The sequence below is a fragment of the Macrosteles quadrilineatus genome, unplaced genomic scaffold (genome assembly GCF_028750875.1).
Source record: "Macrosteles quadrilineatus isolate MER2022 unplaced genomic scaffold, UCM_ALF_1.0 Scaffold_6__1_contigs__length_79288215, whole genome shotgun sequence".
NCBI lineage: Eukaryota > Metazoa > Arthropoda > Insecta > Hemiptera > Cicadellidae > Macrosteles > Macrosteles quadrilineatus.
The window spans coordinates 74,086,368-74,148,024 of NW_026542599.1; the positions used below are offsets into that span (position 1 = coordinate 74,086,368).

Consider the following 61,657-nt stretch of genomic DNA (forward strand, 5'->3'; position numbering starts at 1 on the left):
TCCATGTTATGTCTACTAGTCAGAAACAGAATATAAGATATTAGGCTAATCTTTTATGTGTGTAATTTGATGGTTTTTTTTACAAAATGGTTTAAGACTGGTTCAAACATAATTCCTTTTTGTGTTATACCACAGTCTAGGGAACAAAAGGAAACAAACTTTTGTACCAGAGTCTGTGGTTATACTTAGCAAAACATTTAGTTTAATATGTGTGTTGTGAGTCTAAAGTAGTTGTTTTATGCCTAAGCTGAAACTGAAACTAAGAGCGTCAGCTGTACATTTTTAAAATATAAAAATTCTTCTCTGGTTTTGCCAAAAAAAAGTGGCTCTGGGATTCCAATTAGTAAATACACTTTTGTTGGAGAATTTGTGTGTTTTTATCATTGTTCGTTTCAATACTCATATTAAATGGAAAACATTTACAGCAGTAATTTTAATTTACGGTGATTTTGCTGAGTATCTGTGGTATCTTAATTATATTACCATCTGTTTGTAATAGAAAATCAAGCTTGTGGAAGATAATTTATATTGGTAGAAATGTACAACATTTTTGTTTTGTAAATAAGTTAGCTTAACTAAAGGTGAAGTATCATACAAAATTTAGTTCTCACACCCAAAGTGACAAGAGTATACTTTACAATGTCATACCGTACTACAAAGTATTGTAGCCTGTGCTACTTAATTGTTTTTTTAATGTGGTCAAATAATAATAGTACCTCGATCATAGGATTATTTTGTGACATCGTCTGAACTAAGATGGAGCAAATGAATTAACGCTGATCATGTCTTGCTATTAAAAAGAATCCAGCTTGAACTTACTTGACAAGGATGTAATAGGTGACCAAAGTAAAAGTATTATTTTATCTATTACCGAAAAAATAAGGAATATCTAGTTTTTTTTTAATGCTTTACTAGTATGTGACGTATACTTTATAAGAAGTATTTCTTAATGCTTGGCTTGCTGGGGAGCGAGCTGGCGTAGTGGTTAGAGCGCGGGACTTCAGTCCCTGAGGTCCCGGGTTCGATCCCCGCCAAGTCACCAATGGATTTTATCTAAGTGATAATGCCGCAACCCCTAGGTCTAGCCTGAAGTAATGTGAAAAACAATCCCAGGCTCGTGCCTAGCGTCCTTAGGAAAAAAAAAAAAAAAAATGCTTGGCTTGCTATAAAAGTTTGCTGTTTTTTTTTTAAGAGGTTGGTAGCCTCTCAACCTAATCTCTTACTGCTGTTGATCAGTAAGAGTCAAAAGACTTGTTCATTATTTTGGTCAAAGAAGACAAAATATAATGCATTAAATTAAACCTTATCAAGAGAATTAAAAGACACCAACACACTGTCGGCTCGACTCATAAGTTCATTGTTATTTTAGACTGGCTACAAATTCAACATGAAGTGTCTAGTACTATTGTAGTCAAAATGTTACACATTATAAACCAGGCCAATATTTGGTTTGTTTTAAAACAATTTTAGAATGCTATAAACATCTTTAAATTGCATGACATGTTAATTGCATGATTGAGTTTTGTTGTTTTTGTTAATTGTGTTGTAAATAAAATTATTTGTAATTCATTATTTCAATGCCTATTTAATAACCTAATTTCACCGTTCTACTAAAACAAATCCATTTTAAAACGTTTTTTTATGCCTACATTTGGTAGGTTATTTGTTATTTAAAAAAATATAAAATCTGTGATGATTTGAGCTAATATGGTAGCTTGTATAAATAGTGTAAAAATCTCAGTCATCTTGGGTTATGTTTATAGTAATTATCATTTCACAGAAAATTAGTGTTTGCCACTGACATACAAATCGGTGAAGCAATAGCTGTAGGTCCTACTTAATAAATAATATGTGTTAATGAAAATGAACATGTTTGGAAACAAATTTATTCTGAGAATATTCACTATTTCAACATTTTATAAACATTAGGTACTGGTACAATAAGACTAAAAAAATAACTTATCTTTGTTTATTTTCTTGGACATTGCCAGAAAAGTACTTAAGTTTGAGATATGCCATCTTATCTTCTTCTTTTCTCCAGTAGAAAGATGGGATCTGTAAATACACCGATTTTTTAATAAATCGTCTCATCAGAAAATTCATATGATTAATAGTAAATTAGTAAGCATAGGGAATTCACCACCAGCAATTTATTGTGATGGTAAAAGGAACGTCATATTATTATTTTATATTTAAGAAGTAAATTCTCCATTGAATTATTAGTCTTAAACACATAAAATACTTTACACGTTAAGTGCAGTAACCGTGATTTATGTAGCTTGCCTGGTGATCAAAGTAGGAAAATGTATATTTTTAGATATTTAAACTTGCTTATACAACCAACTTTTACAAGAGACAAAACAATGTAATTCACTCACCACAATGGGAGTGTAGCCTAGAGACTTAAGTTGCCTCAACTTTGTCATCTGCTCTCCGACGAGTCTTGGAACATTGTGCATGTACATGTTACGGCCTCCGATCACTGCACAGTACCTGGCGACAAAAAGTGGAATTAGTTACAATGTCTGCAGCGTTCTTCTCAAGCTTGACTATTAAAGTATGTAGAAGACACTGGTCATCAGTAGGCGGATTGACATCTGCATGATGATGAAATCTTTACTACTCTGCTTGTGGCGTTGTTGGTTCACAGACGAATCTGTCTGTCTGCTAGCTGAGATTTAAATCGCTCAGTGAGCGATTCAGCTCAGACAATCCCCTCTCCCATTGGTACTTCCAGACATACATTTCCGATAGTTCACAACCTAATTTATCTCGTTTTCTATGTATGTCAGCAAAACTTGATTTGGATTTTTCAAGTCAGAAGTCTCAACATTTCTCACTTTCCGGTTCTAGATTGGTAATTAATGACGTTCTCCGAAAACATTTCTTCCGATTTTTTGGGTGTAACCCATTATTCCGCTCTCTGAAGAAGTACAACAAAACAGTCTCAATGTCCATCCACGGCACACGTATCCCAGACAAGACCACTTGGTCCCTTGTCACACGGAGAAAGTTGTGGAAAAGTTAAGTCATTGACTTATGCTGTTTCTGAAACAAACACTCTTTTAAGTAGTAGTTTCAAAGTGATAAGCATGCCTGACTTGTGTTGTTTCTGAACAGAACGACGCATTTAGCGAAGTAATAGACGTAACCATTGGTAACGGAATTTTGATAAGTTTTGACTGAAGTGTGGGCCTACATACTATGACTATGCAAGGTTCAACTGAGACAATAATTTCCACAAATTTATGTGCACAATTTAGATTGATAGACCCTAATTATAATATCAATTAATTACAGTTTTTTTAATGCTTGAAACACTTTTATGACAGAGCTTTCTCTGTAACACAAGGAGACCCTATTGATCGTAAGATTAGGGGACAAAGCCTGAGAATTAAAAGTTTGCAAACAAACTTAAATTCCTTCTTTATTTAGCCTTACCTAAATCCTAGTACAAAAATCTTGAACCTTTAGGTTTAAATGTACCTTTTAGGTTTATCCTTTTGATCCTTTAGGTTTATAGGTCAAATTGAATATTCAAACTTTTTAGTTAGGCCTAAAAGTTTTCCAACTCACCACTTTCCAGGGCCTTCAGGTCGGGTAACATCATCAAACGCTGATCTCTTCATTTCTTCAGGGATTGGAAGAGGCTTCCCATCATCATCGAGCCGAAACAAAATATCTGAAATCAAATACAAAGCTCACTGATTCACCAAACTTCTCATAACTTCAGGAAAGAAGTTGTAAGTGCTAGCTTAATGCCAAAATGAAAAAAATACTATTAACATTTTACACAATTTATGTGGTTAAGGAATATAATCCCATCACAAAAATATTTAAAAAGCTGGTTTTGTGTCCCAGAACTTTTCTTCCTAAAAAGTTAACGAAGAGATAATTATTAATTTTAAACCGTAGGCTGTAATTAGAACTTTGAGGGATTTGGCTGGAAATGGTTCAGAAATAAAAATAGCCTAAAAGGAATACACAAGACCACGGATACTTTTGTATCTCTATCGGCAATTGAACAAGTATTAGAAGGAAAGATGATTAAACATCTGATAAATTAACTGCTAAGGAAAAGTATTTACATGCTCGGGGGGGGTGGGGGGAGTTGCATGCTCTGGGTAAGTATTTACCTACTCTTTAGAGGCGTTTAAACCTCTTCTAGGGAAGTAATTTGCTCTGAGAAAGTATTTACTTGCTCTTGAACAGTGTTTACTTGATCTGGGGAAGTCTTTAACTGCTCTGTGGAAGTGATTATCTGATCTGGGAAAGTGTTTACCTGCTCTGGCTATATGAATTTTCCTGCTAGGGTATTTACGTGTTCTGTGAAAGTATTTACTTGCTCTGTGTCTGTATTTACCTGCTCTAGGAAAGTGGGGGAGAGTGTATGTGGCGAGGCTGTTCCCTTTTCCAAGCAGTTTATCACTCAGACCCATCATCTCAAACAGCATGGTGTCAAACTGGTTTTTTGGTGGGTGAGCTTCATCCGGGATGTACATGGAATATCTCTGAAAAAATACAAGATATAATGATGTAACACAAAGCACAACAGCCTAGGTTACGAATACCCGTAGCTGAATGAATAGATGCCTCTGTGCTACCTCTCTGCTAGTAATCAGACTGTTACCGATTTTATCCTGAAGATTCAAAATTGCACCCAGCTGTCCTTGATCATAAAAAAAAAAATGTTTTGGTTACATAATTAGCTTGGTCTATAACAAACCTATCACCTCATATCTTTGCCTTAAACACATACTGTGGTTTGCCGTGTCTAAACCCAACCTAATCCTGTTTACCTGAATAGGAATGAGTCCATCCTGATCAGGATGAACTGAAACTTTACACAACAAGAATATTTCCTTGTCACTAACTGAATTTATTCTGACAACATATTCCTATAGTAAGATACAGCTGTAGTCACTCTAACAACAAAGTATCAATCAATCAATCATTGAGATGGGGACGTCTATCAATCTTAATTCGTAGGCTTAAGCGGCCAGATTCATCACTGAATTCTCTGTATTTCAGTGAAACGACACAAACTAAGGGGACTTGACGCGGGTGTCACCAGAAGACCGAGAATCCAACAGAATATCAGTAGACAGTAGCACAGGTAAAATAAACCACTAGTAACCAAACACATAGACCAAACCCATAACATAACCAAGGGAGGTCTAGTTGTGCTCAAACACGCAAGCCTAACTCAAGTTTCTAAACTGTTTGACAAATGGATAGGTCACTGATCTAACTGGTAATGTTACCCAGGGTATAGGTTGGTAGCAGAGTGGAATGCTTCCCTCCTGATCAGAAGGTCGCCGCTTCAATCCTCAGAGTACAAGTATTTGTTAAGGTTTGAAATCGTACACAGTTATCAGTTTGCAGTTATATCATCTCAAGACTCTTAGGTACTTACTCTCGCCAGATATTCTTGTAATCTGGGAGACAACAGATGTTTGGAGCCAGCTGGTCCTTCCAGAACTCTGTTGTAGTCCAACTGCACAGTCTGCTGCGGAATGAGGAACTTGTTCCCTGTGTGAGAAATCTTGTTAGTAACCAAGCTCAAAATCAACCTACAAATGTAGATTTTTTTAGAGGGGTTCAGTGATCAAGTGGGTTTATGACTGTGTCAGTTTGATTTGAGTTAAGGAGGGTTACTTTCCTTGAGCATGTTGAAATGCCGCTCTCTGACCAAAACAACAAATCAATTGGGGTGTGGTACGTCTAAACCCATGCTGGTCTTGAATCTAAACTTTCAAAATTAAAAAAATTGTGGAGTCTCCTTTCCAATAGCAATTTTAATGCTAAAGAAATAATAGATTAATCCTATGAATTTCCTTTGAATTTAAGATATTTATTTCACCAGTTAAGTACATGTTTTTTTGTGATGTTAGCTACATGTTAAATATTATGTTTAACATTCTACCGAGAATTATGTTTATTCTATTTTCTACCGATGTGTCACAATTTCGAAACAACAGATCAGCTTCAATGTCTAGAACAGCCTATAATAAATCCTCTACTTCGAATTCACTTACCATAGAGTTCTAAAAGACGTTTGTCATCAATTACTCGGCAAATGTGTTTCTCTGGATGGACTTGGAGTAGAGAGAGAAAGTAAAGAAGTGAAAGATACATAAGCGGGAATTCATTCAGTTCTGATTCCCGTTGCGGAGAATCCAGCTGTTCCACAATCAAATCACACACGTTGGGAGCCGAAGGAGGGATGAAGTTGAACAGGGAGAGAAAGAAGGCTATTCGCTCTAGTTCCTGGAAAAAATATCAAAACTGATTACAGTACTTTGTCATTAACTGTTGAAACTCACTAGAAAATAAAAATACACCTGCCACAGAAAACCTGCAAACTGAAAGAATTTATATTAGCCTGATTGGATTTTTACTAAAATATTCCCTTAAAATGTGAGATTTACTACCCAAATCTGAATCACATTTGAATTGTTATTAGGGTTGCTGTTACAGTGAAGGCAAATTTGTAAGTGAAATGTTAATAGCTTAATCTGGAATCAATAAATTTGCCAAATTTGATCAAGTAGCCTATATGATTTAAATAATTATCAAGCATAACAGTTTACTTAATCTGGTGTGTTAACTCATAAAAGTATCCAGCCTTATACAGTCATGCTAAATTTCATTGAAATCAGACACAAAACTGTTTAAGTTGTATGTTTTTTTATCTTTATGTACAAAAAAATATATTTTCTTACAACAGAACGAGAGCTGACTTTGTCCTGATTATGCGTAAATAAAACCCTAAGTAAATAAAACTCAATTCATCACTGTTCACATACCTTCAATCTAGCCTCCGAAGGGTTCATGCAAAACTTTTCCGCTAGTTTGGTAAGTGATTGTTCATCATAAAACTGAACTTGTGTGCTGATGTGGACGAGATGAATTGCAGTAATCAATGAAAATGAGTTCCACCTTTTAGCTATCACCTTGTTCACCATGTCGTTAGCTGTGAACCCAATGTCTGGTTTGTGTGAATATCTAACTACCTGTAACAATAAATGATTAACTTAGTATCAACTTTATTTTGTAGCTCAATAAGGTATTAGAATCGGCCTATATTGAATATTATCACCCAGTCTATAATTACTGGTATTTCTTTTTTCATGGTGCTATGAGTTTCTTTGAAGGCTAAGATAAAAAGGGGTTAGTTTCAGCAAATATTTTATTTTTTTAATTAGAGACCTTTGTTTAGCTTTTTTTGTTTGAAATATATTTGGTAAAACCTGAATTATTTCATATTTATGTTGTCTTTGTTACTGACTGATAGTTATGATTTTCTTTCTTTATTGGGTGCTGCTTGTTTTTTAGTTCCTTAAAGATTAAGAATACCATAGACAAATAGAATAGATAGACTGTCAAAGGTCCGTGGTGTACTGCTAGAATGTGCTCAGTTTTCGTTGATTTGCTGCCGTCATCGACTCACTGTCTGCTACCAGCACTAAAACCTTTGCAAACGAAATGCTACCAACGTATCAGACCCACTTTTCAATAAGTTATGGGGAAAGTACAAAATTCTGAAATCCCATAAATTAAAATAGAAAAACCCATTAATTTTTAATCCCAGAACACAAAAAAATGACGGAACAAACTCCTAACCCACGGATTCCGGGATTCTCCAGAAGATGGCAACCCTTGCTCCAACTACCAACTTGTCATGGCAATGCTCGCTAGCACTTGAGGATGCAGTGGTGTGCCGAAACTACACAGCACTCCTATAGGTGGACGCTAGAATATATGCTAAACGCAGCCACTGCTGTCGGTCTATATTTTATTCTTTTGTCTATGAGAATACATAAGTTGAGTTATTACCATTACTTTGGATTCACCAAGTCCACCTAAGTGCATAGGTATTTTAGGACAAAGAGTAGAATGGAGTGATATAAACTTTGAAGCTTTGTTGTACGATCAGCTGTTAATTTAGCCATGATCAATAATCAAGGACAGCTGGGTCAGTTTCAAACCATCAAAAAGCTTTGTACTTTTTTGAGGATCGAACCAATAACCTTATGATCGTTAGGCAAGCACTATAACCACTTAGCCACCCAGCTATATAAAAAACCTAACCAAATCGGAAACCATTCACATCAATTAAGTTATTAATTTAGTAGAGACCCCATTCCAAAAAGGCTTAATTGCGTAATTTACATAAATTGACACTTTATACCTTGGCTATAGCTGCAAGACAGATTGAGTCGATAGTATCAGTTTCCTTAACGGTTCTTTGCATTATGTACATCAATACTTTCTTGTTTAAAATTGATGTTTTGTTTCTGAAAAAAGCCAAGCAAAATATCCCAATTTCTTCGATTGACAGTTTAGTTATATACTGTTGAATGAAGTGTTCATACTCTCTAAGCGCTATCTGAGCACTAATTTTCCGTTTTATGCTTATGTAGAATAGTGTTTGGATCAACTGGGCAGCTGTCAACCTGTAAAAAATGCTTTTATTATTTTACACTAGTTAATGAGTAAGTAAATTATTGGATGAATCAATTTGTAAAGTAGGCCTGTACAAGTAAAATATAACGCTGTTTAGGTACCTTGTCACAAGTATTTTTTACCTACATGGTTCTTTTAATTCCAAACAAACTGGTTCCGGTGCTGTAAAAATTACAGTTCAAAAGTTAATTGCAATTTTGCAAGCTTACCGGTTACCCGTTATAAGGGTAAATGACTAGCTAATGGGAGAAATTTAATGTGTCCTACTGTTACACCGCCATCGGGTCTAATAATAACTGGAGTGTTCAATTGAATTTGCTAAACACTTAGGTACCATCTTATGAGTCAACAGTATAAGTACAGCCTAAATAGGCCATATTATTGAAAGTGTTATAGTTCGGCCGCTTAGAAAACGACCTGCGCGCTAATGCTAAACCAATGCTGGAGGAGATCACTTTCTAAGCGGCCGAACTATAGTATATTTATATTTCTGTAATTTTAGTAGAAAATTTAAATCCTACTGTAACCTACGGTATACTTCCCTGTTAAGGGGAACATTCATTATTATTGATGATTTCTTTTTGAAAAAAGGTATTTTATTTTTCTATCCGATATATTGATCATAACAAATTGAAACATATCAGCTGACAAGTACGATAAGGATAGGCTAAATAAATATTGTTCAGTATCAACAATTTAAAAAAATATTAAATATTGAAATGAAACTGTTTTAAACTACCTAACCAACCTAACTAGGTACCTACCTAACTAACTAACCCTTAACCAACCAAACTTGCTGTAACATTTCAAAATTCCGTTTGATAGCCTAATCCCCATATAACTTTTCTGTTTTGAAACGGTAACTTAGCCTATTCAAGTTTGGTTAGTTACATATGTTACTGTAGGTTAGTTTGGAATAGTTTCATTTCCTAATCCAATATATACCGGTAGGCTATTATTTTTGCCTAAACAAGGCTAGTTCATAATTTGTAATTTAAATGCAATTGAAGATATTAAAACAAGAGGGAATACGGATCGTGAAGTAAAACAAAAATATTGATTTATTGAAAAGAAATCTTCGATAATAATGAATGTTCCATTTAACAGGAAAGTACCCAACCTACTCTTAACAGATGAAAATCAGCCTTTTGGGGCTCTAAGGGTTGTTCATTAATTAAGAAGAGCTAAATTAATCATATGGAACTAGGAGAAAGACTGTATTAAATCTAGTTGGTGCTTACTCATCAGTTTTTCGTGAGATTTTCAGTAATGTCTTGTGGGTAAAGTAGCAGTGCCGTAGGTGACCAAGACGATACCATAGATCCATCACATATAAGCACTTGTCTATCGTCCAATCATACAATCTATTACAACAAACTTCGTCTATTGCTTTGCGTACTTTATCATGTGATGAGTCTTTGGTTCTCGTTAGCACAGGCCAGAGTTTTAAAGCTATAAGGCATTCAATCAGTTCGTTGTCAGAAGAGAAATTCAAATTGTCAACCAAAGCAGATACCAACATTTCACAACTCTTATCCTCAATAGTAATGTTAAGCTTGGTAGATGCATGTATTCCTAAAGATATGAAAGCTTTTATTATGTCTGCTGGTGGCTTTGCATCCCATTGCTTTGTCTCGATAATATTTTTGTATTCAATATCGTTGAGTTTGTACTTATCTAAAAATTGAGGGTCATCCTTGTAAACAGTTCCAGCATACGAACTTGATTGTTTTAGGAAGTTGTAGTAAAACTTAGATTCCTTTTCTTCAAAAAGTCTATCCACTGGTTGAAGAGACTGATTTCTGGTTGTAGGCTTAGTATGAGTATCCTTAGCGTCAGAGTCAAGAAAATCTTTTACTTTAATCTGTGAAGCACTTCTGCTTGTATGTACAGTTCGGTACATAGATCTACCGAGATAACTGATATCATAATTGACCATTGGACTGTGTTTGTGGTAACCAAAATGTTCTTTTTTTGTTTTTCCTTGTGGAGTGGGATGCACAAAATTACAGTTTATTAAGTGAAGGGAGGACACTATTGGCCGATTGAATCTTAAAATTTGTAGAGACATAGTTTTTATTGATTTATTATCAGAACTGATCAAATAACCGGTAAAACATTGCTTATTGTTATTGTTCGATGATCATGCTTGAAGTAAAAACAAACTCGAATGTTATGTATTAACTTAAATCAAGAATTTCACTATAGGCTAAAATAACTCTGAATTAATATTAATTATAAAAATTAAAAATAATTGTTTAGCACTGGTTACCCCCATTTTAACTCAATTTACATTTCATAAAAAAGTATTCACTTTATCAAATCAAACAATCAAAGTAAACTAGTTCAGTTCACAAACATAACATAACCTTAAACATTGTTTACAGTCATTAGTCAAGTCCATTCCGATTCCATTGAGATAATAATGGTCCAGTCCAGTTCCAGTGTTCCAGTCCTCTCCATTAACAAACTATGCTAACCCATCCCATATCCGATGCATGCAACCTCTCTATCTTTTCTTTCTCATTCGTTTTAGCTCAGAGTAATAATACATAACTCATACATACATGTATTATTACTCTGAGGTTTTAGGAAAGCTGTTACGCAAACCAAATCAAATAATTTATTGAGCCAGAATAATTAACAATGTATACAGGTTGTATTGGCTAGGTCGTTAATGGAATAAAAGTTGGCTCACATATACCGTACTATATACAAATATACAATTGTTTAATTGTTTCAATGCAACCATGCGACCACGCTATTTGATTTGTTTCACAGGGTTAAATATTTTTCACCGAGCTATATTTTAGCCATTTGAAGTAGCACTACTTCTTTAATGGCGATTCTTTGCCATAACATTACGGGGAAAATGATTTTTTCACAAATGGGGACGATTTTGATTTAAGTTTAAGTAGTATGTAGTAATTAAGTCCTTAAAACATGAAATAAGATTATACAATCCCCGTTTCTGTAAAAACTACGATTCAAAATTTATCGTTTTTTATGTGGCTTTTCCAACAAAACACATAAAATAACAAAATAATTCAGATTAAAAAAAACTGCTCGACCGAAATTTAAATTTAGAACGTTAATTATGACACAGACTAACCAATACAAGGGAGTATGTTCTATCTATGGTTATGGTCTTTACAATTCTGAACAAAACTGTACACACACAGTTCCCAATTTTCCTAGTTGAAATGTACTAAGTACAAACATAGATAAAACATTGGTTAGTCTATGGTACAAAGTACCTACTTCACCCTATTAATCAGGCAGCCAACTTAATTCATAATTCTTCCATTCACTGCTACCTCAAGTAGTATCTCTAGCTCAATATTGAGTCCAATATAGAACAAAAAAGGTGTTTTGAACATTTTCAAATTAGTTAGGCCATGTTGTAATAGCTAAAGACAGTATCACTAATTAAAAAAAAAGAATTTAGTTTTGATCGTGTTCTAGTTTTTCCGTAGTAGGTAGCGTAAGCTGGCACTTTGGTAACACAGACGCAAAGACTGAAAGATAGACAGCCATAAATTTATTTAAGATTAGTTTTTGTTTTTTTCGGCAATAAAACGTAAAAATGACCAAAAACCTAATGATTCATTGCAATGCACAGAAATACAGACAACACTGTATTTATATTTTCTGTAACGAAATATTTTGACCGCACTCAGTCAGCAGGCACCACTCTAGTATATGTGGTAGACAGTTACGTAAAAATTAAGATGCAATAAATTATCTGATATTTAAAAGCTTAAAATGTTTAAAATTACTTATAGGTTAACGTGACCAGTTGTGCAATAACTAGACTGATGGTTAATCAATCTAAGTCATGTTATATTTCAAGAAATCTACATTCATTGTTTCCATACGAGACTTATGCCACGTCACCAGAAAGTCGGAGTCAAATATGGCACTATATTCTCTGAAAACCATTTAATACTCATCCCCGCAAGATGGCGCCCTGGACACATGAGTCTGTGAAGCCTCCCACCATCAAACAATTTTTTCAGTCCGATCTTGTCATTTATGAACAGCTCTGAGTCGATCAGTTTTGTTACTTCCTTATTTTGCCCCTTTGTGTAAAATTCAAACCAAGAAGATTCTCGAGGTACTACAACATTATCGTCTTCAAACATCACTAGCACTAAGTTTTTAAGATTGGATAGGTTATAGTCTTATAGTCTTCATTAAACTCCTTTTCATTGTTTATGTCCGCAATGAATGTGTTTTCTTTGATGTACTTGTCGTGGTTGAGTGGATTGTGCCAATGTTGCTTCATGACAATGCTATTTAGAAATAGTTTCCACAGAAAAACTTTTAAACCAAAGTAGCCTTCGTGTTGTGATCCCAAGGTTATCAGGTTGAACATCGGAGGGTCCGAGCATCTTTGCGCTACTGCTCTCAAGAATTGACCACCCTGCGAGAACCCAAGTCCATGGAAGCCCCGTTTAAGCTTCGGGTCGTCTTTGATCATGTCGCAAGCTTTCTTAACCTGTTTATTCACATCCATGAACATTGAGTTCTTTAAGTCCGATACAGCACTGGAACCGATCTTCAAAGACTTCACGTAGACACCTGGTATTCTTTGTTCCAAAAAACGGCTCAAATTTGGAAAAGAGTCATAAGAATCGAATATACCATGCCAGAGAACAATTGGTGTAGGACCGTTTCCACGCACTGACGACACAATCAGTATTAACAAGAGAAGAGAGAACATTGTGATAATAAATTGCAACGTTTCGCCATTGACTATTGGTTGTACCACAACTGTTTCACACAGCTGGTTGTAATCCAGCAATACATATAAATAATCTTCCATGAAATACTGTTTTGACATAATGATGATTGATGTCATGAGAGTTTATACACGCAGAAATATGACAGGCAGCGAGTTACTTAGCGATGATATTTTTTTTACAAGTAAACGAATTTCAATATAGTGTAACAACATCATAAAACATCAAACGAAAATGAAAAGAGCAGCATCAAAGTTGAACATACAGCAGCAATTAGGAAATGAAATTTCTTTTAAACTAAAATACCTATAGTATGGTTTAAGATATTAATAAAAGTCAATAATTTAAAGTTCCCCGTTTCACTTGAATCACTAGTGGTTCAGTGATCTATTTCCTGTATTTTCATCAGCTGTGTTAGAATCCCCTAAGATATTCTCTAAAATGTCAAGAAGCACATCCAGGTTTTAACTTCTTATTTTAAAATGTTTAAATTTTGATGACCGACTCTTTCAAATTACAGCGGTATTCACGTATCATCATGATGATAGAATAGGTAGGTTCCTGCAAGTAATTGGCTGCAATAGTGACACTGACTTTAAATTGCAGCTATAGTTCGGCCGCTTAGAAAACTACTTGCGCGCTAATGCTAAACCAATGCTGGAGGAGGTCGTTTTCTAAGCGGCCGACCTATAGTAATGTGACGACACTAAACTGTTGGTGTACACATCACTGATACATCGATAATTGTTCAGTGGTATAATTTTCCAGGATAATATTGGTGAGCAAATTGTCAAAAATTAATCCTTAGTGAAAGTTAATTCTATATTTAAATATTTACTATTAGACAAAGCATGATTCCACGTCAATATGCAACCTCCAATTCACTTTCATTCAAAATATTTTTTAAATAAACTATTTTTTAAATAATTCCTAATCATTCAGTTCTGCATGTCTCAGGAGCCCTTCACAGTCGAAACGCAATCACGCAGTACTCGAGTGTTAGGGGGGAGTATGAGAGAAATCGCAGGCGTCGCACACTCGCTGATTTGCTCATAGGTAGCGCTGCGGTGCACGAGGCGGCTGCGTCAGACCCTGTGTCCTGTACAGTGGCGCTTCCTAGCAAACGTTGAGTGTTGAGTTGGGTGAATCAGCTGATTTAGGTTTGTAAAATATGACCCGGACTTGATATTAAACAAATCAATTCCTTACAAACACAAAAAAGTACATTCTTTGGGGACTTTTGAGTTGGTTACGAAATACTTTACTTATTACATTACTAATGCGGCAAGTTAGTTTGACCTAGTTCTAGTTATCGCAATAATCAATAATTAAGAAAATGTTACCATTTTAAAGTCTTGATGTGTTCTTTCAAGGTTAGGTATAAGCATTTTCGTTTAGTGTAAATTTAAAATTCCTAAGTTATCCTTATGGAGAATAATATTAATATAATAAAAACCACACTTTATTACCCTCCTTGTAGCAGCAAACTTAGGTGTTCGTAAACATAATGTTTAAATAGATCAAAACAGCCAAATATAAATTCGATTAGCCTGCAGGTTTGCTGCAACGGGGAAGTTATTTTATTGAGCTGCTTGACATAATAGCTTGGGTGCCTAGTTCCCTATATAAACAATAAAGGTTTATATTTAATAATAAATAAACGTGAGACTTACACGTGAAAAAAGTCAAAACTAACTTAACGCTATAAAAAAAATATAAAAAATACTAGTTGAAAATTATAAGCGTGAATGCTATTGAATTATTCAACCTGTTGTTGACAGACACGTGAATAGACAAGCTTCTCCCCCACACGGGTCAGCGCTGCTTAAGCTCCTCCCCCATTTTTTGTTCCTGCTCATTAGGAGCACTGTTCAGTCTGTATAGAACAGATCGTTGAACTGGTCAATCTGTAGCGTGCCTACAATCTGTCCCTTTTGACATGTTTCATTGAAGGCAAAATTAAAAACTTAGAGTTCCGTGGGAAGTGATTGCGATGGAGTGCGCGCTCAAATTAGTTCTCAGCGAAAGAGGCAAAAATGTTTTGATGGTTGGCGGGTTTAAGTTTATTTTTAGATGTAAGACTACCAAGGGAGTTACGTGGGCTTGTGAGAAGAGAAGACACGGATGCAAGGCAAAGTGCTTGACCGTAACTGAAGGTAAGTTAAAGTTATTAATATTTTAGTAATAAAATAATTTTAGTTTAATTTTTTAAGTTATTGTTGACAACTAATATGCACAGCTCATTATTGGCTAGAACGTAACGTTACGCTACAGATGCACAAGACACCACGACAGACGTCTGCGAACGTAGCGTGGTCCCATTTTGACTCAGTCACTTGTTCTCGTTCTCATCATTCGCCATTCGCCAAACGGATGCCACTACTGCCAGGAGCGAGCGCCAGCGCCAGCCCAAGCCCACCAAGCACCAAGATGGCTTCTGTTCCGTGGTGTAGTGATGACTTTGCTAAAAGTATTCCTTGGTGCAGTGATGACTTTGATAAAAGTATTCCGTGGTGCAGTGGTTCTTTGTCGAGAAGTATTCCGTGGTTAGACAGTGACAGTTCTAGCAGTGATGATGAGTTAGTTCTGCTGTATTCACTGATCAGCGACAGCAAGACGAGGAAATATGGTGAGTTCCGATATAATAATAGGTTAGGTACTAAACTCAAACTGGTCAGTGGTCACATACAAAGGTCTGACTCTGACAGCTGAGCACGTGGTCCAGAGCTCCGTGCGCATGCGCGACGTCGGTCTGCCCGACATTATGTCGTCCGACTTTTGTAGTGGCTCGGTCCGGCCGGTCGGTCCCCGTCAACGTCAACACGTCGAGACACTTCGGTTCGGTAAAACGAAACGAAACGAAAAACGAACGAACAGTTGCTCGGTAGCCGTGGACGAGTTAAGACGTTGCGCAACTATCCTACCTCAACAGTGGCGATTACTTTTCTAAAATAGTAAACAAATAATGAATCCCAAAGTGAAACGTGTTATTGCATTGTGGCTGCTGTGGCGTCGAATTAAGCGGCGTAGGAAGAAGCGAAAGAACCACTCTCGTTTTGAAGAACTCCGGCGTGATGATGGTAAGTTTTCTACAGTACTTCAAAATGTTTGTTGCATTCTTGTATATAGTTCTATGTTAGATGTTAAGATGTAAACTTATTCCATTCCTCTAAGTCAGCCAACAAAATATCGGTGTGTGGACGAACCTACATTTGATAACGTGGTGGCACTTGGGTGGCACTTCTACCCGGCACCATATCTGACCACCGCTATAAGGTTAAATCAGGTGTTGCTAATTTCTCAACTTAACCCTGCTCGAGATCGTCCTTCCGAGGTGGTGCACAACTCAAGGTTGGTTGTGGGTTGTAATATTTAATTCGATGGGTTGTGTCGGTTGTGATGATGAGGGGGGGGGGGGGGGGTTGACACGATCGACTCAATCGACGGCAATACGGGACATGGGAACCGGAAATGTTTTTTTTTCGATTTTAGGGAGCGACAGAGTGAAGCGAGTCATACTGAAGTAGTAGGCCTGAACCATTGGTAGTCACCATAAATATACATGACATGTGTATGAATCATCATATACATTATACTTTTATATCTAGTCTTTCTAAGTCACATGTTAATTTGAATAATTGAAGATTAATTGTCTCAATACAGCGTTGTTAGCACTACAAAATCATTTCTTTATAGTTAATACTTTTCCATGAAATGGAGACTATACAAAGTAGGTATTTTAAGCCAAGTATGAATGGATATTGCTGTATGAATGAAAGATGAAGTTTTACAGCTATAAGGCCGGGCGCGCACTATCCCGACCACGACCACGACCACGACCAAACGCCCGACCAGTGGTTGTCATTCACCATGCGACCAGAGCACGACCCGACCACGACCCGACCAAGGCAACTAATATTTTACAAACTTCAGTGTCAAGATGATTGTTGAAGAAGTAGTTGTTATGGCGCATTTGTATTGTAAGTACGTTAAGCGGAAGAAGAAACTATACTGGGTACATCCAATGTTAATTGTCAGGTCTGAAAGGGCATTTTGTAACATTTTATGAAGAGCTACGTCAATATGAAGACAGGTTTCAAAAGTGTCAAAATCCTGCGACATTTTACCAAATGAGTCACTTTACAGACCGGCGCAAAAAACTAGTGCTCACCGTTTGATTGGTCTAGGAATACTGGGGGTTGAGTGGTGTACTGGTCGGGTCGGAGGCAAGTCGGGGGTAGTGCGCGTCGTCCCATTACATTGTGTGCTATTTTTGGCTGCAACGACCAGCGGGTCGGGCCCGACCAAACTGGAAAATTTTGGTCGTGCGACCAGGGCCCGACCAGGGTCCGACCAGTCGACCAGTGCGCGCTGTTCCATTTATTCCTATTATAAAACTGGTCGTATCCGACCAGTCGGAGTCGTGGTCGGATACGACCAGTTTTATAATAGGAATAAATGGAACAGCGCGCACTGGTCGACTGGTCGGACCCTAGTCGGGCTCTGGTCGCACGACCAAAATTTTCCAGTTTGGTCGGGCCCGACCCGCTGGTCGTTGCAGCCAAAAATAGCACACAATGTAATGGGACGACGCGCACTACCCCCGACTTGCCTCCGACCCGACCAGTACACCACTCAACCCCCAGTATTCCTAGATCAATCAAACGGTAAGCACTAGTTTTTTGCGCCAGTCTGTGAAGTGACTCATTTGGTAAAATGTCGCAGGATTTTGACACTTTTGAAACCTGTCTTCATATTGACGTAGCTCTTCATAAAATGTTGCAAAATGCCCTTTCAGACCTAACAGTTAATATTGGATATACCCAGTATAGTGTCTTCTTCCGCTTAACGTACTTACAATACAAATGAACCATAACAACTACTTCTTCAACAATCATCTTGACACTGAAGTTTGTAAAACATTCGTTGCCTTGGTCGGGTCGTGGTCGGGTCGTGCTCTGGTCGCATGGTGAATGACAACCACTGGTCGGGCGTTTGGTCGTGGTCGTGGTCGTGGTCGGGATAGTGCGCGCCCGGCCTAACAGTGAATGTTTGTGTTTTGTACTATGCATTAACTATGCTAAACAATTAAAAGAATGACAGTAATAGAAATTAAACTAGTAACAATAATATTAAATGAAATTAATAACATTAATAAAGCATTAAATGAACAACAATAAAACAATTGTTAAGTATTGAAGCCTATGCTACTTGATTGTATTTTAACGACCTTTATTTCAACAAAGTGGTCTGTGCTGAGTCGCGGTGTAGCTGGACGTGTGTACCACGCGTTATCTTTCATCTATCACAGTAGTTGAGCCATTCCGTGCCCTCCCTCTTAGATCTCACGTCTTGCTAATCTTGAATGATAACTTTCTACAAGAATCCTAAACCATCCTAAAATCCTATTTTAACTAATTTAATTCAATAATATAACTATTGTCATTAATTAATCCACTTCGTAGGCCTAATATTTTTTTGGTTGTCGTCACGTTGAACACTGTTGCAATTAACTTTAGCCCCCCCATTTGAATTTTTTGCAACCCCCCCAAGAATTTCATTGACGCAGTCTGCGTCACAGCCCCGCCCCCTGTGGGCACCCCTGATTATGTTAATTTTATTGTATAGAATTCGGGCCAGTTACGTCATTTGTTTATGTTTATGATTCATATCGATTTCTTTTCTAATATTCGTGGCAAGTAATTTAGACTTAGAATGTTTATTTACGTTGAAACATGTGACTTCAAATGATCAAATCAAACAAATATTTACTTCTTAAATCCGAGTGATTTGTCTTTGCTACATCGACGACGAACAATAAAACTCAAAAGTAAGTGACGCACGGATTCTTTTGCTTTTATATTTCTTTATTTACGACGTAGTCTTCAATTTGGGGTGTAGGCACTTGACCGAGGCTGTAACCCTCGCAGTAATTACGGTCGGTTGACCTGTCAGTTTTAGGGTGGTGTCGAACAGATCATGCTGACTTGTTCGCGGCAAATTGTTAGCTCTACGTCACTGTCAAAACTCAAAACGTATCGTTTGTAGGTTAAATTTTAATTAAATTTAATTTAATTATCATAACCTAACCGAACTGACCAAACTTGCTGATGTTAAAAAATCGAATGAAGGTTTACTAATAACCTATAAAGTAGTATGTTTTCTGTGATTCTAGGCATAGGCATCTCATCACTTGGTGCCGGGTAAACGCACAATCCCCCCCTCCACAACACCAAACATCCAACCCAACCCAACAACACCTTTCCTTTAGTTACAAGTGCGAAGTGAGTCGACACTTTGACTAAGCTTATATTTTGTGTTGCGTTGGTTCTGTTATTTAGTTTAATTTATTTGTTTCGATGGAAAAAGTGTACAGTGAGAGGGGGAAACCCCTTATTGTCTACGAAAAAAATACTTTTAGATTTTTTAAATACATAAAATCAACATCGGAGCAGTGTTGGCGGTGCTCGCGTGGTAAACATTGTAACGCAAAACTTTACACGCTTGAAGATGGTAAAGTATTTTCTCGCATCGTGTCTCACCATAATCACGACCCGGTCGAGGTAAACGTGCTCAATCGGAAAGCAGTAAGCAACGCAGTGAAGAGGAAGGTTAAGGTTGAAGATGAGGAGAAACCTGGGAAAAAGATCCGAAAAGTGGCGGAAGAACTAGATAAACCATTATCATCGCTCACACGTCAGGATGTTTCAATTATAAGAAACAATTTGTATCGTGCCAAAGTCAAGACTAAGCTTCCCAAAACTACAGAACTTCAGACTCTCGAAAACATTTCTACCACTAGCAAAGGTAAAGGCAAATAAAAAGATTTTCTCAATTGTGATCTCATATTTTCGTTTAGTAAAGCTCGGTGCCCAATTATTTTAAGGAGGTTATTGGGGACATGGACAGCGTGAATATACTGCATCTTACGGAAAGGGGGGAGGTGATTGAGAGAAAAGAAAGGTGAGATTTGGAGGGAGTAGTGTAGGTGGAATGGGTGTGAGGGGTGGTTGGGGAATCGATCTATATTGGGTGCCGGGTTGTTATACTGCGGGTGAAAGGACAAGTGCCGGGTCGACGAGTTTTTTTTTTAAGGTTGGTGCTGGGTTGAAGAACTCCTGTCACGTATGCCACTGTGTTCCGAGAATCGGGTGGCAGTCGTGGTCGTGGCTCACAGTAGCAGTGGACGACTGCACGTCGACCTACTGTCCATGTCGTTCGACTGTCAGTGTGGGCGAGCACTCACACCATCGAATTGTTCAATATTGGACAATTGGTCCAATTGTCTGGCGACCAAAATCGTTTGACGGCGCACAGCAGACGCCGATGCGTCATGGTGTCATGGTGTCATGGTGACACAAAACCAACCTTGTACCACAGACAAGGGAACAAAACCTTTTTATTTCCTTAGTCAATGCTTATACTAAAACATAATGTTCGCAATGTACACATTTATTTGCATTTCACATCAGCATTAAACCCACACACTTCCGAGCTATTTACGTACAATATTGTATGAAATAATACTACAGCATGTAATTGATCTTTTTAGCGTTATGTAAAATAAATACTCTCCCAATGTGTATCGCTTAATCGGTTTGTGTACTTATCCCAAATGACCTAACTGTGTACGAAAAACTATACAAGGTCTTTGACACATCTTACTAAAATACTGTGTTACAATGCCTGAATAAGGAGAATAAACGCAACAATTTTTGCTTGGTGGGAAATCATTATTAAAGTAGGCCTTTTCTATAAATTGATTTTGAAAATTACTTTAAATTTTGTATGCATAAATATTTCTTCTATTTTCCAGTATAGGAGCGATTAGTTATGTGTGTCCGTTAGCACGATAACTCTAGGAAAAATTATCCGATTTCTATTAAATTTGGTACAAACGTGTAGGCCCTAAAACTACGTTTATTCGTTTATTCCAAGGAGTTTGCGAACCAGTATGATTGGACCATGGGAACGGGAAAACACACACAAGAAAACACACACAAGAAAACACACGTAATTACTCTACCTATAGCAACAAGCCTAGGTACTCGCTAAGCCTAATGTTATTGAAATAGATTTGATTAACAATCAAATCAGGCAGATGGAAATTATTCTGCAGGTTTGCTGCGGCGGGGGCATTTTTACTATGTCAAAGGGTAGGGATTTTTGTGGATTTATTATTTGTGGAGTGGATTTTTGCTTATTCCCGAGCCCAGTGGAGAGTGAGCAAAAAGGAGATGGTAAGGGAAGGGTAGCGTGGGTGAGAATTAAGGGTGAATGGGGGTGGGAGATTATATTGGGGCTTAGAGAGAGAGAGAGAGTGAGAGAGAAAAGGTTAGGAAGGTCGATGAGGGGTGGAAAATAATTAAATTCCTACTAATTTATCACACTAAAATTACAAAACTATGTATCAATCGGATGTATAATTGTATTTAAAATTAAATTTTTTTAGGACTAGAAATTCGTTGAAACGAATCAGTGATCTTAAGGCAAATAAAAAATTTAAAAATACATTGCTTAGTCCCTGAACATCGCTCACTCCTAACAGGCCGTGAAAAGTTACTCTTTAAGATCAAATAATTCAATAGTCGTCACAAACAAGATAAAATTGTAATTGGAAATATAGCCACTGAATATATTGAACTACGATCAAATTTATGCTATTCGTAAGGTAAGCCTTAGATTTTAACTACAGGGTTATTCTAAATTATGTATCCATTTTTAATGCTTCATAATTTTTATACTATTAAACTTACCGCTATAAAATACACATCAAACGAAAAAGCAACTCAAAGAGTTTATGCCTTCCAAAGACACATAATTTAACAAAATCGATCCAACAGAACTGTAGATTTAATTGTACAAAGTTAAAAAGTAATCTCCAACTTTTTTTACCACAAGAAATTTGGAGGTTACTTGACGTTTATGCAAATAACTTTTAAATGGTGATGAAATCGACCAAAGTGGAAGGTATTATTCTGAAAGAGAATAAAATTTCCTACAATCTACTATTACGCATATCTTGAAAATACTCAATAAATGTAGCCTAAATTTGGCTTAAAATAAAAAAGTGTGAAATTTAATGTTTGCTATGTTGAAGACGGGGATTTTCAATTTTTTTTTTTCATTTTGAGGCAATTTTTGGTACCTTTCTTGAGTATTTTCAAAAAATGCCTATCAGTAGATTGTAGGAAATTGTATTCTCTTTCGGAATAATACCTTCCACTTTGGTCGATTTCCTCACCATTTCAAAGTTAATTGCAAAAACCTCAAGTAACCTCCAAATTTCTAGTGGTAAAAAAAGTTGGAGATTACTTTTTAACTTTGTACAATTAAATCTACAGTTCTGTTGGATCGATTTTGTTAAATGATGTGTCTTTGGAAGGCATAAACTCTTTGAGTTGCTTTTTCGTTTGATGTGTATTTTATAGCGGCAAGTTTGATAGTATAAAAATTATAAAGCATTAAAAATGGGTCAATCATTTTGAATAACCCTGTATTAATTTGTAGTTTAAGCTGTCTCAGTAGATTAGCTGAACTTCAGTCGCAATAACACAAGCACTCATTTAACAAAACAAAAACAATTTCCTAACTCACTGCAATTTAAGAATATTTCTGCAACTCACAATGAACGTTCAGGTTCAACACATTTCATATTGAACAGAGAAACTGGAGGGGGGTTCCCGCCACTGCGCGTCAGCCTCTCGTGGCGGTTTGCTCTCCAACCCCCCCCCCCTCCCCTCCCACCCGTCATAATCCGCTTTAATGCCACAGTAAAACGAGCTTAGGGCCCCATTAGGGGAGATCGTAAAGGTGGCGTTGCGAATACTGCCACAGCTCAGTTCACCTTGGAACTTCGTACGGTAAACATGTCGGTTGAGTTTGGTTTCGTGAAGAGTAACCGTGGTGTGGCGTGTTTGGTAGTAGGCAGCTACAGGTTTGTCAAACAGGCGGAATGTAAGTTCGGTAGAACAAAGTGGTTTTGCGAGCGAAGAAGACGAGGGAGATGCCAGGCCAAAGTGTTTACTGATGGTAAGTTAGTATCTTTATCTTACCTAGTATTTCTGCTGTGATGGGGGAGGTAAAAATACTAAGTTTACATTTGTAGGTTATGGTTATATAGCCACTGTCGACATGTGCTGCTGCCAAGCGAGTTAAGTTGTAAACAACGCGCGCTGGGGTGCGGAGATGTCCCTTTTTTATTGCGGGTTATCGCCTAAAGTTTATTGCTGTTGCTGACATCGTCCACATCAAGTAAAAAACGTACCGCTGGAATCTGTTCTTCGTGACGTTCCACCAGTACTCCAGTGAACTGAAACCCTACTGGACTGAGGCTGTTTTAGGACTTCTTCCTCTTCCGCCAGGGAATCTTAGGTTTTCACTATAGACAACTCTTGTGGAAACTAACCGTTTTAGCACTTAAACTTATAAAGCTTTAAACAATAAAAATATTACAACAGAAAATACAAATTATAACTTGGTCATAGAAATATTATTAGGGGCAAAATTATTTCTAGGGGGTTCAATCCCATGAGGAAGCCGTAGGTCTATTGTGTGCTCAAAACCTAGGAAACTGTGCCCAGCTGCCAACATTGTTGTGAATGATTGCAGAATTCGCGCATGCTAAATCCACAATCCCCCACCGCGGTCGCTTTCATGCACCAGCATAGCCACCTCCACACCAGCCATTACAACAGTAGCAGTAGCAGCAGCGGTCTCTTCACTCTCCTCGACGATGTAGGGTGTAGGGTGCGATGTAGTGTACTACATGTACTACTAGTAGTGTACTGTGTAGAGGGCAAACACGGTGCTCGCAGTGAGGAGGGGTTGGCGGTATATATTGGCGCGAACTTCTTGAAAAGAAAACAGCGCGCCAACATTGTTGGGAGCTGTGCTCATAATCAAATCAACTTGCTCCGAACATTGTTGGAACAAAACCTTTAATGGAAATGGGGCTCTGAAGTAGTGGCCCAATCGAATATAGCTGTCTACATACTAACGTGATCTAAAAGTGTCTCAATACTTTGGTTACATATGCCTATACACGATGAAAGGGAGGTGGTAAACTGCTCTCCCGTGCATGGCACAGCAAGCGTCTGGTCTGGTGCAAAATGTTTGTCTTGACTGTACTCTTTCCTGACCTAATCTCTTACCCTTCCGTGCGGGTGTAGGTAAACTGCTCCCCCACTCTCACGGTCACGCATAATCTCTCTCTCTCCCTCCCCCTCTCGCGCCCACTCCCAACCGCTCCCAACCGTTGGTCAAACTCCGCAGTATGAGGAACTCACGGTCGCGGATGGGGACCCTTTCTACCTGATACATGCTGATACCCGTTGACAAAACCCCTACACTCCCTTACGCTACACACTCTTTGGCCAATATTTGGCAGTTTGTTGCTATATAGTGTCAACATGGATACCTTAGTAAGTGAGATAGTGGCTACACAACGGGGAGGTAGTGCGCTGTTGGTTAACAGTTTTAAATTTATCAAGAATAAAGTAAGAAAGAGCGGCAAAGTAAAGTGGGTTTGCGAAAGGCGGCGGAGACATGGATGCAGGGCAACATGTTTTACCCAAGGTGGGTAAAGCTATTTATTTTTTCGTTTAAGCCTGTGACATTGATTCCAGACTTGTTTTTTGTTTTAGCATGTTAAAGTTGTGTTTGGGTTGATTTAAGCGTAGTTTTAAATAATCAAACAAACTATAGCTTTATACCCCACTTTTTTTTTTATTTAGTATTATTGTTTATAAAGAGGGTTTAAATATTTTCAAGGGTTTATTATAATATTTAAAAATGTTATTCTTTCTATATTGTTAACTAGTATATTTTTATAATGAGTTTTCAATTTTTTAAAGTATATTGTTAACAAAGAGGGTGTAGTCTAATTTTCAACGATTAATTTTAATATTTACAAATGTGATGTTCTTTATTGATAAGAAATCAAAGTTTTTTAAGTCACTCGTAAAATCTTGAACGTAAGTATTATAAGTGGAATGCCAATGTGTGCATTATTCAAGAGCAACACAAATTTGATAACGCAATATATGTTATTTCCGAAGTGATACAATTTTAAGCAGTGTTTAATTTTTTACGAGATTTACTTTCTAAAGTCAATCTTTGGGCCATAGTGTTTGGAAAAATGAACGGGTTGCTGTAATTCATTTGTCACCTCGTTACCTCAACTTATTATTTACATACTTATATTCCATTACACAATTGAACTCTAACTAGTCTGAATCTCAATAGTTTAGTGAAAATAAATCGAATGCATGCGGCCAAGGGGGAGCAGTTTACCTACACCCGCACGGAAGGGATTAAGAGAAAGAGAGGTCAGGTTGAAAGAGTACAGTCAAGACAAACATTTTGCAGGGAAATTATCTCATTGCCACACCTGTAAACAGTACGCAAAATAGCTCAACGTCGCTATATTCATTCTCGCTCGCGTTTGCAAGCGGAAATTACTATTCCCGCTTGCTAAATCAGCTGATTTCACTGTTGCCGTTTATATAAAGGAAGTTTTTATCTAATTTAAATTTATTTTTAAGTTAAATATCTTTTAGTAGATAGCTCAGGAGTGGTGGTAGTAAGTTAATATTATTCGACATTCACGATTTAGTACTTTGAGATGGTTTCCATGTTTAAAAGAGACGATTCAGGGTGCATTTTATTCCAACAGTAAAAGCAAACTTAACCTAAGACGTGTACAACTAAAAATATGATAATCTGTGTGTATGATAAGTTGATTATGGTGGCATGAAAAAAATCATTGACGCTCTCGAAGTTATATGGGCTTCGTGGACCATCAACAGCTCTCGAGCGGAAATTACCTTCTTTGCGCTCGCTATAATGGAGAGACCTATTGAGGAAGATTTTACAGATTGCCAATTTTTTAAATCAACAATTAAGCCTATTACTATTATGTTTTCGAATTCAATCTACTTGCATTTCTTTTCACTTCATGTTGTACTATTGAGTGTGTAGAATTGTTTACAAAGTAATTTATTTTTTCAGGCGGGACGATTGAGATTGCAACCAGTGACTTTACGCACAACCACGAGGCGGACGAAGATAAATACATAAGGCAGGCAGTGTCGAACAGTTGCAAAAGAAAGGCACTGGACGATATGCATTGCAAACCTGAGAAAATATTGAAATCAGAGGTGGAAAACCCCAAAGAAGCCCTTAGTGAAAAGGCTTTCCGGTGTGTCAGGCGTAACCTGTACAATGCAAGAAGGTGGTCGAGATATATGGAAGATGCGGAGTCCCAGTCCATGTCGAACAACTCGTCCGACGGTGAACTGTCTTTACCGGTAAGTGGTTTATTGTGTTGTTTTTATAAGTGGCTGACACCAATGTCGAGCAAATAGCTTGTCGATCAAGTGGCTTAACAAACATGTGTTGTCGAACATTGCGCGGTTAAACCACCTCGTGTTGCCGGGGCCTTATGTCGGAAATGCAATTTGTTTACAGTGGTAGGCCTACCTCGATAACAAGACTCTACAGGGAATTAAGACTTGTTATCAAGGTTTACTTATTAACTAAATCTAGAATAACATGGTTACAAATGAATTTTATGAGATTTGAAAACTACACTGGTTATCAATGGTGACTTGTTATCGAGGTTCCAATGTAGTTTACTGGTACTGGGGAACAACAGATATTGGGACAGAAAATACCCGCGTGGGGAACGAAATGAGAGGCCGAGGAACTGAAACGTTATCGGGAGGTTGGGCCATAAAAATGTTAAAATCAGGAGGGGGTAGAGATTTGGGGGGCTACGGTTGGAGGGGGGGTTTGATTATGGGATTTTAGAACCCTGGCCCCTAGAACAGAAGACTGAACTTCAGGTTTAACAGTTTCGTTTCAATCTCTGAAGCGGTTCCCCGAATGTTGTTCCGAAAATCTTAGTACAGGTAATTGGTGATTTATAAATTTCTTCTATACAATTTAATTATGATTAAGGATAATTACTGTGTTATTAGACCATCAGGAATTATTCAAATTCTACACAGGAATTAACGTAAGGATATACTGTATTTAAAGTTCACAATATTTCATACAAGACGTTAATGAACTAATTGCATTATTTTGCTACAGAATTATTATTCAATCAAATAGTATCAAAATAAATCTATTTGTGCAACGGAGTTAAGAGTTACTATAAAATATATTCATTACGCATCTAACAATTTCAAAACCATTTACTTAATTTATTTAATGAATCATGACCCAAATCATACTTGATATTTTATTGATTTGAAAAATATTTAAATGTTTCGAGATTTAACCTATAACAAAAAGATTCTATTACTGCTGTTTTATTGAAGTTTTATTGCTGAAGTCAGTATTCTTTATGGTTTAGGAAACTTAATAAACAGTTCCGGTCATCCGGTGCGGGTTGTGAGATACATGGTTCCAAAACTACAAGAACGTTTCTCGGAATCGGTTCCGCAACCGTTCCACGCTTGGAACGGTACGACGAAACAGTTCCAGCTCCTCTGGCAAGTCAAGTCTCACTCAATGTTTTCACAACGGACAGTAGTGTAGTCTGGACTTTGGAGGGGTGTGTAGCGTTTTAAACTCCACGTTTTTTATGATTACGTATCCTACCGAGCAACCGTCATATTATGGAGGCCGGAGTGTGTGAATTAATTACTGGATTACTTGGCCAATGTAACCTATATTTAGACGGATACATTTACAGCAAGTCAAAAAAAAGTGCGGGTTCTGTGCGTTGGCGTTGTGCTAAGAGAGCTCATTTCATGTGTAAAGGTGCAGTGACAACATCGAAAGGACCACCGGTAAGTGTATTTTTATCGATAGATTTAATCTAGAACGGTTGTATTTGATTGGTAAAATGAAATTCAACCTTAGTTTTTTACATTTATAACACTTAAGATGTAAGCAATAATTTCACAACCAGGGGCCCATTTCATAATAAACTACAAGTTACAAGTTACAACTTGTAACTTGTAATTTCCATAAGATTTGCATTGGGCGATCAGCTGATTTACTAATAATATTAGTTTGTACTTTATTATGAAATGGGCCCCAGCTGGAGCGGTTTCTTATCACAGTGAAATTTTGTTAAATATTAAGTTTTTAGAATATCGCTTGTACAGAACTACTAATTGATCATTTTGTATATTACGATTGTGTTTGTGTCCATTATCTTATTAGATATCGATGTGTCGAACTATTGATATGCCAATTCTTTACGTAAATTATGGGCTCAGTACAATCAACTTTTCCCTGTGTCGCCCATCTTTTATCATTCAACCATTGACTATTTGCAAACATTTGAATCCAGCCGTCAACAATGAACTAAAATCGATTGAAAACAATCGAAACAACCGCTACTTTCGATACAATCGGTTGGTTGTAATCGATGCATTTGAAAAAACCAAACCCCAAACCTAAACTGGCTAACATTTTAACATGAAAATAGAATATCTAGTTCTATTTATAGTGTAATAAAACCTTAAACTGAATTTTAAAAATACTCAAGCTGTTGACACATAGCCTAACTATTAAATATAGTTACTTCATAAAAAAAGTCGATTTAAACTAACTAAACTTTTCAGTATTTGAACCCTACCAACCTCACGGAACACAGCCACCCTCCTAACAAGGTAGCCAAGGAAGTTGCCAAGATGCGTTTACAACTACGAGAAGTGTCGATGAGTTCGAGTGATGGACCTCTGCTAGTTCTGGCCAGCACTCTGCACGGGACACCTGATGAGGTCAAAGGTCAACTGGGCAGTGTGGACACCATCAAGAGGGATCTTCGCATACATCGTCAGCGCGCGAACTCTCGCCAACCGGTTAGTCGAAGTTATCGTGTAGTAGAGAGGAAAAATATTATCACTAGGTAGGGCCTAGGATTGTAATTTATAATCTAATAAACTCTTCCGCAAGTTAGTTGCGAGGGTTGCGAGTATAATTCTACTCGGTGTGCGTACAAGTGTAGGGATGAGCATCGATAGGTCAACAATCGATGTACCTAACATCGTCGCGAAAACATCGATGAATCGGAACTCTGTACTGCAACAGCTAACCTTACAACTAACTACAGTAATACAATTCAGTCATGAAATACATCAATATGTTCTTGGCCAAAAAAAATCGATGTTCGAGTTCGACGATATTAACATCGTTTAATGTATCTGTACCAAAAACATCAACTATCGATGTTCGCTCTTGTGTAGCTTTGCAAATACCGATTGTTTTTTGTTTGATTTTTTAAATTTCCCAATAAATATGGAATAAGTATTGTTTACGTAATTATTCTCGATGAGTTTCGGGTGTGATCCGTTAGGTTCCCCCTGAACCCAAAAAAGTGGGTTTCGAAATTATGTGTGTTGGGTAGGTTAGTCGCGCCATTAATGACTCTTGGGCCACATAAGGTAAGTTAGTTAGGTTAGGTAGCCACATAAGGTTGTAGTTGTGCCTATGAATATGGTGAGCCCAAGGTAGGTTAATTGCGCCCATATGTTGACAAAGGTGGGTGACAATTACAGCTGCAACCCATTTGGCTAAAATCTGTGGGCCGCTCCGTACCCCACTTGTGGGGGGGGGGGAGCGGCGCGGTGGGGAGGGTGGACAGTTTTCCCCAGCCGTGAGCCGAGCGCGATCTAGTCAACGATCTAGTGACTAGTGAGTAACTATACCGTACAACGTACATCGATGAAGTTGTAAAGTGATTTATTTTTTTAACGTTACGTCGTATTGAATTGCGTTAAATTTAGTTTTCGTTGTTCGAAGTGTTTAGTATCTTGTATCTTTGACGATGGAAAAATGTTTAAGTGAAAAGGGGAAACCCCTTATTATCCTTAATAGTTTCAAGTTTAGATTTGTTCGTAACTGTACCACAACCAACGAAGATATTTGGAGATGCACTGTAAAAAACTGTACTGCTAGGGTATACACTGTGGACAATGGTGACACTCTTTCAAGGGAGGCCGGTGCGCACCAGCATGAACCGGTGGACAAAAGTGTGTTAATGCGTGATAAAATTCGTAACATTGTGAAAAGGAAAGCTTTGGAGAACTTGGAGGAGCGACCGGGACAACTAATAAATAAGGAGATCAAGAGCAACGAAGAAGCATTGAACACTTTGACGAAGACAGATATTTCCTACATAAAGAACTCTATGAGGAAAGCACGGTGCAAGTCAAGATTGATGGGAGCGGTGAGTTTTTATTCTTACGCATCTGTGTATTGAACACGTAAAAAACAGCTTTTTTGATTTCAAGTTTCACAACTACAATATCACATGCTACTCCAACTTTTAACTCACTCAGAAGCCCCTTCTTTGTTAGGATTATTTCGGTTGACTGGGGTTTTTCGTTGCTCTTTACAATTTCCAGAGATCTATTGTTCAAGCCGTCTAGGCTTGGCCCACCCTAACCGGATTAGTGAAGGTCACGTGGGCGCAACTAACACGCCTCCCCCCTCGTATGTACGTGTGTGTGTGTGTGTGTGTGTGTGAATTTGAACGGATCCAGATAGTGATTTTTTCCTCTGGGGAGTGGGGGACATCAACATGGAAAAGCAAATCTATCCCGGGTCTATGTCTTACCGTCCTGGTGATAACTACTTTACTATGAGGGATTTCACAAAAAACAATTAAAACGATTTAATATTTAAACAGCTAATCTAATTATCCGTTTCTTCAAGTAACGGTATAGTATGTATGACGAAACCTGTCTTCTGACCTTGGGACATGGCCAATGGCTCAGGTCTGTCCCGTGTAGACGAAGGATCACACATAAGACAGGTTCCATCATACAGACTGTAATGACGTTGGTATCCGATTGTGCGTCCCTTCATGTCAATTCTCGGTGGCCATCCCACGGGTATCTCTAGGGAATTCCGGGAATTATTGGGGACGCGAGTGCCCTATTTCGAAGGATTGGCAATAGTAATCATACCATTTACAGGAGAAAAAATACTAATTCACTAATTCGTTAGCGATGTGTAAATAATTAGGCTGTAAAGGCGCGCCGACTACTTGCAAAGAGAGGGTCCGTGTTCTAATTTTCAAATAGTCAATTTCTCCGATCATTAAACTATATCACTGCAAAATAGGAATTCTATGCTTATATTAAAATTTAATCGTTGGTAATGTGCCTTTTAGCTTTCTGTGCTTTTAATGTAGACTTATCATTTGCATAAAATACTTGGTTTCGGAATTGCATATTCAAATGACTGAGAAATTGGTAAACTATTATATATTCAAACAAGTACACTACAACAACTACTTGTTCACCATAAAAATATCATTGTTCCTACAAATGTAGGTATATACATTTCTCTTTCTCAGTAACCGATAAGCATACATTAACGCTTCAATGTTTAGCTATTTGTTTTAATAGAATGCCGTTTATAGCATGTTTCTATCGAGTCTAGTCCGCGAGTTATGAGCGATTCTTTAGAGCGCGCCCCCCGTACTTTCCCCCCTCCCCCCTAAGTTGTGCACCTGCTGAGAGGGCGACAACATCGGTTTTGGTCATCCCAGCAGTCCATAGTACAATGATCAGCATAAATATTTGGTTACTCTTCCTTAAAACACTCACAAATTAATTCTTATTTTGTTAAAAAAGCTATCCAAGTATCTCGTAATTCCATGTTTTAGTTTATAACTCGTTTATTAGTCAAGATACGACTTCGGACCTAAGACCTTTATTGTTAACCACATTTTTTAGATTAAAACGACGTTTTAACCGATGTTCTATCTTTTACCATTTCGGAGATATCTGCGTTTTAACGCATAGCGCCCCCCCCCCATGTTTGCCCCCCTCCCCCTAGGTTGTGCACCTGCTGGGAGGGCGGCAACATCGCTTTTGGTCATCTCCAATGTGCCCCCAACAACAATCAAAAGTCAAAATGCGTTACACTTTCAGTGCATACTCAACCCCCTATAGGTGCCGGACGCTTAACAGGTTTGCACAAAATGTCATAGAATTCATATAATTTTCCTCGAGTTAAGGCCTATCGTGCCCATGGACACGCTCACACATATTTTATACGTGTATATAATATTTATTGAAAATATATTTTTGTACGACATAGAGACATTAAATTGGCAAAAGTATGCTTTCTTAATTTTGTGTTCTTACCATGTCACCTAGAGTAATAACTTCTTCGCTATATAAGATATTTGCTTAAAATCTTGATTTGAAAATTATAGTATTTTTAAAATATATTTGGTAAATGTACAAAAGGGTTGCAAAGAAGAATAAAACAATAATAATGAATTAAACATACCCAACACAAACAGATAATTACAGATAATTATATATATTACAGTATCTGTTGTTGCTATACTTTCAAAGTCTACATGCATTTTCTGAAATCCAAATTAATATAATTTTTTTTTTTTTACTATCCGTTATCTGTCATGTTGTCTGTTTGTTGTTATTTTACTTTGTTAATGTTATTATCTGTTATTTTGTTCGTTGCTATGTTGTTGTATTACTTTTTGTTGCAATTATGTTTTGTTCAATGGTAGCCTATATGCAGCTTCTCTTGTTATTTCAAATGCAATTTTGATCTTTTCATTCTACTCATGTCCTTAAATATATTATTTTGTAAATGGTGTGTCCGTTGGAATGAATAAATAAAATAAAATGAACATAAATGAAAATGAAAAATGAAAACAAACCTATGTTGTTATATATTTCCTTCCCAAAACCAAACGCAAAACAATATAAAAACAAGGATAGATATTAAACAGGGTGCGTGAAAGTTTTTCTCTCTGATTCCTTACTAGTTTCTGTCTACAGTATAAAAGTGTGTAGTGTGTGATTGCCGTCTTTTATACTTGTGCTATTCACTGTCATTTCTGAAGCAGAAGGGCTGTGTTTGCTGCAGTGACTGTACATGGTGAGTGGACTGTACTTATCCCATCTCCCTACAGCTGTAATGCCTCAGTCCAGGTGGTTGAGGGTAGGGGGAGGGAAGGCTTTAGTCGCGCGCGCTACTTAATCCGCACGACGCCATATTGGATTCCAACAGCTGATTTATCGCGTCAGTCTCCAATCTCAACTCAGTCCGAGCCCTGACCTTGAGCGTACTGGTTGAATCCGCGGCGGATTTTTGTGGCGGTTTCGTTGTGATTCGTGGTGTCATGGAGGAGCCATGGTTTGTCGTTGGGTTGAGGAAGGCTATGATATGTTACTACGGAGATTTTTCCTACACCAAGAGAAGGCCTAAACCCAACGCGATGACATGGCGATGGATTTGTCACCATCACAAGTTAAAAGACTGTAAGGCTTATATAGTCACGGCCTTAGAAGATGTGAGTAACCTTATGTAACCGTTGTAAACTTATGTAATGATTTATAAATTATTTTACTTGTACAATCACAGAGCACAGATAAATAACATAAAAATTTAAACTAGTGGACCCGCCTTTACTGTTTATTTTTCTACTCTGTGGTCTAGTGGTCTAATCTATTTATATTTGTCTCTTAAGGTAGTGTACTCAAAAGTTGTCACTGCTCCAAAATCTGACAAAATTGTGCACATGAAATGTTGGTAATTTGATTATTGTAGAAAGACGAGTATGATGTTTCCAGATTGTTTACAACGTTTTTCCGAGCTTTTAATTTAAGTTTTTACGTATTTACTTTCTGTTGATGCTGAAATGTAAATACAGTATTGACTTATTTAGTTTCCGAACCTGATAAGTGTCTGTGGCACGCTAGTGTGTGCGCTCCGTTATCCGACCGCGCATTAACCGACCTTGAACGCTTACATCCGGCGCTCCCCCCTCCCCTCCCCGCCACGATCGATAACGGACAACCGGGCCGGATGTGGGACCACTTGTGTAAACTCAGTTGGTTGTTGGTTCTCACACTCGGTGGGAAGTTTCGTTATCGTGTGGTAGAGTCGTCTTTATCTGCTGTACAGTCAGTAGTTCTACTTGTGTGGTGTTAACAATGTTTTGGAGGTCTGTGAAGTGCTAGTTTTAACTTAGTGGTTATTCTAAAACAGTTCTGGTGATCGTGTTCGCCCGTAAACGCTACAAAATGAGTGCTAAACGGAAAAGAGTCGTCGTCACCGTACAACACAAATTGGAAGCGTTGGAACGACTTGCCAAAGGAGAATCTGCCAGGAAAGTCAGCGAGGAGTTGGGTGTCGGATTGAGCACTGTGAAAGACTGGAAACGCAACAAACAGTCGATAGTGGACTTCTACAACCAGGTTACATCCCGGCGAGTGTTATCTACGATAAGGTACACCTGCAGGAAACCTACACACGAGCTGGTGGACGAGGCTTTGTGGCAATGGTTCGTCAAAGAAGGGCGGAGAGGTACGCCGATCAACGGTCCGATGCTGAAGGAAAAGGCGAGTGAGTTACATTTGGAGCTGGAAGGAGGAAAGTTTGTTGCGAGTGACGGATGGTTGGCACGCTGGAAGAAACGTCATGGTGTCAACCACGAGATAATGAGTGGCAAAAAATTATCAGCTGATTTGGAAGAAAATGTCAACAATGAGAGTGAAGTACAATCAGCTGATTTAGACGAAAATGTTAACAATGAGAGTGGAGTACAATCAGCTGATTTAGTCGAAAATGTCAACAATGAGAGTGGAGTACAATCAGCTGATAAAGACGAACCTAGTGTTAAAATCGAATGCGGCGAACTAGAATCAGATGAAGACGAAGATGGTGTCGAAAACTACAGCGTTGATGAAATTCAATCACCAGAGTGGGTGAGCAAACACAAACTTAGACTAATTGTACATTTAGTTAATAATTTAGATAATTAATGTGTGTAAGCCTACAGTATCTGTATATGTAGGATGATTAATATGCATGGCATTATTTGTAATGGTTGCAATTTTCGTGCGATAGAAGAGGTTTGATAATTTCCAAAAACATCTGGCTAGCGCGTCGCGTCAGTTGGGATATTTCCCTGCCTCGGATGAGTCGTAATTTGTCAAGTTGGTTAGTAGAGACCCTGTTTTTTTCCTGCAAGGGAGAGGGGTGGTCAGGGATTGCCAAGACAGGAAACGTAAAACCCCTAGAAGGGCAATAACCTTTCGTGTAACCATGCGAGACAAAAGAGAGGAGAAAGTCCTAAATAGTAGTCATGTCAAGTATACAATTTTGACTTCTAAAGTTAATCTTGACCTTGAACTCTCTGTCAAGTTTCACTCTAACTATTACTGTAATCGTTTTTGGTGGTTATTGAGTCTGTTTAAAATCACGAATCATTTACAGTATTTTCAAAACGAAACATACAAAGCATAACCTTGAAGTTGACGTTATATTAATTTAAGTATTGGTTTGACTACATTATTTTATGTTTTACAGTAGCGATTTGTGTTGAAACTTTGTGTAAGCGATTGTGATGAAGGTGATTTATTCGATCGGCATTTTAAAATTTATTGGTTTACCTATGTTTTCTATCAATCTAAGGACTTAATACTTTTTTTATATCCTTGTCGTAGTATGTAAATATGTATTAGAATCGTGGCCTTGCAGATGCAGTTTTTGAACGAACTAGAACTATCGATTTAACACAAGTATCAACAGAACCACACGGGAAAATTGCAAAGTAAGTTAGGGACAATTATTCACTGACTGTTTAAAATTAATATTGGACCGTAGTCGCACATAATAAGTATTGTCAATAATTGTATTCCAATGTTTGTATTTATAAACATATTAATAATAAACAGCGTAGTTAATTCAACTTTGTGTGAATTTTTCTATCAAAGTATGTGTGTGTGTGTGTGTGTCCGTTAGCACGTTATCTCGAGCAAATGAACCGATTTTGATGAAATTTGGAGTAAACGTTTAAACCTACAGTTATTCGAACGAGTTCGCGAACTGGCATGATCGGACTATGGGAAAGGGGGTTTATGGGGTAAAATTTGGGTTTTCCCATTTCTGACAAAACAAAAATCCAATTTAGCATTTTTCCCAAACCATTTTGTATAGCAAAAACAAATAATTTAGTATATTTAAGCGTCATTAATATGCGCCTAATGGTTACGGAGAAAATTCCAATGATATTCTTATGGAGAATAAGTAAGCTGTTGTAGTTTGCTTGTTTATGAACATACTTTGATAAAAATTTTTAAATGCATTTATTTCTTATTAAACTATTAACATTTTATAAAAAATCCTTTTTAGTTTTTCTGTTGCAGCAAACCTAAGTACTCGTTGAACTAATTCTATTTAAATAGGGAATAAATGTGATATTAAGTAAACATTTCAGTGTAAATACAATCAGACAAATTAAAATTCTCTTAGTCTGCATGTTTGCTGCGGTGGGGGTATTTATTTTATTTATTTCATTCAAATGCTACAAAACAGGTCTAGTCCAATTGCTTGCAGTATTAATGTATTACAAAACATTGCTTGAAATGCATTAAAATAATAAATACTATTAATATATAGATAGTTTACGTTCATCTTGCCGAAGAAATAATATTACAATGTATACACTCGCAACAATACAATAAATATCAATGAACAAATAAATAACAATGAACAAATAAATAACAATAAATAATTTACAAACGAATAGGCCTATAAAAAAAAAAACATGTAAATATTTAAATATTTAACAGCAATAACAGATTAAATAAATACATTGATGTAATTTAACAGCCGAACAATTTTGTTGAATTTCCACATCCCGTCAAACTGCCTCCGGCCACGTACGTTTTCTGTGCTTCGGCCAAAAAAATTTCATTTAATCCCTCAAACAAGTTTTACTTAACCCCCCCCCCCCCGACCTTTCCGCCCCCACAAAGGCCGCGCCGGCGCACCGTGGAACCGGTCACGTGGTTGGCACTCGCACCGGCCGCTGAAATATGACCCTCGTCACACAACTGGCACTCAGCCCCACACTCGCTCCCTTCGGTTTCAGTATTGTTTTCGCCCCCAACGAGGTCGGTTCGGTAACATGGTCGGAGTGCCAGAAGTAATCCAAGGCTTGAGAGGCCAAACTCTCTTGTCTCTAGACGGATACATGTACAGCATGAAACAAACTAGTTTAATTACTATTCGTTGGCGATGTGCACATCACAAGACAACGCACTGTAAAGGAGCTCTGACTACTGGCAGAGAGGTGAGTGAATTTTCTTGTTTTAGTTTTAAAATAACAATTTATCTTTAATCATAGAAGTAATACAATTAAGCTATGTCACTGCAATTTAAGAATTACGGTATGTGCCTATGGCATAATATTACTTTAATTATATGAAATTGCTACCATACTAGTGTGGGTATTTTAAGCCAAGTATGAATGGAGATGAGTGAAGGATGAAAACACAGCTGGTCCCCTAATTAATAACCCCATACAGTCAATGACGACTAAGAGACCTCCAGTTTATAGTGGAATCCGAACCACATTTTTGCCTTGTAACTAACGAATTGGTCTAATTATAATTATCAGGATAGCACTGTAGAGTCGTAGTACTCACAAGTGCGGACGTTAATCCGCATCATTTAAATGTATACGAATATTAAAATGTTTTCGCTTGGTTAATGTACTTTTTAATGAAGACTTATCATCGCATCAAATACTTGGTTTCAGAATTGTATTTCAATCTTGATTCAAGCATGTTTCAATGACGTAGAAGTGGGTAAATATTATGGTTACAGTATAAAGAAGTATACTACAACTAGGAGGATGTCCTCCTACTACTACAAATGCTTGTTCACCATAAGTACCATTGTTATTAATGTACACTTTTCTCTGTAAGCGATAAGCATGCAACAACGCATCAATGTTTAACCCTTTGTTTTTAAACTTAAATATGTTTGAAGGGTTCTCAATTTCACCTCGTAAATGCTAGCCCGATCATGCCCAATAATTCTGATGCACGTACTCCAAATAAAAAATAACAATGTCACATACGGCAAAAGCTTCCTCCCTATACTGTAGAAGTAATTTTAAAAACTATATTAACAATTTTTTGTTTGCGATCTGTTTAGTAAATTCATAAACCGTTGCAAAGATAAATAAAACAATGCCAGTAATTGAAACAGAAAAACCTATTATATATTTTTTGTTTACGAAACCAAGCACAATGCAATACCAAAACAAGAGATCGGAGTAAAATTCGGAAATTGGACAAATTTTAATTCTGTGGTCGCTGGAGTAAACAGGATACTAGAAAAACGTGAAAGTGGTTTTTCACTGATATCTAAAAACAATTTCCGTACATCAAATTGTGTGATAATTGGTGATAATGTAGTTGGACGTCGAGCAGTTGTAGGGAATTGTGTCATGGAACGTCGGGCAACGCACTTCTTCACCCTCTCTCCCCCCAACCATCCCACTCACGATTAGCTTCCTCTCTCTCACTCTCCGTCTTCTGTCTCTCTTTACCCCCCACCCACTCTAGCGATGGCAACCCCTCAAGTTCCGGGAGGGAGAGGCCAAACAGGCCATTATTCATGGGATTATCCAATGCACGCGTATGGAAGGCTGCCCTACCCTCAGTTCAGTGCTCAGTTTCGTTCTCCTACCCAGTCAGATCAGTTCGGTATTCGGTATAGTATGGCAAGTGAGTTGCCTCGATGGTTGTCTCCTTCACAGTTAGATCAGTTCGGTATGGCAAGTGAGTAGTCACATACCCATGCAGATCGGACCCATGCAGATCAGTTCGGTATTCAGTATGGCAAGTGAATCGCCTTCTACACAGTCAGATAAGTTCGGTATGGCAAGTGAGTCTCCTTATTTACTGTCAAATCAGTTCGGTATGGCAAGTGAATCTCATTCTACACAGTCAGATCAGTTCGGTATGGCAAGTGAGTCGCCTTCTACACAGTCAAATCAGTTCGGTATGGCAAGTGAGTCTCCTTCTACACAGTCAGATCAGTTCGGTATGGCAAGTGAGTCTCCTTCTACACAGTCAGATCAGTTCGGTATGGCAAGTGAGTCTCATTCTACACAGTCAGATCAGTTCGGTATGGCAAGTGAGTCTCATTCTACACAGTCAGATCAGTTCGGTATGACAAGTGAGTCTCATTCTACACAGTCAGATCAGTTCGGTATGGCAAGTGAGTCTCATTCTACACAGTCAGATCAGTTCGGTATGACAAGTGAGTCTCATTCTACACAGTCAGATCAGTTCGGTATGGCAAGTGAGTCTCCTTCTACACAGTCACATCAGTTCGGTATGGCATGCGAGCTACAGGTGTTAACCGGTTTGGCAGGCCAAACTAACTTGTACGTACACGGATATATTTACAGCAAGCAACAAACGAATATACATTCTATTCGGTGGCGATGCACGAAAAGTCGCCAATACGGGTGTCGCGGCGCACTTACTACTCGCAAAGAGGAACCGGTTAGTATAAATTTACAGTAATATACAGGGTGTTCAAGAAAGGGGGAGACAATTAACAGAGTGATTTCTTGGGTCAAAATGAAGAAAATTCGAGAATAAAAATTGTTCCGAAAGTTTGTTAACGAGATATCCGCCATTTCGTTTATTTTAGTATACATTTTTATCTTTAGATTGTTAGAACCGATCTTTATGAAACTTGGCATGTATGTTAATGTAGAAGAGTCCAATGTAAATTTAGATTTAAAATGTAAATAGTAAAAATTGGAAAAAGTGTGATGAAAATCAGGTTAAATATATAAATTTTTAAAGGATCTCCAACCCCGAGAAACTAAGAGTAATTTATATTTAGTTTAGACACTCATATTGTTCAATGGTTTTAAAAAGATGTAGGACTTTACTTCAAAGGTTGTACGCATTTTTCGCCTGTAAATGTCTTGACGTCATAGCTTACCCTCGGCATCTGTCAGCACTTGATCCTATACGCTTATTTCGCAAGATTCGAGGTGTACGCTCTTTTCGTATATTCGTGAGTTGTAGCATAGACAAAAATACTTAAATATAGACTGTCAGCTGTGCTGCGGTTACCATAGTTACCAAAGGTTCTGGCGCACACTGCTGGGCGTGCTGAGTAGTTACGTAGCGCGTACGCCGTAACTACATGGCGTTCCCGGCGGTGTGCGCCAGAACCTATGGTAGCCGTAGCACAGCTGACGGTTTATGTTTAATTTTTTTTTATGGTTGTAGGAAAGAGTAAATTACTCCTTTAATCTGGTTTCAGCTGTTCATAGTGAATAATCAGTGAGTTTTCGTTCAGTGAAGTATTAACAAAGTGACATCAACCACATGCTTATAAAATGGACGATTGAGTAAATTTTAATATGTCGTCCAAGAAAAAGGTAGTTCTGCACACTCAAGCCAGAACTATTGTGGCGTCGGTGATAGAATATTTTTATTTAGAAAGAAATAATATGGGACCAATCTTGGATGTGAGAAAAGTTCTTGAGAGGGTGTCCGGCGCTTGTAGAGTTCCTTATAGAACTGTTCTCCGGATCAACAGCCAGCTTAAACGAGTGAAGGCAGCGGGAGGTGAAGATGTCAGTCCATCAGGGTTTCTGCTCACTGAACTTCACGAAGAAGAAGAAGATGATTCAAACCTACTTGAAACTTCTACAGATAATATCAAGGACATCGAGGAACAAGATGCACCTGCCATTAAAGTCGAACACTCCGAACATCAAAATGGAATTGTGAGTCAAAATCAAAACAATCCAAACTCGTAAATATCGCTCTTTTTAATGATTATCGATTCTCTCCTTGTGTAATTTTTATGTAGTCTGTAAACGATGTAACATGGGTCTTATCTACCTTAACATAAGGCCTACTTAGAAGTTTCGTAAATATTGGTTAAAACGATTCAAAGATAAAAATGTGTAGGCTAAAAAATACTAAATTGGTACGGTAGTAGATATCTGGTTAACGAAGCAATTTTGGAAAAAAAAATTATACTTGATTTTGTCGTTATTTTGTCTCAAGAAATCACTAGGTAAATTACGTCACCACCTTTTATGAACACCTATATGACTATATATTAAGTTCATGACTAAGTAATTTTAAATATTTTATTCTTGTATGTGTCTAGACACAGCAATTGACTGAAATATAACTTGAAATTTACGATTGATGGTGTCAGTAACTGGTTATTGCTTATCAATGGACACACGTGTAATTGAGATAACAAGAGAGTTTAATTTATGTGCAGTTCTCCAAAATATTCTCAGGAAATGCAAGGGGAGTTTCCTCCCCAGATCTATATCCCCCCGCCCCAGCATCATCGCTCTCTCTTGCTCATGGTTCAGGAATTTTGGGAGAAAGTGGGGGTTTCAGGGAGGGGTGGGGAGGGGTGCTAGTTGGTTTGGTGTGTGAACTGAAGCCTAATGAAGCGCAAACGGGTAAGCCCTGGATTAGGGTCGTCGAGGCGAGTTCTCCGTTCTCCTCTCACAGAAAGTACCGTTACTTTAACATAATAGTAAGGAACGTTCCACAGCTTTTTGGTAATAGGTGAAACTGTTATTTTTGTAACCTATTACTTCCTCGTCAAGAACGTTACAGCACAGCCAGCACGAACGTAAGAAGAACGATCAGCGTTTTCATTCGCTTAATCCACGAATATTAGACTAGAAGGCAGTATGGTTCATAAACATAAACAAATTACGTAACTGTCCCGGATCGTAAACTTTACATGGTTCAGACAGTTCCATTCAAGCAATAATAATGTTTAAGGGCCAGTAACATAACTTGTTTATGTTTGTGATTCTTACAGTTTCTGTTCTAGCCCTCGTGGCTCGTTCTAACCAAGTAGACGTTGTAACAGTTCCGATGACGTTACAAAACTGGCGCAAGTTGGATGTTCCCGTGACAAAGATAGCGTAAGTTGGCTGTTTAAACATGCTGTGGCCAACTTGTGGCAGGTAGTTGTGAGTTGTGCGCAAGTCGGAAACTCCCCTCTAGGGTTGGGGTGGATGATGGATATGCGCAGAAAGTGGAGTGGGTTGTGGTGGGGGGCACCATTGTGGGGAAGTTAGTGGGGTGTAGGGGTATGTTCCAGCCAGACGGAAAACCTGTCAGTACAGTACAGTATACTAGGTTGGCTTCATGAGGGGGAGAAAGCGCCAGTGCTTTCATTTGACCCGAGTCTCATTTGCCCCGGGACCAGATATGGACCACCCTCCGGAGGTCGACACTGGACCTTCCACAGAGGTTTCCGCGGGGTTGACCGGGCACCCTCAGTTGACTGTAGGCGGGTTTATGTATAGTAAACATCAGTGTAGTAAATATACTATCCGGTGGCGCTGTGTCCATCACCGTAGGTTTAAGTGTAACGGAGCTGTCTCTACCGGATCGGAATATCCGGTAAGTGTATCATTTTATACAGATTTGATATCCTGTGTTCACAAGTTTCAATGACGAAAATTTGAGTTAATTACAAGGTTATTGATGTATAAGTGACATAACGACAATTTTGATAATCTCCTAACGAAAAGCATAAACAAATTATGTAGGATGACTAGTTATGATGTTCATTTTTCGGTTCGCCGGCATTTATTATTTTATTGATCAACTGAATGTTATATTTGTATTCTTCGAAGAATTTATTTCTTAGGGTAGGGAAATAAAAATAGCTTACAAACATGGGTTTTAAATGTCAGGTCTCACTGTCCGTCTGAATATTCTTTTCAAATGAACACACAACTTTTAAACCCTCTAAATTAATTTCTAATCCTATCGACCTATCTGCAAAATGTATTACCTTTACCCTTTGACTATTAATGCAACAACCTTTACCCTTTATAAAGAATATAGAACTCAAAAGTCGTGAATTGAATAACTCTGTAGTTTAATTTTTAAAATTACATATCAAGTAAACAAAGCATGTAATTATAGGCAATGATAACTTCTTAGATAAAATGAAAAAGTTTTAAGTAGGTCTAAATGGTTATTTTTCATCTGAACTGATGATGTTATATGATGAGCGTATTTTAATCAGTTGCCAACACAGCAAGTTATATTTCAGTCAATTACAATGTACTAGAATTGAAAATGTTCCAACCATAGCCTCATCTGATACAAGGCCGCGGCGTGACAAAAGTGGCAACGTCGCACTCTCGTCCTACCGAAACAGTGCTTGTGTTTACGCGTTTTTACTAGGCAGGTGAGCCTTGCATCAGAGGAGGCCATGACAGTAGTTTACACACTAAAACATATGTTTTTCACAGTAATCATACTAAAACATATGTTTTTCACAGTATTCATACTAAAACATATGTTTTTTCACCGTATTCAAACTAAAACATATGTTTTTTACAGTATTCAAACCCGACAAACTTCAAGGAGCACTGTCACCCGCCCAATGCGTATCTAAAGGAAGTGATCAAATTGCGACATGAACTGCGAGATCAAGCGGTAAAACCTAACACACTTCCCGCCAAAGTGATGGAGAATACACTCCGAGATGTGCCTGAAGAGGTGAAAGCACACCTGAGCAAAACAAAGTTGAAATCCATCAGACGAGACCTCAGAAAACGGAGACAGCAACAAAAGTTAGCGCAAACAAATCAAAATCAGGTGTGTGATTTTCTAAAGCCAGTTTTGGAAGTCTACATACCCGATGGGGATTTACCACAGAAAAGATACACACAATTTTGACACAATGTTATGAAACGGTTAGTTGGGTGTGCGTTCATCCGTTAATACATTTGTTGAACTTAATGCTTAAATCATTGTTCCTATTCACTAAACACTCCATTGGATTCTTAAAGTACTGTGTCCAAACAAGAAAGTACTATACTTGTGACACATAAAATAAGTCTTATCTGCATTCGTACAGTTAAATATATTTGTTAAAATTGGGTGTTATAATAATTTTTATCATCCCAGAAACAATTCCTTTGGGTAAACATTTTCAAAAGTTACTTATACTATAAGAAAACGTGTCTGGCGTGCGTTCTTACGTGTTATAATAAAATCCGCTAATAATGTTATTGATGATCTTTATTTTATGACAGAAAATTATTCCATAGAATAGTGAACATATATGTGTGATTATTAAGTTTAAATTTTTTATACAAAGTATTTACACATGTTTAGTAAATTCCTTCATAAGTTAGTATCAACGTTTATGAAAATCATTTCATCTCATACACGAATTTGTATACTGCATCATTGTATATAAGTATACACATACCATTTGTAGTGTGTGTCTTTAAACGTGTTATATTTGTTGTTAATAATTTTCTTTGCAGTAATTTTATGAAGACATAAATTAATTCCATATACGGTAAACAAGGTATTCATTGAGGTCTGAAAGTGCTGTGTATTGATCTATAGTATATACAATTACATATAGCTGGATAAAATACCATTGTTATACACAAAGTTTTCGTTTTATGCAAGGTGTTTTGAGATTTAGTTGGACTAAGATTAGTTCAAAACAAGATCGATGCAGGGCTGGACCCTCGTCTGTGGTCGGACACCCGACCCCCTGAGGCCCCGACCCTTCATTATCTTGGACCTTTGTCAATGCACTAATCCTCCCTCCCTGCTCTTACAGTGTTGCCAAACCTCTCACGAACCTTATGTCCTAGTTGGACTCGTCCGCGCACAGTGTTGCCGAACCTCGCAAATCAGAATCTCACTTTGAGTCTGTCCGTCCGCGCTGTGTGTTCTCAGTGTTTCGCGTCTTTCAACATGGATCCGGGTAGTATTTTAACTATTCCGAAGGTCGCTATGGTTCCTCCTGAAGACCCTTTGGCCGACACCGAAGGCTACTTCCTCACTAGTATTCGAGGAAGTCGGTTGCTTCACAGTGAAGGATATTCTTACTGCAAGTTGAGGACGATGACGCGCCATGTGCAGTGGAAATGTGCGCAGACTCAAAGATTCAAGTGCAAGGCTCGGGCTTGGACCGAAGTTCTGGTAGGTCTGTAGAGGCACAGAAAACGTACTACTACCCAGAATGCCAACCGCATGGTAAAAAGCATTAAGCGGTTTGAGAGAGCTTTGCCTGTCAATCCGTAGGCAGCGCCACCAGCGTTGCCATGCAATAGCATAGCAACGCTGGTGGCGCTGCCTACGGATTGACAGGCAAAGCTCTCTCAAACCGCTTAATGCTTTTTACCATGCGGTTGGCATTCTGGGTATAGTAGTACGTTTTCTATGGTAGAGGGGAGGGTTGTAAAAGTTGTATTTAGTGTCAGAATGAATTGAGTGTTTAAGGGACGTAGAAATATTTTGTTTTACGGGGATGCCGTCTATTTTTGCTACCCTAGAGGTTAATGTCTCGACCTTTGGTGCAAGAGGGACGGGTTCGATCCCTAACATACCCAAAAAAATATACGATCCACATTTCTCATGAAGTTGATAAAAACTAGTATTCTCATGAATACTAATTCGTTTAAGAAACACATTCAAATATTCTCATGAGCGTTTTAACAGATAAACGTGTTTTGAGATTTAAAAGTAGATTATAAGATTTAAAAGAGTTGATCTCTTTTTATGTTTTATCTCTTTTAGTTTATTTAAAAGATATAAAAGTTTGACAATTTCTATAAAAGAATCAGTAGCTTAGGGCCTTCCCTTGCCCTTGGACACTAATGAAATTCAGTTTTTAATAGCGTCGTTGTCAGAACCGTTATTGTTTCATTAGGGTTGTTGGAATTATTGTGTGTGTTGTGAGAGTTGTTTTTTAAATAGTTACTGTAGTAGTTTTATTGACTCATGCCGATTTTAGACCGTCCGATATTTTACAGATCACAACTGACGCAACTTCAACTTGGCACACGCGCCGACCACTGATTGACGACGATAAAATACCGGCGAATAAGTAGTTTGTAGTTTGTTACTGCCATTGTATTGCACAGTGTTGCCAGTTGTACGATAATACGCCGGTCAATCTGGCAACACTGCATAGCATTGACTGGACTAACCGGTTGCGTTGGTTCTCTGACACGGTCTCAGAATTTCCAGTCCAACAGGTCTACCTGAGCGAGGTAGTACGTTTTCTGTAGCGAGGTTTTGGAGGCTCTTCTCGTTAGCTGAGATCGTTCAGTTTTCGGTACCTCGATGTTACAACATGGATCCAAGTGTTAGTATATTTGTTAGTGAGAGGGAGAAGCCAATTTTAGTTGTGGACGGATTTAAGTTTTGGCTAAGACATAAAAGCTTAACAGGATTGATAACTTGGATTTGTGAGTGTACTTACAAGACAAAGTGCCCGGCAAGGTGCTACACCCAAGGTAAGTAAAAAGTTAATATTTACTATTTTGCACTTTGTTAAGTGTTAATCAATTATTTGATAAAATCAAGATGACAAAGGATTGCTCAATTTCAATTTGTTTCACAAATTGTCAGAGTAGGCAAATAATATTGATAGAAGTTAGCAAAACTCGTTTGATCTAGAGGGTAGATACAATTTTACAGCTTCAACTTATCATTGTATGATGACATATCTATCTTTTTGCAAGAAATCAAAATTTTGCCCCCTCCCCTTTCTAGGATAGATGGGGGCAACTCCAAATTTTCAAATGTAAGACCCATGTTGTAGACTTAAGACAGTTATATCTCCTTTGTATATTAGCTGAGTATGTAGGTTTGCTGCGACAGGAGTATTTTTTTTTTATATGGACTTGTTCATTAATTTATACCTGTACTGTTTTTTTTTTGTTTTAGGGGAAACAACAGTATTATCGAAATTTGAACTGAATCATAACCACAAATGTGACACGAACAAGTTAGCCAGACAAGTCACTTCAAACAGTATCAAGCGTAAAGCAGTGGAGAATATTTGTGAAAGGCCGGAGGATCTAATTATGGAAGAAATCTCCAATGATGCTTCAGGTCGAACCGACAACTTTACTAAAAGAGACGTCAGGTGCATCCGGAGGTGTATGTGGAAAGCAAGAAAACAAGGCCAACCACATGTGCCAAAGAATATTGAGGAAACCCACGAAGCCCTCAGTAGCAATAAGAAAGAATGCTTCTTACTTGAAAATGACGGAAAAAACAACAATGTAATTTTCTCTTGTGAAAAAATCTTAGCGTGATAAGAAATTATTCAACAATCCTTGTAGACGGATCTTATTGGGTACCAAAATGTCAAACTGGAATGTAATACACATTTTCAACAACTAAAATTGCAAAGATTTGTTTAAAATATTTGCAACAGTAGTCGAAAGACCCGTCAACAAGGATTGTGACAATGTTTTGATTTAGTATGACCATTAAATATAATATATTGATTGACTGATTATTTCTGTCTACCCTTTAATAAATGTAAAATTAGGTTTTTGTTGACTATGTATGGGAGTTTAGTAATAGTGTATAACTAGACCACACGTATGCAACAATTTTTATAATCATTTTAAATTGCTTAAACATGATATCTGAATTAATTTAACCAAGGGTAATATAAATAATTGATAGATGTTCATTATTTAATCCCTGTCCCAACTCCTCCCTTAATGTCAGTAAACTCATCTATAGTGCATTCAAACAGCCGTGGCACCTGAGGGATTAGGAGGCCCCAAGGGTTTCCATGGGGTGTCCTAATCCGTCAGGTGCCACGGCTGTCTGAACGGAGTATAGAATTGTCACAACAACCACAAATAGAGTGCAGAGTTCTGTCTTTGCCATGCTCATTACTTGCATCTAGTTGGACTTCAATTAATCACGAGATGTAAATGTATACACAATTGCCAGGAGTCATCACATGTATCCGTGTTATTTCATTCTGTATTTATTTCAAGCTATGATATATCATGTTCAGCTCTGGGTGATGATTTGAGTCGTGACTTACTCATTGTAATTTTCCAGGGTGTTCCCAAGATAGTGAAGCTACACCCAGAACACAACCATCCGCCCAACGCTGTGGAGCGAGAAGCTACACTGTTGCGTTGCCAGATGAGAGACGAATGTTTGAAAGAACCGACGAAGAGACCCGTGGACATTCTCAAGGAGACCATTGCTTCGAGTACAGGCGAGGTGCGAGAGTATCTAGAGAAAAACCAGGAAAGCATCCGAAGAGACATGCGCAGAGTGAGGACAACACAGATGAGTAAGTAATAGTTTAAACGCTACTCAGTACAAGTAATATGTTCACATTCAATTTTCAGTACAATATGTTCTCGTCACAGGCTTCTCGGTACAAGTAATATATTTAAATTCATGCTTCTCACTAGAAGAAGAATGTTCACTGTTTAAATTCACACGCTCACTTAAAAGTAGTACTTTTTACAGTTTACGCTCACACCCTTCTCAGTACAAGTAGTATGTTTTCATTAACTTAATTCTAAGTTCAAGTAGTATTTTCGCAGTTAAAGTTCACACCCTTCTCAAAACAAGTAGTAACTTATGTTTGTAGTTTACGTTCATACACGCCTCTCACTACAAGTGTACGGGACAAAATGGCAACATCTTATTAACTGTACATGCCATAGAGAAGAGTTGGTCATTTGTGCCCCTTTGTCTCACCATAATGTGTACCTAGCAATTTTTCTTCAGTGTTTGAACTCAACTGGGGTTTGTCTTTGGCTGGATATTGGAATGTACGTTAGCAGAGGCTACAACTTAATACATCAAAACCCTTGTTGTACTCATATTTGCACACCTGTTTTGCCTTGTTAGTAAGGTTTAGGTTATCATGGGTTTTACTAAAAATAATTGTGTTTGAATTTATTAGAAAAGAAGAATTTTGGTGTGTTCAGTTGTTCAGTATAACTGTAAGTGAAAAAACAAATTCTTTTGATCCACCTTAAGTGGTTTTTATATTCAAATTAAACCTCAGTTTAGAGTACTGTATGATTTGAATTCAGCTCTTACAAATCAGTTGATATCTGATTCCAATATGTTTGATTTAGGGGAAGATCAAGGAGAGTTACCAGCGCCTAAGAGGCAAAAACCTAAAGGGTAAGTTCAGCATCATTTTCCCACATTGACATAAGTAATTCTTTTGTGTAATTGTTGTACATTATACATTAGGATATGTAGAAAATTTAAGTTGAGATTGAGGTTAAGCATGGATATATTGCACAAGAGCCTAGGTTTATAGTATTTTTATTAAGGATAGCAGGCTTACCTGAATGAGAAGGGAACTCTCTTCCTTTTGAAAATGCTGTGACAATGAAATATTCTAATGTTTTGTGTATTTCGGAAGTTTTCTGTTTCTTGAGCCCCCCTCGCCTTGAAGTAAATGTTTGGCGGCCCCCTTGGGAAGTATATATGCGGCCAGTTCCCCCCTTGGGGCCAGGGCCCCAGTAAAATTGTCCAGGACAACCGGTCTTAGTACGGCCCTGAGAATGGTTATGCTCCATACCACGTTAAAGATGGTAACCATACTGAGTCGACTGCTTACGACAAACTTACATCTAGATACTTTTACTATACAATAGTTGGGATTTGATTCCATGTCTTTCTTGAATGGGAGGTTGCTATCGAGTAGCCAATTAAGATTGGTTAAAAACTGGAAGTTTTTACTCAATGCGTATAAAAAATAAGTGTAGAATGGACTAATGTAGTAAGATGCTCTGTGTAGCCTTTTTACTGAATCAAACAGGTCGTTTCTTTAGCAAGCTATCAGAAGACCTCACTCGGCCATACAAAGTTGTGGATTCCAGTAGAAGCCTTTAAACTATGGGCCCAGTTGTCCTTGATCATTGGGCTTTTGATAAACTATCCTGGCTAAACATACATGTATTTTTCCTTATGAAAAGGCTTCCTAGGCATTTCACTGATTTCTACACTTATACTCCATTCGTATTTGGGTTAAAATACACCCAACTGCATCCCTAGAGTAGGTATTAAGTTTGTAGTTTTTGAAAAAAATTTATATTTTTGATCACTTTTTATCAATTTAACTGTGTGGTAGAATGTTTAATGTAATTTTACAATGCTACCGTACTTTGATGACAATTTGTTGTTGTAGGAGGCCAAAAAAAACAACGACGAGTACAGTGGATGATGATCTTCACAGTGCCAACCCCAATTCTGAACCGTCTAGCAGGTAACTTCAAACTTAATTTGAGATTAATCAGTGTGGCAGATTGCGTGTAATAAATATAAAGGTTACTTACAGTCTTCGCAATCCTGTTAATTGAGCACTACGGCCGTTTCGGAGATAACTCCATCGTCGGGTGCGTAGTCATCATACACTAATCTGAGCTATTTACATATTTACATTTTTTACGTGGTTTCTTCATTTTCATTGCATCAAAGTTTAATAAATAGTACATACAACACAAAACACGGACACGACACGAAAACATTAAGGCACGTGCACGGCTAAAAACTGACGACCAACCAAACTGGAGGGAACTTGCTTATGGGACGACAGTGCACTTTTGGCTCTTATATGTTGTGTGGGCGGGAATGTACGCACTAGGGAAAAAACATACTTGTGACAAACAAGGAAGTTGCCCGAGCGGCGAGCACTGTGCAGAAGTTCTTATCACACAGATACAGGGACTCCTCCAGCTTGAGCGTAGTTGTACATGAAGGCAAGAGAATAATGGATGGTGTTAGACTTTGCCCTAGACACCAGCAACTGGTGCTAGACACCACTTAAGTGTACCTTCTCTGTGCCACAAGCTAAAGGTCCCACTTTGTAAAAAATTGACAGACCTAGCAGATAAGGGTAAAATGTATCAATCCATTGCCAGTGATTGTGTTAACAGATCGGCTGGTGAGTATAATTTTATACAGTAGAGGAACAAGACACAAATTTTCTCTTTTGCTTTTACATTATGTTTGTTCAACATGAACATGTTTATTTAAAATCACATATGCCATAAAAGAACATAAAACAAAATAACAAAAAAAGCATTGGTAAAGAAATCATTCTGAAGACCTTCCATGTCAACGGGTTTAACCTTGCCATTTTTTCACTGATGTTTTATACGTAAATAGCTCCAATTTTTTTACTATTGGAACAAGTTTTTCAGTAATATTGTGGTAGTTTTTATGATTTAATTTTTTATATGTTTTCGCAGCATTGAAGGCACCAGCCATCACTCGGTGACTGAAATCAAAGATGAACTTATCATTGAAGATGTGGAGACGTCTGAAGATACATACTACGAGTAAGTTATACCTTCTGTTTATTATTAAAAAATTATTTCATGAAAGTATTTATAATTTTTCTTAATAATAATAAGGAATATGGACTATACAATTATAAAATTTAAGGTGTTTGGAACACTTGTCACTACAAGAGTTTATGATTCTTTAGCATAAATTCCATTGGTTTGGACAAAAAAATGATTGATGGTTGCTTGTACCAATTTAATCATAAAACACATGGATTTTGATAGGTTTACCTTTTACAAGTGTTACAAAAATCAAATTAATTAAACTTCATTTTGTTTGAACACCTTGAGAACTTACTCTTGATTAAACTAAAAAAATAGACTTCAGTACAATAGTTAAGCAATAAAGCAATACTGTTATAACCAAGGCCATAATTAGAATCTATGAGGCCCCCGGCGGACCACACTTGACAGACATCTGCAATGGTGGAGGAATCAGGAACGTCTCACATGAACAGTGATCATTTTGAGTGATTAGAGACACCATTATTGCCTATTGCTAATGGAGAAATTATCAACATTTTCTTTGATTGTGGATAATCAGTAAACATTTTTTTGTGGTTGCAGACACTTAATCTTTGTCTCCCAAGATATCAGCAAAATGTCATTTTTTAACGCTATTTTTGCTGATGCTTAATTTGTGTGACACTTATTAATTCAAGCTGAAATTGAACAGTGTAATACATAAACGAGTCGCGTAACATTCATTAGACCTACTAACTGTTGTCTTTTTTAGGTCTGAAGATGCTGAATCTGCCGCAGAAGAAAAATATGATGCAACTAATGCAACAGCTGATACAAGTGATAAGGTAAAACCAATATTGCTAAGAGTTTGTTGATTTCTATATTCAAATAATGTTTAATTTATACAAAAAATTAACCAAGATAAAGTACTTGAATTTTTAACTACTTTATTTATTTTAAAATAGGCTACTTTTAAGCACCACGGATAATTAACAAATGAATTAAGAATGTCTATTTTATTTGTTTCTCAGTTTATGAACATAAAAATTCCAATTTTTTTCTTACAACATAAGCTTTTGTTGGAAAACTTAGAGCAAGGATAAGTAAAAGTAAAAATAGCAAAATGTCTGATTTGATTATAAACTCAAAGAATTCTCTCTTCCCGTCAACATCTATTTTAGCTGAAAATATTCCTTCGATCTACTTACTTGTCATATGTGGGTCTCTTACATCAAAAATTTACAAGGACAGGTCAACTCTACTCGAGTTGTATACAAGAGAGGATTCAAAACCTCAGTCTAATATGCTCCCTCGACCCTCATAGACAATATAGTCGCTCTACAATCAATCAGACCTGTCAGTCTACAACAGTGCCATTTTAAACTGTAATCTCAAGAACAGTTTTCTTGCAGCACATCTGGTAGTTTTCGGCCGTTTTTGTTCAGTTGTGCCACGGAGAATTAAGGTATAGAGGAAACATTCAATCGTGCAATTAAGTGGTGTCTAGGGCAAAGTTGGACACCCCTCGCCCTTGTGTACTACAATGTTCACGGTGGAGGAAGACCCTGTGTCCTGTGCGATAGGAATTTCCGCACAGTGCTTGCCGCTAGAGCTCTTCCTTGCTCGTCACAAGTATATTTCCGGCACAACATACTAAAGAAGTGCTTGGTCGTCTACCTTACTTCTCTGTGGTTATGCTTTCACAATCAGTTACAAGTAAATAAAAGTTACATACTCTGGATGGTCAATATACAGGATTTAGAGTCTTAAAAGATTGTTAGGTGATTAAAATGTTTTATGTATGTCATTTCAACGTTCGTCTTTGTGTTTCAGGCGTTACCTTCAGCATCCACTGATTTTTCATCTCCTTTTGAAACAATCATCTGTGAACAGCAGGTAAAGATTTTCAAATTTTTAAAGCGGTTTTAGAGTGAACTGCGCTGATCAAAAGTAGTAGCAAGTACCAGGACCCAAACTCGCTGCCTAGTGCCTGAAGTGTGTGGGGTTATCAACACAGCCACTGACCTAACCTAACCTAACCTAAATTTTGTTTGTTGATCACATCTTTTTTTAACAAAGTTTTTGCTTAGTTTCCCTGTTTCTAAAAACTTTTGAGTCATAAGTAAACATCATCTTTGTTTATAACAAAATAATGTAACCACTTGATTTTCCTTGTAAGGCATATTTTTAACACTGAACTAATTTAGTTTGTGAGTCAGTGGCTCAGTCGGTAGGGCACGGACTTCCAAGGCTACTTTTCATCAGTACAGCTCACCCCTTGCTTTGCTGGATACACGCACAGGCCTCTGTGGCCCATGTGAACGGGCAATGCAACGTTAAAGGCCACCAACCTCTTAGTATATACATATAAATATCTTTTCTAAAAAAAAGCACATTCCTATCAGAACAAATTAATTGTTGTTATGGGATGTTCAATAAATTAGAAGTTGTAGTTTTAAATAGAAACTGGAAAATGTTGGGTCATTCAAATCACTTTTTTGAACTTTTAAACCATGTTGCCAGTCTAGTGGTTAGTGCAAGAGTGAACGTTAGGTAAGATTAATGAATGGTCAGTTCAAGAGTAATAGGTTCAATTTGTAGCATATCAAAAAAATGTTGAGGTGTTTGCACTGTTTTCCGTTAAAAGTGTTTTTGTTTACTTCAAATAAAATTTCATTGGCATGGTAAATCATAATAAGATTATAGCGACTTTTGGATACTGAAATAGTTTTGATCAATCGATAGTAAAATATGAAAGTCATGTAAAAAATGTTCATTTATAAACACTGGAAGCTACAAGAAAACAGATAAAATCACAATTAAAATAACAAAATCAATATTTATCTTCCTATTAGATTTTTACTTATAGGAATAACATAGCTATACTTATCGATCTGGTCTAATATCTTCTTAAGCATCAGTTTTGTTAGTTAGTTGTCAAAGCAATTTTTCCATGTTCTTCCAGATACATTATTTCAGATACTAGCTTCAGGAGTATTTGGTGACAAAAGATCTGTTATTTTAAAAATTAATGTTTCAGGTAAAACAAGAATTGATGGAGGATGAGACCGATGGATTGGCAACCCTAGAAGATTTCACTCCAGAGTCCACGGAAAGTTGTGCTTCTGTTCCCAACATACCTCAACATCCACAGAGTGAATATTCACAAAGTACGATGAAGTCTCTAAACGCTCTTACGAGATTGACTAACACGTTCGGCCCTCCAGCAAACCCACATCCAGCCAATGAAGGTGAGTAGTGTTTAAGGTTAAAAAAAAAAAAATCAGGACAATCACAGTTCCATTTGAATAAAAAGAAAATTACAGATTTTTATCAGCATAGAACTGTTTTAAATCATAAATACACTATTACACAAGATGTATCCTTAAACAAATTAGAGTTTCTTACACTAGTATATAATGTAATGCAAAATTATTACGTACAATGTAGCGGCGGTCGCATGTCTCCATACATTGGCTTGTAAAAAATTGTTTCCCAAATTTATTTTATAATTAACGTATGATTTACCCTTTTCCTGACAACACTCTAATGTACATTAAGGAAGCCTAACCCTTCCCTATCCTTGGATACGTTATACCACGTGACCGAAACTTAATTCCGTAACGTGCTGAAGTGGCGGTCGTGACTAGCATAATTTCAACTTATAGCGACCAAAGTGCAGTTATAGAGTGTTAGTTTTGCGCTGGTAGTGAGTGTTTGGTGCCTGTACTCAACCAGTATTATTTGTATGTGCAATGACAATAATTTGATGTTCTGTTGCAGATATTAACGCCATGAAGTACCCTCTACAACCCCTGAACTACTTTGGTCCCAATATGGCGCATGGTTACCCGACAAATAACTACAACGCATTTCCACCACCTTTCAGTGATAGAAGCGTACATGTCAACAATGCTCCAAACCTACCATATGTCAGGGCTGCGAACCAACCTTCAGTTAGTGCCACAAACCTACCGTACGTCAGGGCTGCGAACCATCCTCCAGTTAGTGCTACAAACCTACCATATGTCAGGGCTACGAACCAACCTCCAGTTAGTGCCACAAACCTACCATATGTCAGGGCTACGAACCAACCTTCAGTTAGTGCTATAAACTTACCGTATGTCATGGCTACGAACCAACCTTCAGTTAGTGCTACAAACCTACCGTACGTCAGGGGTGCGAACCAATCTTCAGTTAGTGCTACAAACTTACCTTTCAACAACACAAACCAACCTTCTGCTAGTCCTATAAACATACCAGTTTTTAATGCTAGACAAAATTATAGCAGTGAACAAAGAAGTTCTACTGTCCCTGCTCCACTCCCACCTATGTTGAACAGTACCAACACATCCGTCGACATTGCTGCCAACCTGCCTATCACCAGTGCTACAAACATACCTTTTGTCAGTGCTGCGCATCAATCTTCTGTCAGTGCTATTAACAGTTCTATTAACAGTATCATTGACAGTGCTGCAAATCCACCTGTAACAAATCACAGTGCTACAAACCTGCCTGACAGTGTTACAAACCTAACTTCTGTCAGTAATTCAAGTGCATCAATCAACAGTGGTGCAAACCTTTCTATTGTCAGTGTTACCAGCATCAGCGAAGAACCTAAAAGCCAGTCCACCAGCACTGTTGCCAGTGGTACCAACCCGCCTTCTGATCCTCCTGAAGATGGTTCTTCCACCTCCTGTCCGTCTGACTTTGAACATTTGGAGGGAATCTTTATTTCTCTAAAAACTATTCCGAAAGAGAGAAGAAAGAAAACCAAAGACAAACTTTTGAGGTTAGTTAAGTTAATAACAGATCTGAATTTGGACCCAGATGATGTGAGTTTTGCTCTCACAACAAAGTAAATTGATAATATTTGTTTTGTTTATAATTTTTGTCCAGTTCTGATTATTCATTACAATCTGAAGCCAATAGGTTAGATTCAAATCTACATTTCTTTTAAATCATAATATTATAGGCTATTTTCTCTCTCTCTAATCAAAGAATTGTTGTATATTTTTTAGTATAACAGTAAAGTAATTTACCATTACAAATTTAATAGAATTTAGGATTATTACATTCATCTCAATCAAAGGAAAAAAAGTTGAAATTTTACATCGATTCCCTAGAAAGTGTTACCTTGCAATCAATTTTTTGTTGTAGAAATGTAATGCTTAGTAATTTATATATGAAACCTTGAAATCATAGTTTGTTTATATGTTTAAGGTTTTTGACTGAGTTTACTATAACGTTGTACATTTTTAGATTTTAGCAAACAAACTAAATGTCATTCAAATGTACCTAATATTTTTAGGATATTAATTATAGGTATAATGTACAGTTTGTTACTTTTGCATCAATCTATTAAACTTGTTAAGAAATTATTCTTGTATTTATTGCCCTGAAATAAAAAGATTTAGGTACAGTACCTTAAAAACAGAGGCCTGTGCATGGAACGTATCCACTGGTATAGAACAAGGGTGAACAAAAAGTAGCGGCATGCACAAGAACCCACGACATCGCTGCTTTGGGCCCGAAGTCTGTGGCCCTGACTGTGCCTATTATGGATCTATTATAGACCAGTGGTAGTCTAGTTCATTAGATTTGCACTTAGGGAATGAGCTAACAATGTGCCAGTTTTCTGGTTCTCTGGTTCCTAGTCCAGTAGTGGTTCTGGTAGTCCTAGAAGTGGTTTAGAATTTCCGTCCTGAACCAGTAATTTCATAATTTAAATTAATTTATTTTGAATTGCTGTTTTTTTTATAACATTTTTGTAAAGAATGAAAATAAAGTAGAACCTCTTTAATCCGAACTAATTGGGACCGGAGGTAGTTCGGATTATTGAATAGTTCGGATTACAGAACATATTGTTGTTTTTACATAACAAAGCTAGGGAAAAGTGAAAAATGCTTTTTAAAGTAGAATACAGAGTTTATATAATACAGTATTAAACATAAGGAATAAACAATAGGCCTACTATACATTACAATTGAAATAACTATGATGCGTATATCAATAAATACAGTATACATACAATAAAGAACTACTGTACTGTGTATAGAGTACAGCAATGAGGCGTTCGGATTAGTGGACGTTCGGATTACAGGGGTTCGGATTAAAGAGGTTCTACTGTAATTTAAAAAATTAGTAAATCAAGTAAGGTTATTTGTTATATATTCTTTCTGGATACAATCTTTGTGAACTTTTACGATGAGGATTTTGCCAGTTTTTGTGCCAAGGCTACCCCACAAACTATCCAAGTAGGCATTTTCAGTTACTTTCTTGCAGTGTATCTCAGAGACTTTTCTTAGCGGTTTGTTAGTTTCATATCAGCGAAAGTCCTAACTTCTCCCAGAGATCCAGAGTGTATGATTGTAGTGAAAAACATCCAAAGAGTGTAATACTGCCAAGACCAGAAGAGCAGCCAGAAGATGTTCATCTGATGTGTTTATTTCCAGTCTTCTGCGATGGACCACTGACAATGTATTTCCTTCTATGAGGGGTTGCAGCGAGCGGGGAGTTCTGGAGTTAATTCCTCTTCATCATGGACTAGAAAAATAAAAACGATTAGTGAGCTGTACACTTACAATTAACATAAGACATGTTGCATATGTGTGTACTGTAGTGTTCCTAAATGAAACTATCTTAAGTCCCTATCTTGAAGCTCCTAATGCTGGATACCTAGCCACTGACAAATCTACAACTTCCTGATTTGATGCTGCATTTTTTTTGGAAGTTGCTCAAATTGCCAGGGTCAAAAATTATGAGAAAAGGAACGAATGAACATTTTTCTACGACGCTGGATCTGGTATGCTCAGATGTCAGTTATCCAATATGTTGACGGCGTGAAATCGAGTTTAATTTAAAGTAGGTAATTTATGAATAATTGAAAAACGTAATGTACTTATCTTTTGATTTCTGCTCCCACCGATGAGTAAAATCCCAGAAGAGACGGATGGGGTTTAGAAAATACACAGTTTCCCTTTCTCTTTGTCCTTTTAATCATATAGTCATCTTCTGTTGCATACAACACCTCTAAAAAATGAACCATCACAATAAGTATACATATAAAGTACATCTATGTATATAATACGTGAAGCCGTTTTTTGTTAACGCAACTCCTCCCTTATTTGTGGACCAATTTCAATGTTTAAGGTGTCAAAAGATTCGTCTAAATATGTAGTTTTGCAGTAAGGTTTTAGAATTTTAAAATTCCTACTCTTAAGGGCGTGAGGCCTTCTCAAAGGTCGGGGTTTCCCCATAATAAATACATGGAACAAATTTAAAAACAAAAAACAGCTGTTTATAAAAAGATACTCATTAGCTTTTTGGGAGTAAATATTTATGGTTGTATATTCAGTAGCTTAAGACCAAGTTAAACAGTTAATCAGTTTTGTTGGAAGAACAGAAAATGTCTCAAGTTCAAAGAAGAAATATTTAACACGGGAGGAGGACACAATTAATAATAAGATATCTTGTAATCTTTATTACTTAACTTATAAGATATTCATTCAGGATGCTGTATATGGATAAGCTTAGAGGATATGGTATACATAGGTACCAACCAAGAAGAATTTGAAAATAATTTATTTTTCCTTACAAGAAAGATTATGCATTTCTTATGAAAAAGAAAACATGTATCAGCATTTGTTGTTATGTTAAACAACAATTACTGTATTGTTATAACATACCTTGGAAATTCCTTTTTGATTCCATCCCTGACTGCTTAGTTGTAGGTTGCTTGATTCACAGGACTGGCTTTGAAGTGATCCTTTACTTAAAATCTTGATTAAAATTGATTACTTTTCTCCCTAAAATTTAGATTCATCCGTTGTGAAAAATCTAAGTTTTGATGTGGTAATTTCCATGGATACTGAAAGTAATTCTCATAACGATTCAAGAACACGTGTCTTGTTGGATAAAATGTGCTTTCAATCAAGCCTTGATTTTACTCAAATATTTTGTGCTACCATTGACTATTGTATCAATAGTCATAAGATGCTACTCGATTGTTTTTTTTATACAATTAATTAATGGGATAACTATACTTTATAATAAATACCCCTGCCGCAGAAAACCTGCCAACTAAGTGAATTTCCATTTGTCTGAATTGATTTTAAATTAAATCTATTTAAATAACATTAGGTTTAATGAGTACCTAGGTTTGCTGCTACAAGGAAACTAATAAAGTGTGTTTTTTAATAAAATATTAATAGCTTAGTATAAAATAAATAAATTTGCCAAGTTTGATCAAAATATACCCACAAACAAGTATTCCCACTCTGCTCGCCGCTATCATAACCATGACATAATGATGTTTTGTATTGCTTGCTTTTGGTGGCTGTGGATGAGAATCTCGTTTGGTTTGGATTGGAGGATTTAAAAATTAAACAGCAATTAACTTACTACGTGTGTAATTAAATATATTGTTTAAGGTACGCGTATCTGTATATTATTATATTATTTTTAGTCCTATATTTGGAAAGTATCATCTGAATGAGAATAGACAGCTTGATCTTAGCCACGATCGTTCGTTGATGATCTTAGACGTGGGACCATTGTTTATTTCGTGATTTCAGCAATCCTGCAAATGAAAAACTGAAGCTTAAAATTCAATAAACCTCCAACATAAGTTGCAGATCCTTTGATAAACAATCGAATCGACGAAACGGCATCCGTTCAAGATGCATAATGCACGTTCTACACACTTCTTTCATAAACAATAGAATATATCAACAACTTGTCTGTCTTTGGTTGTAATGTCTGATCAGCTGATCAGTCGTTGGTCGCTGCAAGGCAAGACGTGTACTGACACCGGAAGTCAATTGACATTTTGTGTTTGTTATGTCGGGAAGATTACATAATCTGCACTTTCTCTGCACCACTGGAACTGTGTCATCGGAGTTCTAGGTCAGATTGATTAACTTTTGATCACACGATAGTGAGGATCTTATTATACAAAGACTCTGGGGAAGATGGAAGTATACGGATCCAAAATGGTTGTGGTTAAACTGACAGATAAATTGTATGAGTTCATGTTTCTAGTGTACAAAATTGTCGTTTTCCACCACCCAATCGTTTTGCTGCTATGCTTGACCCAATGTTGCATCCAGTAACCAGTATGTACAACTGTCACCGTTAAATCTTTAGATAGCTGTACTGAATCCAGTGTTTTCCCTTGTCTCTGCCAGTACCTATGCAAAATTATCGCCATAAATAAAACATACTCCTAATAGTCTTGAAACCGGTAGATAATTTACTGAATCCAATACATTTTTGCTACCTATACCTATGATACGTTGCGTCCTTTTGTCCGTCTTCAGTCTAACTAAGGGTAGCTAGTTTCGATTAAATACCTATTTCCGATCAATTTAATGTGGAATCGGATTCCAATTCCACATTAAATTGATTGTTCCATTAATCCAACGGAAGTCTTCGTCAATACGTTGACACATAAAGTTCAAATGTATACATAGGAAACATTTATTAAATAGTTCTATGTGGTGTGTTCCGATGTGTCCGTCGCACGGAACTCCCGCAAGTGGCCTACCGTCAGCAAGGAAACAGCCAAACAGCGTCCTTAAGGAAAGGTTCTAGGCTCTAAGGGCCCCTTCACTCTTCCCCCATTGAGCATATAACACTAGTGTTATGGATTTCATCTTAAAGTGATGTGCACTCTGGTCAATCGGCATCATAACAATCTAATCGAATCCAATCTGTTTCCGCGGACCGTAATGAAACAAACTCGCCCAGGATGGAACCTTAAAGTGTTGGGACTTTTCTAAGCGGGCAAACAAGTACAATCGACCTTACAACAACCCAGAAGTTGAACAAACCTCTGGGGTCCCAGACACTGTTTTCCGCCGCGTGGGTGTGTTACAGTGAGGCTGCGCCTGTTGAAATTTGGTTTCACCTGCAGAAAGTGACCGCACCCAATACATAATTATATAAGAAGCGCCTACAGTGGGGCGGCTCTATATTGTTATACAACCTTATTATACGGCTAAGTCAGTTGTTGGTGACTTTGACATGTGCCCAAAAATGCAGCAGTTATATATGTTTTGAGGTTTTGTTCGTCCTTGAAAAGATTCCCCATCACTTAATAAAGTTAATTTACAATCTATACACATGGGTAAAATCAAATATATACCCTTATGTTAGTTCTTACATTGCCAAACATCATCTGATTGTGGGTAAATTGGGGGAAATTCGATCTAAACAGTTTCTATTCCTAACTGCCTTAAGGGGTGAATGGAGGATAAAACATAAAACGTATACAATTGTAGTAAAACTTTTAGTAAACTCCATACTTTGATGGTCTTTTGCCCTTCTTTACAACTTCAAAGGCTTTACATAAACAGGAAAACATATAAATCAGCACACACATTTTCGAACATTCACAAACCCAAACGCTGTGATGCAACCGTTAACGCGGGAGGTCTTCTGCTCTCGAATGCAATTTACGAAGTGGAGCGCCATCAACACATCAATTTGGCGGGAAAGGCAGAGAAGCGCGGGTAATGGTCGA

General features: G+C 37.4%; 3 protein-coding genes across 3 annotated transcripts; 1 reads left to right on the plus strand and 2 right to left on the minus strand.

Annotated features, from left to right (window-relative positions):
* Positions 1-1,872: 1,872 nt before the first annotated feature.
* On the minus strand, positions 1,873-10,791 carry LOC128996514 (FAST kinase domain-containing protein 5, mitochondrial). Its single transcript, XM_054421892.1, has 9 exons — positions 9,711-10,791; positions 8,195-8,459; positions 6,810-7,016; positions 6,039-6,270; positions 5,417-5,532; positions 4,364-4,511; positions 3,577-3,682; positions 2,379-2,493; positions 1,873-2,055 (listed from the first exon to the last, which is right to left on the minus strand). Exons 1-9 carry the CDS (start codon positions 10,538-10,540, stop codon positions 1,960-1,962), a joined length of 2,115 nt encoding a protein of 704 aa, XP_054277867.1. The 5' UTR covers positions 10,541-10,791; the 3' UTR covers positions 1,873-1,959.
* A 1,831-nt stretch (positions 10,792-12,622) lies between these two features.
* LOC128997639 (palmitoyl-protein thioesterase 1-like) lies at positions 12,623-12,952 on the minus strand. Its single transcript, XM_054423277.1, has one exon. The coding sequence runs from the start codon at positions 12,950-12,952 to the stop codon at positions 12,623-12,625; it is 330 nt and encodes a 109-aa protein (XP_054279252.1).
* A 10,131-nt stretch (positions 12,953-23,083) lies between these two features.
* On the plus strand, positions 23,084-56,122 carry LOC128997640 (uncharacterized). Its single transcript, XM_054423278.1, has 14 exons — positions 23,084-23,246; positions 26,226-26,524; positions 28,799-29,085; positions 30,135-30,405; positions 33,694-33,751; positions 34,215-34,933; positions 47,903-48,143; positions 48,946-48,994; positions 50,010-50,087; positions 51,073-51,162; positions 51,905-51,977; positions 52,966-53,028; positions 54,173-54,383; positions 54,916-56,122. The coding sequence occupies exons 1-14, from the start codon at positions 23,084-23,086 to the stop codon at positions 55,992-55,994; spliced, it is 3,681 nt and encodes a 1,226-aa protein (XP_054279253.1). The 3' UTR covers positions 55,995-56,122.
* Positions 56,123-61,657: the final 5,535 nt, after the last annotated feature.

Coding starts and splice junctions, on each gene's coding strand:
- LOC128996514 (XM_054421892.1), bottom strand. CDS start 10,540: ATGTCTCTACAAATTTTAAGATTCAATCGGCCAATAGTGTCCTCCCTT. Junction 7,017..8,194: donor GTCTTGCAGCTATAGCCAAG/GTATAAAGTGTC, acceptor TTATTGTTACAG/GTAGTTAGATATTCACACAA. Junction 4,512..5,416: donor TACAAGAATATCTGGCGAGA/GTAAGTACCTAA, acceptor GTATTTTTTCAG/AGATATTCCATGTACATCCC.
- LOC128997639 (XM_054423277.1), bottom strand. CDS start 12,952: ATGATCAAAGACGACCCGAAGCTTAAACGGGGCTTCCATGGACTTGGG.
- LOC128997640 (XM_054423278.1), top strand. CDS start 23,084: ATGTCGGTTGAGTTTGGTTTCGTGAAGAGTAACCGTGGTGTGGCGTGT. Junction 53,029..54,172: donor CAATCATCTGTGAACAGCAG/GTAAAGATTTTC, acceptor TTAATGTTTCAG/GTAAAACAAGAATTGATGGA. Junction 54,384..54,915: donor CCCACATCCAGCCAATGAAG/GTGAGTAGTGTT, acceptor GTTCTGTTGCAG/ATATTAACGCCATGAAGTAC.